General features: G+C 44.1%; 5 protein-coding genes across 9 annotated transcripts; 2 read left to right on the plus strand and 3 right to left on the minus strand.

Moving 5' to 3' along the window:
- The first annotated feature begins 981 nt into the window (after nt 1-981).
- Nucleotides 982-5,488, plus strand: LOC139550326 (relaxin-3 receptor 1-like). Its single transcript, XM_071361155.1, has 3 exons — nt 982-1,397; nt 2,366-2,806; nt 2,938-5,488. The coding sequence occupies exons 1-3, from the start codon at nt 1,206-1,208 to the stop codon at nt 3,526-3,528; spliced, it is 1,224 nt and encodes a 407-aa protein (XP_071217256.1). The 5' UTR covers nt 982-1,205; the 3' UTR covers nt 3,529-5,488.
- Nucleotides 5,489-23,988: 18,500 nt separating this feature from the next.
- On the minus strand, nt 23,989-40,180 carry LOC139550329 (NAD-dependent protein deacylase sirtuin-6-like). The gene is made up of 5 exons (XM_071361162.1): nt 39,159-40,180; nt 35,301-35,483; nt 30,258-30,317; nt 25,441-25,507; nt 23,989-25,032 (listed from the first exon to the last, which is right to left on the minus strand). Coding segments are annotated over exons 1-3 (231 nt in total). The 5' UTR covers nt 39,161-40,180; the 3' UTR covers nt 23,989-25,032; nt 25,441-25,507; nt 30,258-30,271.
- Nucleotides 40,181-40,292: 112 nt separating this feature from the next.
- Nucleotides 40,293-45,260, minus strand: LOC139550328 (ubiquitin-conjugating enzyme E2 R1-like). 2 transcript variants are annotated; one of them, XM_071361161.1, is made up of 5 exons: nt 45,075-45,260; nt 44,612-44,698; nt 44,325-44,422; nt 42,812-42,940; nt 40,293-42,733 (listed from the first exon to the last, which is right to left on the minus strand). In XM_071361161.1, the coding sequence occupies exons 1-5, from the start codon at nt 45,258-45,260 to the stop codon at nt 42,520-42,522; spliced, it is 714 nt and encodes a 237-aa protein (XP_071217262.1). In that variant the 3' UTR covers nt 40,293-42,519. The 2 variants fall into 2 exon arrangements, with proteins under 2 accessions (XP_071217262.1, XP_071217261.1); XM_071361160.1 differs by having other exon boundaries at nt 40,293-42,940.
- Nucleotides 45,261-46,464: 1,204 nt separating this feature from the next.
- LOC139550330 (splicing factor Cactin-like) lies at nt 46,465-54,111 on the plus strand. The gene is given in 10 exon segments (XM_071361163.1): nt 46,465-46,754; nt 47,667-48,351; nt 48,492-48,587; nt 48,705-48,850; nt 49,025-49,187; nt 50,440-50,554; nt 50,830-51,038; nt 51,127-51,242; nt 51,347-51,687; nt 51,793-54,111. Coding segments are annotated over 10 exon segments (2,652 nt in total). The 3' UTR covers nt 52,284-54,111.
- Nucleotides 54,112-54,522: 411 nt separating this feature from the next.
- On the minus strand, nt 54,523-63,112 carry LOC139550327 (semaphorin-4E-like). 4 transcript variants are annotated; one of them, XM_071361157.1, is made up of 15 exons: nt 62,835-63,112; nt 60,848-61,228; nt 60,411-60,556; nt 59,406-59,465; nt 59,182-59,280; nt 58,981-59,080; nt 58,511-58,621; nt 58,161-58,312; nt 57,856-58,031; nt 57,096-57,252; nt 56,661-56,883; nt 56,460-56,575; nt 56,197-56,360; nt 56,020-56,072; nt 54,523-55,947 (listed from the first exon to the last, which is right to left on the minus strand). In XM_071361157.1, the coding sequence occupies exons 2-15, from the start codon at nt 60,954-60,956 to the stop codon at nt 55,274-55,276; spliced, it is 2,340 nt and encodes a 779-aa protein (XP_071217258.1). In that variant the 5' UTR covers nt 60,957-61,228; nt 62,835-63,112; the 3' UTR covers nt 54,523-55,273. The 4 variants fall into 4 exon arrangements, with proteins under 4 accessions (XP_071217258.1, XP_071217259.1, XP_071217257.1 ...); XM_071361158.1 differs by having other exon boundaries at nt 60,848-61,280; XM_071361156.1 differs by having other exon boundaries at nt 60,848-61,616.
- Nucleotides 63,113-71,246: the final 8,134 nt, after the last annotated feature.

Below are 71,246 nucleotides of genomic sequence, written 5' to 3' on the forward strand. Positions count from 1 at the left end.
GCTGACTCACAATTTTGCCTAAGAACACAGCCAAGAATAAAGAATGGTACCAACACATCCTCCGAGAGCAACTTCTCCCAACCATCCAGGAACAGTTTGGTGACGAACAATGCCTTTTCCAGCATGATGGAGCACCTTGCCATAAGGAAAAAGTGATAACTAAGTGGCTCGGGGAACAAAACATCGATATTTTGGGTCCATGGCCAGGAAACTCCCCAGACCTTAATCCCATTGAGAACTTGTGGTCAATCCTCAAGAGGTGGGTGGACAAACAAAAACCTACAAATTCTGACAAACTCCAAGCATTGATTATGCAAGAATGGGCTGCCGTCAGTCAGGATGTGGCCCAGAAGTTAATTGACAGCATGCCAGGGCGGATTGCAGAGGTCTTGAAAAAGAAGAGTCAACACTGCAAATATTGACTCTATGCATCAACTTCATGTAATTGTCAATAAAAGCCTTTGACAATTATGAAATGCTTGTAATTATACTTCAGGATTCCATAGTAACATCTGACAAAAATATCTAAAGACACTGAAGCAGCAAACTTTGTGAAAATTAATATTTTTGTCATTCTCAAAACTTTTGGCCACGACTGTATTGTAAACCTCTATTATGGACCAGTATCGCTGGACACAATTCGTAACATATTGTACGTTTAGCAAATAGTTAACATATAATACTAATTGTAATTCGGAACATATCATACTAAATGGGTGATGGACGTCCACAAATGAATGCATACCATACGAAACATAACATATGATACTAATTGTAGTGCCTCGGCCTTATGTACAGAATAATACGAAATGCTTTGAGAGCAGGTTGCAGCCCTCCACATTCTCACCCCTACTCTCCCCCCATTTTATGCACGTGATGGAGTGATAGCAACCGCACACCCTTTACCCTCGCATGGCATCTCAAACGGTATAAAAAGCGCAGACTAGACACGTTATGCAACTCATTCGGAAACAAGTCGGACTTGAACAAACACATTCAAATGAAACGAAAAAACAGTGAATATTTACTAACAATGACTGTTTCCTAAAACACAAAATGTGTCTTCTTACAAAAACGGTGCGGTTGGAATTTGGATATGTTGAGTGTACTCTTAACTCGAAATGTTTGTACCATTACTTCCCACTTTGGGTGATGTGAGACCCTGTTTTCATGCGGAGTGTTCTGCTGAATGATAGAGAAGAACCATGCATCAGAGTAACAGCAGTTTGCTACACCTGGGTCTGAGTGGGCGTGTAGGGGGTCAGGAGGACGCGGAGAGCCCAGAGCAGGCTAACCTGTCCGGAGAATCGCTCCACAACCTCTCGCTGGACTGCTGGCTCAATCTCCTCTCCAGAGAGTCTGCTCCGGAGCTGTATGGGGACAGCGCGAACATGACGGTGGGTGTGTGCTCCGAATACCCTACAAAAGTCCTAACCATTAGGGTGACAAACGCAAAACTAAGTTTAGATCAGTTGTAACTTCATCCTACTTCATAGTAGCCCTGCTAGCGAATAGAGGAGTGATGCTCAGGGATCTGCAACTCTGGACCTGCACAACTACTGGTTGTGCAGGTTTTTGTTCCAGACTAGCACAAACTAATCTTTTGCAAGAAGTCTGACCAAGACACATTATTTTACCACATTGACAGATATGTATGTACATATATATATATATATATATATATAATTATTATTTTACACTATATAAACAATAGAAACAGAATATTGTCAAGCTTAAAGATAGAATCCGCAGTATGTGGAAATGGTGCCACTGGTCGCCCCACCGAACTGAGGAGTGTAGCTCAGCATGTTAGTTGTTTTCAGTGACTTCTTTGTTGTTGTAATATCGCAAATGGACATGTCAGTTTCCCCATTAAAGATGCACTCTGCATAAATTGCTCAATTTCCTGGTTGCTAAAACTCGAATAGTTCGCTTAAGTTTTGTTTGTGACAAAACACGCAAGTATAGTGTAGAGAATCGTTGTACCATCTAAACCTCTGTGAAATATATTTTTCATAACCACAAATATTGTATTTAGATTGAAGCTGGTGTACAAAACTGAAAATAAAAGATGCAAAAACGAAATTTAAGAACTGGAAGCATATAAATAGCACACCTACCGCTTCTTAGACTTGCTTTCAATGAGAATGACAGAAAGTTACGTATTGCAAGTTTAAATATCCCAGCTTAAAAGTCCTACAGGTAGATTATCTTGATATAAAATATATTTTGTTGTTGTTGTGGGTTAGGATAAATCAATTTAAGATTAACTTCATTATTTTTCTTTTTGATTATTATTAATTAATGACAGTACCAAGCCATTATGTATCAGGATTTGACTCTTGACTGTGTTTCCTTCTTCCAGATGCGAGTGGTCATTGCTCTGGTCTACCTGGCGGTGTGTGCTCTGGGGCTGGTGGGAAACCTCCTGGCGCTGTTCCTTCTCCACTCCCGCCACCAGTTGCACCACTCGTCTATTGACTTCTTTGTGAGGAGCCTGGCAGTGACTGACCTCCAGTTCGTCCTCACCCTGCCCTTCTGGGCTGTGGACACTGCTCTGGACTTCCGCTGGCCCTTCGGCAGGGTCATGTGTAAGATTGTCAGCTCTGTGACCACCATGAACATGTACGCTAGCGTCTTCTTCCTGACGGCCATGAGCGTGGCTCGCTACTGCTCCCTCGCCTCCTCACTGAGGATAAGCAGCCCCAAAATGGCTGCGGCTCGCGCCAAGTGGGCCAGTTTTGCCATCTGGGTGGTGTCACTGGCGGTCACGATGCCCCACGCCATCTACTCCACCACAGTCCAGGTTTGTTTGACTGATTTTATTTGCCAATTTAAAAATGCATGTAAGGCTGTTTGTGTGTACATCAAAACAAAACACATCAATTGATGTCAAACACTTAATTCCATTGTGGTGCATGTTTTTGCTGTTTCTAGGTGTCTGCGGATGACGAGCTGTGTCTGGTCCGGTTTTCTGGACCTGCCTCGGGTCACTGGGACTCTCAGGTTCTACTGGGCCTCTACCAGACACAGAAGGTACTGCTGGGATTTGTGGTTCCCTTGGTAGTGATCAGTGTGTGTTACCTCCTCCTGAGCCGGCGAGTCAGTGGCGTAGTTGGCAGCGTTGGGGTCATGGAGAGTTCAGAGAGGTCCCATCAACGGCGCCGCTCCAAAGTGACCCGCTCGGTGACCATCTTGGTGCTCTCCTTCTTCCTCTGCTGGCTGCCCAACCAGGCTCTTACACTGTGGGGAGTGCTGATAAAATTTGACCTGGTGCCCTTTAGTAAGGCCTTCTACAATGCCCAGGCCTATGCTTTCCCTCTGACTGTTTGCTTGGCTCACACCAACAGCTGCCTGAACCCCGTGCTGTACTGCCTGATGCGACAGGAGTACAGGGCCGGACTCAAGGAGCTGCTGCTCCGAGTCTTGCTGTCCATCAGGAACTTTCTCACCCTGGCTCTAAGGGGGAAGGGAGTGGAGGAGGCACCGCCTAGCATGGTGGTTATACACAGGGATGTCAACATGTGACTGACTGTAGGGCCATAAGGATGTAAAGGATGCATTTCATTGACAAGTTTCTCATAGTCGAGGCTGCTGTACAGGTCAGGAACAGTCAAGTTGGAAAGTAGCCTACATGAGTAATTGATTAAACGTTTTCAGCTCGAGACCCAAATGAGAAATATACCGTCCTCCGGCGACCCAAATTAAGAAGAAACTGTGTGAATATAGATGTATTCTTTTAACTAGCGATCCACATGCCCAGGGCCCACTTTGGGTCCTGACCGATAGTTTAAGAAACCCCAATGAATTATATACGACATATGCATTTTCTTGATTCATTGGACACACATTATTGAGCTATTGTGGGAATGGAGCGGAGATATCAGTGTGAGACTACTTAATGGGCAGTGCAGTTAAAATGTGATTTCCTTGTTTTTTGTGTAAGAGCTGTTTGAAAATAATCCTGAAATGTCATCCTGTTCAGGTGGGATGGGACTTTGGGCCCCACATCATGACTTCACAATAAGATCTGACTATAATAGACCAATAACTGTTCATCTGGGTAAGGGGGTGGGCTCAAGAACATCCTATCAGCTAATCAGGGTTATCTATGTCAATATCTTCACATTTGTTTCCTAACGCCCACATGATCAGACTGAGCATTTTAAGGGCCAAAGGAGGCTCAGGGAAATACATAAAAGAATATATATATTTTGGAGTTGTTTTCATTAAATGAACACATACAGTGATTTATTAGACATACAGTGGTAACCAGTGGAAGCAAAATAGCCCCATAACATCAAAGATCCACCATTTTATTTTACAGTAGGTACAGTGCCTTGCAAAAGTATTCACCCCCCTTGGCGTTTATCCTATTTTGTTGCATTACAACCTGTAATTTAAATGTATTTTTATTTGGATTTCATGTAATGGATATAAACAAAATAGTCCAAATTGGTGAAGTGAAATTTTAAAAATGACTTGTTTCAAAAAATAAAAAGGAATGAAGCCCCTAAATAAGATCTGGTGCAACCAATTACCTTCAGAAGTCACATAATTAGTTAAATCAAGTCCACCTGTGTGCAATCTACGTGTCACATGATCTCAGTATATATACACCTGTTCTGAATGGCCCCAGAGTCTGCAATACCACTAAGCAAGGGGCACCACCAAGCAACCAGCGCTATGAAGACCTATGAAAGTACAGACCAGGGTTAGGTTATAAAGAAATATCTGAAACTTTGAATATCCCATGGAGCACCATTAAATCCATTATTAAAAAATGGAAAGAATATGCCACCACAACAAACCTGCCAAGAGAGGGCCGCCCACCAAAACTCACGGACCAGGCAAGGAGAGGCAACAAAGACCAAAGATAACCCTGAAGGAGCTGCAAAGCTCCACAGCGGAGATTGGAGTATCTCCATAGGACCACTTTAAGCTGTACACTCTCCAGAGCTGAGCTTTACGAAAGAGTGTCCAGAAAAAATAAGCAAACATGTTTGGTGTTCACCAGAAGGCATGTGGGAGACTCCCCAAACATATGGAAGAAGGTACTCTGGTCAGATGAGACTAAAATTGAGATTTTTGGCCATCATGGAAAACGCTATTTCTGGTGCAAACCCAACACCTCTCATCACGCCGAGAACACCATCCCCACAGTGAAGCAAGGTGGTGGCAGTATCATTCTGTGGGGATATTTTTCACCGGCAGGGACTGGGAAACTGGTCAGAATTGAAGGAATGATGGATGGCGCTAAATACAGGGAAATTCTTGAGGGAAACCTGTTTCAGTTTTCCAGAGATTTGAGACTGGGACGGAGGTTCACCTTCCAGCACGACCATGACCCTAAGCATACTGCTAAAGCAACACTTGAGTGGTTTAAGGGGAAACATTTAAATGTCTTGGAATGGCCTAGTCAAAGCCCAGACCTCAATCCAATTGAGAATCTGTGGTATGACTTAAAGATTGCTGTACATCAGTGGAACCCATCCAACTTGAAGGAGCTGGAGCAGTTTTGCCTTGAAGAATGGGCAAAAATCCCAGTGGCTAGATGTGCCAAGCTTATAGAGACATACCCCAAGAGACTTGCAGCTGTAATTGCTGCAAAAGGTGGCTCTACAAAGTATTTGTCACGTTCTGACCTTAGTTCCTTTTTTATGTCTTTATTTTAGTTTCGTCAGGGCGTGAGTTGGGGTGGGCATTCTATGTTGTTTTTCTATGTTTTGTTCTAGTCGTTATATTTCTATGTGTTTGGCCTAGTATGGTTCTCAATCAGAGGCAGGTGTCGATCGTTGTCTCTGATTGAGAATCATACTTAGGTAGCCTGTTTTCCCACTATGGGTTGTGGGTAGTTATTTTCTGTTTAGTGTTTTTGTTTGCACCTTACAGAACTGTTTGTTTGTCGGTTTGTTGTTTTTGTTCAGTATTCATTCTTTATTAAATTATTATGAATACGCTGCACTTTGGTCCTCTTCTCCTTCCACCAACGACAACCGTTACAGAACTACCCACCAACCAAGGACCAAGCAGCGTGGTAAACGGGAGCAGAGGATTATGGACTCATGGACATGGGAGGAGATACTAGACGGTAAGCGACCCTGGGCACAGGCTGGAGAATATTGCCGCCCCAAGGAAGAACTGGAGGCAGTGAAAGCTGAGCGGCGGCGATATGAGGAGGTAGCACGGCAGCACGACAGGCACGAGAGGCAGCTCCAACATTTTTTTTGGGTGGGGGGGGGCACACGGGGAGTGTGGCAGAGTCAGGTTGGAGACCTGAGCCCGCTCCTCGTGCTTATCGTAAGCAGCGCGTTACTGGTCAGGCACCGTGTTATGCGGTTAAGCGTACGGTGTCGCCAGTAGGCGTTCGTAGCCCGGTGCGCTATAGGCCAGCCCCCCGCAAGTGCCATGCGAAGTGGGGATCCAGCCAGGGCTTGTTGTGCCGGCTCAGCGTGTCTGTTCTCCGGTACGCCGTTTCGGCCCAGGGTATCCTGCGCCGGCTCTGCGTGCTGTGTCTCCGGGGCGCTGGGAGGGTGCAGTGCGTCCTATGCCTGCGCTCCGCTCATGCCGGGCGAATGTGGGCATTGAGCCTATGGGAGAGGTGCGAGTGGTATGCACCAGATCTCCAGTGCTCACTCACAGCCCGGTTCAACCTGTGCCTGCACTCTGGAGGGTCCGGGCTAAAATGGACATCCAGCCTGGAGGAGTGGTGCCAAGGCTGCGCACTAGAGCTCCAGTGCTCCCCCACAGCCCGATCCATCCGGTGCCTCCTCTAAGCACCAGGCCTCCTGTAGGTCTCCCCAGCCTGGTGGGTCCTGTGGCAGCCCCACGCACCAGGCTGTCTCTCCGTCTCCTCCCTCCAGGTTCTCTCTCCAGGCCAGAGCCGCCCGTCAGTCAGGAGCCGCCTGAGCCGCCCGTCAGTCAGGAGCCGCCTGAGCCGCCCGTCAGTCAGGAGCCGCCTGAGCCGCCCGTCAGTCAGGAGCCGCCTGAGCCGCCCCTCAATCAGGTGCTGCCTGAGCCGCCCCTCAGTCCAGAGGCGCCCCTCAGTCCAGAGGCGCCCCTCAGTCCAGTGGTGCCCTCTACTAGGGTCTCCAATCCGGGGTCGGTGGCGAGGGTCGCCGTTCCTAAGGTGCCACATAAGTGGGCCGAGACTATGGTGGAGTGGGGTCCACGTCCCCCTCCAGAGCCACCACCACGGTAAATGCCCACCCAGACCCTCCCCTATAGGTTCAGGTTTTGCGGCCGGAGTCCGCACCTTTGGGGGGGGGGGGGGGGTACTGTCACGTTCTGACCTTAGTTCCTTTTTTATGTCTTTATTTTAGTTTCGTCAGGGCGTGAGTTGGGGTGGGCATTCTATGTTTTGTTCTAGTCGTTATATTTCTATGTGTTTGGCCTAGTATGGTTCTCAATCAGAGGCAGGTGTCGATCGTTGTCTCTGATTGCGAATCATACTTAAGTAGCCTGTTTTCCCACTATGGGTTGTGGGTAGTTATTTTCTGTTTAGTGTTTTTGTTTGCACCTTACAGAACTGTTCGTTTGTCGGTTTGTTGTTTTTGTTCAGTATTCATTCTTTATTAAATTATTATGAATACGTACCACGCTGCACTTTGGTCCTCTTCTCCTTCCAACGACAACCGTTAAAATATTGACTTTGGGGGAGGTGAATAGTTATGCACGCTCAAGTTTTCTGTTTTTTTTTGGTCTAATTTCTTGTTTGTTTCACAATAAAAAAAAATTGCATCTTCAAAGTGGTAGGCATGTTGAGTTAAGCAAATGACACAAACCCCCCAAAAATCTATTTTAATTCCAGGTTGTAAGGCAACAAAATAGGAAAAATGCCAAGGGAGGTGAATACTTTCGCAAGCCGCTGTATGAGGTTATTTTCTGCGTGTGGCCAAAGAGCTTTTCATTTCATCTGACCAAAGCACTGATTCCAAGATGAGTCTGCTAAAGGGCTTGGCACTTGGATTGGAACCAGTGCTTTGGTCAGATGACATGAAAATCAAGCTCTTTGGCCACGCCCACCAGTGGTGGGTTTGTCGTTGAAATGAGAATGCATAAGCAGAAAGGAACCACATACCTACTGTAAAATATGGTGGTGGATCTTTGATGTTATGGGGCTATTTTACTTCCACTGGTCCTGGGGCCCGTGTTAAGGTCAACGTCATCATGAACTTTACCCAGTACCAGGACATTTTAGCCAAAAACCTGATTGCCTCTGCCAGGAGGTTGAAACTTGGCTGCAAGTGTATCTTCCAGTAAGACAATAACCGCAAGCACACATCAAAACCCACAATCAAATGGTTAATTCAACGGGTATCTCAGTCTCCGGACTTGAAACCCATTGAAAACCTGGGGTTTGAATTTAAAAGAGCAGTCCATAAGCGCAGACTAAGGATATCAAGGATTTGGATGGATTCTGTGTGGAGGAATAGTCTAAGATCCCTCCCAATGTGTTCTAAAACATTTTAGAAAAAGTCTCAGTGCCATTATTTTCCCAATGTCAGGTATTGAAAACAAGTGTGCCAATAATTTTGACCCCTACCTTTTTGAGAAAAAAATTTATTACATTATTTTATACTCATACAAGAGCTCAGAGAAAGAGATTTTGTTTAACAATACATTTCAGCAACCAAAAAATTGCATATTTTATACAGTCATTTTTGCTCATATTTATCAAGGGTGTCGATCATTTCAGACCCCACTGTATATTCAGAATCAAAGTTTGTCATCTGTGGTAACTGAGCTGGCAAAGTCTGTGATATTTTGAAGTGGGACGGGGGAAGGGGGCAGAGATGAAAAGTTATGTGATGAGTGAGTTACCCCCATGCAATGTAAAGCGTTTTCAGTTTTAGAAAAGCACTATAAACGATCATATAACCGCAGATGGTTCATCATCAATACATCATCATTATGATTGTTTGATTCAATAAATTCATCAATACATCATCATCATGCTTGTTTGTTTCAATAAATTCATCAATACATCATCATTATGCTTGTTTGTTTCAATAAATTAATCAATACATCATCATTATGCTTGTTTGATTCAATTAATTCATCAATACATCATCATTATGCTTGGTTGTTTCAATAAATTCATCAATACATCATCATTATGCTTGTTTGATTCAATAAATTCTTATCACATCATCTTGAATGTAAATTGTTATCTTTTAAAATGAACCTTATTTGTTTATTTTTCTGCTCCAGGAATAGCAGCAAATCACAAACATATTGATGAGATTGTTGTGGGTTGTCAGGTCATCTTAGCCAAAAATGCTAAAACACCTCCAGTAACTATGAATGTGAAACAATTATTTGAAAACTATTTTTAAAGTATAAAGTAAACTATACAGTTAAACAACTATTCACCTACTATAATGCCATCAGGCTTGCAAAATAACACATTGACATCGTAATGAAGTGGCATCAGTTGATGTTGGTGATCTGTTTTGCTGTACATACAATGCTTTGATGTATGTTAAGGACTGTGAATGTAAATAAAGAGTGGCAAACTGATTTTCACATGCTAGAATAGTCTTTCTATACACCATCTATACACCATACACCATCTATCTATACACCATACACCATCTATACACCATACACCATCTATACACCATCTATACACCATACACCATCTATCTATACACCATACACCATCTATACACCATCTATACACCATACACCATCTATCTATACACCATACACCATCTATACACCATACACCATCTATACACCATACACCATCTATCTATACACCATACACTATCTATCTATACACCATACACCATACACCATCTATCTATACACCATACACCATCTATACACCATACACTATCTATACACCATACACCATATATCTATATACCATACACTATCTATCTATACACCATACACCATCTATACACCATCTATACACCATACACCATCTATACACCATCCAACTAAATGCTTACTTGCAGGTTCCTTCTGGACAATGCAACAACAATAAGAAATAATAAAAGATAAGAATAGGAACATAAAGTAAATGGTTCAGTAGAAAACAAACATTTTAGCGTAAGCATAATACAGGAATGCACAATTTATAGTCCAATATTTACACGTGTTTTGGGGAAGTGGGGATTGGGGGGGCAAGTGTTTAAATTGTGCAGTATTTAGCAATCATAATAAGAGTCTGGTAGCATAAGTTGTGAAGTGTGTGTAGCATGAATGTGTGTGTATATATATGTTTAGGTGAGTCAGTGCACCTGGTCAGTCCAGTTCCAGTGTCTGATAAGTCTGATACCTTGTAGATAGAAACAGTCTCTGAGCCTGTTGGTATCAGACCTCATGCTCCGATACCATCTGCCTGACGGTAAGGGGGTGAACAGCTCGTGGCTGGGGTGTTTGGGGTCCTTGATGATGCTGCAGGCCTTCCTCAGGCACTGTTTCGAGTAGATATCCTGGATGTATGGGAGCACGGTCCCAGTGATGTACTAAGCCGTTTTCACCAGTCGCTGGAGGGCTTTGCGGTTGTGGATGGAGCAATTCCTGTACCAGGCCGTGATGCAACTGGTCAGGACGCCCTCGATGGTGCAGCGGTAGAATTTGGAGGGGACCCGGGGTGGCATGCTGAATTTCTTCAGCCATCTTAGGAAGAAAAGAAGTAGTTGCGCCCTCTTGACAAGAGTGGTGGTGTTGTTGGTCCATGTCAAGTCCTCGTGGTGTGGATGAGGAGGAACTTAAAATGGCTGACTCTTTGGAGGCCCTCTCTCCGAGTCAAGGCTCTGTACACGGAAATGACAAAGAGTAGGAAATTGAGACCCGGTCTTGACAGATGTTTGGCTCCATAGTTCCCCTATGACCTTTTATTCACAATAACACAATAACAACACGGCCAGGGTCTGAATACCCAACACCACACACATCCAGGCTCTGTATAGGCAAGCTCATGGCTCTAGGGCTAATTAACAGTCAGATAGCATCAGCCCAGCTCCAGCTAGATGTCCACATAACCCCTGTGTCTGTCTGAGTCCTCACCTGCTGCCAGAGACTAGGTCAAAAATGTAAGATAGTGTCAATGTAATATTATAATATATTATATTATTATCTCGGGACCAGAACAAAAACAGATACTCTATTTACTGTTCAGGCTTTCACAAGACTTTAGTGGTAACAATCGAAAGAAAGTGGTGAAAAAGTGGTGAAAAAAAATCTGCTTGCCAACTCACACAACCCATATTTTCTATTCCATTATTACTATTATCCGTGTGTCATTACTACCTGTGTGTGTCATTACTGCCTGTGTGTATCATTACTACCTGTGTGTATCATTACTACCTGTGTGTATCATTACTACCTGTGTGTATCATTACTACCTGTGTGTATCATTACTACATGTGTGTATCATTACTGCCTGTGTGTATCATTACTGTCTGTGTGTATCATTACTGCCTGGGTGTATCATTACTGCATGGGTGTATCATTACTGCCTGTGTGTATCATTACTGCCTGTGTGTATCATTACTGCCTGTGTGTATCATTACTACCTGTGTGTATCATTACTACATGTGTGTATCATTACTGCCGGTATGTATCATTACTACCTGTGTGTATCATTACTACCTGTGTGTATCATTACTGCCGGTGTGTATCATTACTACATGTGTGTATCATTACTGCATGTGTGTATCATTACTACCTGTGTGTATCATTACTACATCTGTGTATCATTACTGCCAGTGTGTATCATTACTACCTGTGTGTATCATTACTACCTGTGTGTATCATTACTACATGTGTGTATCATTACTACCTGTGTGTATCATTACTACCTGTGTGTATCATTACTACCTGTATGTATCATTACTGCCTGTGTGTATCATTACTACCTGTGTGTATCATTACTACCTGTGTGTATCATTACTGCATGTGTGTATCATTACTGCATGTGTGTATCATTACTACCTGTGTGTATCATTACTACATGTGTGTATCATTACTGCCAGTGTGTATCATTACTACCTGTGTGTATCATTACTACCTGTGTGTATCATTACTACATGTGTGTATCATTACTACCTGTGTGTATCATTACTACCTGTGTGTATCATTACTACCTGTGTGTATCATTACTACCTGTATGTATCATTACTGCCTGTGTGTATCATTACTACCTGTGTGTATCATTACTACCTGTGTGTATCATTACTACATGTGTGTATCATTACTGCATGTGTGTATCATTACTACCTGTGTGTATCATTACTACATGTGTGTATCATTACTGCCAGTGTGTATCATTACTACCTGTGTGTATCATTACTACATGTGTGTATCATTACTACCTGTGTGTATCATTACTACCTGTGTGTATCATTACTGTCGGTGTGTATCTTTACTACCTGTGCGTATCATTACTACCTGTGTGTATCATTACTACCTGTGTGTATCATTACTACCTGTGTGTATCATTACTACATGTGTGTATCATTACTGCCTGTGTGTATCATTACTGCCTGTGTGTATCATTACTGCCTGTGTGTATCATTACTCCATGTGTGTATCATTACTGCCTGTGTGTATCATTACTGCCTGTGTGTATCATTACTGCCTGTGTGTATCATTACTAACTGTGTGTATCATTACTACATGTGTGTATCATTACTGCCGGTATGTATCATTACTACCTGTGTGTATCATTACTACCTGTGTGTATCATTACTGCCGGTGTGTATCATTACTACCTGTGTGTATCATTACTACCTGTGTGTATCATTACTACCTGTATGTATCATTACTGCCTGTGTGTATCATTACTACCTGTGTGTATCATTACTACCTGTGTGTATCATTACTACCTGTGTGTATCATTACTACCTGTGTGTATCATTACTACCTGTGTGTATCATTACTACATGTGTGTATCATTACTGCCTGTGTGTATCATTACTGCCTGTGTGTATCATTACTGCATGTGTGTATCATTACTCCATGTGTGTATCATTACTGCCTGTGTGTATCATTACTGCCTGTGTGTATCATTACTGCCTGTGTGTATCATTACTACCTGTGTGTATCATTACTACATGTGTGTATCATTACTGCCGGTATGTATCATTACTACCTGTGTGTGTCATTACTACCTGTGTGTATCATTGCTGCCGGTGTGTATCATTACTACCTGTGTGTATCATTACTACCTGTGTGTATCATTACTACCTGTGTGTATCATTACTGCCTGTGTGTATCATTACTGCATGTGTGTATCATTACTACCTGTGTGTATCATTACTACCTGTGTGTATCATTACTACATGTGTGTATCATTACTGCATGTGTGTATCATTACTACCTGTGTGTATCATTACTACATGTGTGTATCATTACTGCCAGTGTGTATCATTACTACCTGTGTGTATCATTACTACCTGTGTGTATCATTACTACATGTGTGTATCATTACTACCTGTGTGTATCATTACTACCTGTGTGTATCATTACTACCTGTGTGTATCATTACTACCTGTATATATCATTACTACCTGTGTGTATCATTACTACATGTGTGTATCATTACTACCTGTGTGTATCATTACTACATGTGTGTATCATTACTACCTGTGTGTATCATTACTACCTGTGTGTATCATTACTGTCGGTGTGTATCTTTACTACCTGTGTGTATCATTACTACCTGTGTGTATCATTACTGCCTGTGTGTATCATTACTACATGTGTGTATCATTACTACCTGTGTGTATCATTACTACCTGTGTGTATCATTACTACCTGTATGTATCATTACTACCTGTATGTATCATTACTGCCTGTGTGTATCATTACTACCTTTGCGTATCATTACTACCTGTGTATATATAACAAGGTGGTCGAAGATGTATGACTAACCACTAGTGATTGTGTGTGTAACGTCCTGACCAGAGTTATTATGTGTTTTGCTTGTTTAGTGTTGGTCAGGACGTGAGCTGGGTGGGAATTCTATGTTGTGTGTCTAGTTTGTCTGTTTCTGTGTCCAGCCTAATATGGTTCTCAATCAGAGGCAGCTGGTAATCGTTGTCCCTGATTGAGAATCATATATAGGAGGCTTGTTTGGTGTTGGGATTTTGTGGGTGATTGTTTCCTGTCTCTGTGTTTGTGTTCTGCACCAGATAGGACTGTCTCGGCTTTCACGTTTGTTATTTTGTTATTTGTTAATGTTCACCGTTTATCATCTTATTAAACATGTTGAACAATAATCGCGCTGCATTTTGGTCCTCTCCTTCATCCCAGGAGGAAAGCCGTTACAGAATCACCCACCAAACCCGGACCAAGCAGCGTGGAAACGGGCAGCAGCAACAGCAGCAGTGGTACAAGGAGGAATGGACATGGGAGGAGATTCTAGACGGAGAAGGACCCTGGGCAGAGCCAGAGGAGTGTCGCCGCCCCAAAGCGGAGCTGGAGGCATCAAAAGTGGAGAGGCGGCATTATGAGGCGCTTGCAAGGCAGAGTGGCTGGAAACCCGAGAGGCTCACCCAAAAATTTCTTGGGGGGGGGGCTAAAGGGTAGTGTGGCGAGGGCAGGTAGGAAACCTGCGCCCACTTCCCATGCTTACCGTGGAGAGTGGGAGTACGGGCAGACACCGTGTTATGCGGAAGAGCGCACGGTGTCTCCTGTACGTGTGCATAGCCCGGTGCGGGTTATTCCACCTCCCCGCACTGGGCGGGCTAGAATGAGCATTGAGCCAAGTGCCATGAAGCCGGCTCAACATATCTGGCCTCCAGTATGCCTCCTCGGGCCGGTGTACATGGCACCAGCCTTACGAATGGTGTCCCCGGTTCGCCTACACAGTCCAGTGCGGGTTATTCCACCTCCCCGCACTGGACGGGCTACGGGGAGCATTCAACCAGGTAAGGTTGGGCAGGCTCAGTGCTCAAGGGAGCCAGTACGCCTGCACGGTACGGTATATCCGGCGCCACCTTCCCGCCCCAGCCCAGTACCATCAGTGCCGACACCACGCACCAGGCTTCCAGTGCGTCTCCAGAGCCCTGTTCCTCCTCCACGCACTCTCCCTGTGGTGCGTGTCTCCAGCCCAGTACCTCCAGTTCCGGCACCACGCACCAAGCCTCCTGTGCGTCTCCAGAGCCCTGTACGCACTGTTCCTTCTCCCCGCACTCGCCCTGAGGTGCGTGCCCTCAGCCCGGTACCTCCAGTTCCGGTACCACGCACCAGGCCTATAGTGCGCCTCGAGAGTCCAGTGTGCCCTGTTCCTGTTCCCCGCACTAGCCTTAAGGTGCGTGTCTCCAGTCCGGTACCACCAGTTCCGGCACCACGCACCAGGCCTACTGTGCGCCTCAGCAGGTCAGAGTCGGCCGTCTGCTCAACGCCGCCTGCACTGCTCGTCTGCCCAGCACCGTCTGTACTGCCTGCCTGCCTAACGCCGCCTGCACTGCTCGTCTGCCCAGCGCCGTCTGAGCCATCTGTCTGCCCAGCGCCGTCTGAGCCATCCGTCTGCCCAGCGCCGTCTGAGCCATCCGTCTGCCCAGCGCCGTCTGAGCCATCCGTCTGCCCAGCGCCATCTGAGCCGTCCGTCTGCCCAGCGCCATCTGAGCCGTCCGTCTGCCCAGCGCCATCTGAGCCGTCCGTCTGCCACGAGCCATTAGATCCGCCCGTCTGTCCCGAGCCATTAGAGCCGTCCGTCAGTCAGGAGCCGCTAGAGCCGTCCGTCAGTCAGGAGCTGCCAGAGCCGCCAGCCAGTCAGGAGCCGCCAGAGCCGCCAGCCAGTCAGGAGCCGCCAGAGCCGCCAGCCAGTCAGGAGCCGCCAGAGCCGCCAGCCAGTCAGGAGCCGCCAGAGCCGCCAGCCAGTCAGGAGCCGCCAGAGCCGCCAGCCAGTCAGGAGCCGCCAGAGCCGCCAGCCAGTCAGGAGCCGCCAGAGCCGCCAGCCAGTCAGGAGCTGCCAGAGCCGCCAGCCAGTCATGAGCTGCCCTGCAGTCATGAGCTGCCCTACAGGCATGAGCTGCCCTACAGTCATGAGCTGCCCTCCAGTCATGAGCTGCCCTCCAGTCATGAGCTGCCCTCCAGTCATGAGCTGCCCTCCAGTCATGAGCTGCCCTCCAGTCATGAGCTGCCCTACAGTCATGAGCTGCCCTACAGTCATGAGCTGCCCTACAGTCATGAGCTGCCCTACAGTCATGAGCTGCCCTACAGTCCGGAGCTGCCCTACAGTCCGGAGCTGCCATTCAGTCCGGAGCTGCCATTCAGTCCGGAGCTGCCTCTCTGTCCTGAGCTGCCTCTCTGTCCTGAGCTACCTCTCTGTCCTGAGCTACCTCTCTGTCCTGAGCTACCTCTCTGTCCTGAGCTACCTCTCTGTCCTGAGCTACCTCCTAAATCATGTGGGGGCCTTGGGGAGGATTCTTAGGCCAAGGTCGTGGGCGAGGGTCGCCACTCAAAGGACGCTAAGGAGGGGGACAAAGACAGTGGTGGAGTGGTGTCCTCGTCCTGCGCCAGAGCCGCCACCGCGGACAGATGCCCACCCAGACCCTCCTCTTGAGTTGTAGGGGTGCGTTCGGAGTCCGCACCTCAGGAGGGGGGTACTGTAACGTCCTGACCAGAGTTATTATGTGTTTTGCTTGTTTAGTGTTGGTCAGGACGTGAGCTGGGTGGGAATTCTATGTTGTGTGTCTAGTTTGTCTGTTTCTGTGTCCAGCCTAATATGGTTCTCAATCAGAGGCAGCTGGTAATCGTTGTCCCTGATTGAGAATCATATATAGGAGGCTTGTTTGGTGTTGGGATTTTGTGGGTGATTGTTTCCTGTCTCTGTGTTTGTGTTCTGCACCAGATAGGACTGTCTCGGCTTTCACGTTTGTTATTTTGTTATTTGTTAATGTTCACCGTTTATCATCTTATTAAACATGTTGAACAATAACCGCGCTGCATTTTGGTCCTCTCCTTCATCCCAGGAGGAAAGCCGTTACAGTGTGTGTGTGTGTGTGTGTGTGTGTGTGTGTGTGTGTGTGTGTGTGTGTGTGTGTGTGTGTGTGTGTGTGTGTGTGTGTGTGTGTGTGTGTGTGTGTGTGTGTGTGTTCACTTCCGTGTTCATGCTCTGTTCTTTATTCTTCTTTTGATTATTCATTGTGTTTAACATTGTAAAATATGTTTATATAAAATATAAAATATGTTCAGCCCATAACAGGATTGTGAAGCACGCTCTATCACTAAACTGTGTGTGTGTGTGTGTGTGTATTTAACAATGTACTATGAGGGTTTCAGGACCCTAAGGAAAACATGTTTTAGAGGAAATAATAGGACATTACCTGAATATCATCCATGGGCTGCATGTACATATATAGTAGCCTAACAAAAAGCCATTAAAGAGGCTGTTGCTGGTGAAAAATGGTTGGCATTCAAAGGCCATTCAAAATCCATTTGAATGCAATGAGAATGCTAAATGTATTATGTACAGTATATGTAAATGTACAAGTAAATTATTAATGTAATGTAATGTAATGTAAATGTTATGCAATATAAATATTTATGTAATGTGAAAGTTATATAAAAGTAATGGAGAGCGGAGCTGTCCATTCAGCACCACCACCACAGGATCTTAAATTGTCAGGACCATGGACAGCTCCTTCTCCCTAATGTCAGCAGAGGGCACTCCACTGGTTCACTGTCCTGAAGAACTACAGAGTGCAGACTTTTGTTCCAGCCCAGCACTAAAACATCTGACATAACCTGGTATTTATGAATAAGCTGAGTCAACAAGATAAGTTGAATCAGGTTTGGGGCAACACTTCCAAGACACAGGTAAACGGAAACCGTATGATATATCTATTATGTCCTCTGAAGATGCATGCACAGAGGACTCTTTTATTGTGATGATGTGCAGTCAAGTAAACACTACTCTAAACTCTAATTCCACAACACATCTCATCTTGAGGTTACCGTGACGCTAGCAGGAAGGGCCAGTATTGACTTGGGCCTCATTGTGTAGTGCTGACACCTGTGACTAATGTTTATCAACTATGAATCATACATAATGACACACAATGGAAACAGAGCGGTAGTGGGAGAGTCACACCTTCACTGGTATTTCATGCATGAGAAAGCTCAATTCAAAAACAGATCATAAAAAAATGATTTGACGGGTAGTGTTTGTGTGATGATTACATGTCAGTGCTTTCACCACATCTCAGTCAGACCGTAAATTGATTTGTGTCTGAAATCCCGAAAATGTCTCCCTAAAAGCAACCTTGGATATCTAACAGACAGCCACTCTACGTCTCTGCACTGTTCTCACCTGAAAACAACAACCGCTGTGTGGAAATATGTCCCATATCCACACTGCCCTAGACAATGGCATATTCTCTGTATAATCACTACTGTGTCACAATGACGCAAAGCCATATTTCCTGGAACAGAATAGGCAGAAGTGCATGTGTCCTATTATGGTGAATAAAAGTGCAGTAACGTCTATAACCTACATGGTGATCCTACTAAAGAGGCTTTCAGAACCTCTTGTCCTTTCTTCCAGAGAGGGAGAAGATATGGAGTATGGTTTTTGCTTGTGATAAATATTGAAGGCTTATCAACTCCAGTTCTTGAGGGCCACAAATTCTGTTGGTTTGGATTCATCCCTGGCACTAAATTGATCAACAAATGGTAAGTCAAGGATAAAGCAGACGCTGCACCCCTCAGGAATCAGAGCTAAGACCCCATGCTTTATCCCTGAATCTGATGTAACAATATTTTTGCCATGTAACAAGCCAACTCAATTGTGTAAACCTCTCTTCTTTTCAAGATCACAGCAGCAGCCTTATACAGTCAACTGATTGTACCTCCACTCACAGTGGGCTTCCTTCTGCCATTGTCAGTCTGGCAGATTTGAGTCTGGGCTTACTTTCATTAATTGGGTCGGATGTGGATGACATTTGTATGAGCACCAGCGGACGTATTAAAGGGGACAGGATATGTACCTGTGGTGGCTAAGGCTTATTTAGCATTTTCTATGTGTTCTCTCTGTTGTGAAAACCCCATTAGACACACATCCATAGTAGACAGATAATCCATTTCCTTTCGAGGAAAAACAATTATGTTGATGACACTGTATAAAGATAAAAAAAACAATGCCATGCTCAGAGAGGTAATCTTACAGATCCGTGCACATGAATTATAAACAGGTGATTATTATCGATTTAAGATAGCAACTATGGATGCTACATCAATTTTACTTGACTAATAAATGAATGATATACAGTACCAGTCAAAAGTTGACACCTACTAATTCAAGGGTTTTTCTTTATTTTTACTATTTTCTACATTGTAGAATAATAGTGAAGACATCAACACAATGAAATAACACATAAGGAATCATGTAGTAACCAAAAAAGGTTCAACAAATCAAAATATATTTTAGATTTGAGATTCTTCAAAGTAGCCATCCTTTGCCTTGATGACAGTTTTGCACACTCTTGGCACTGTGTCCAAATGTTTGACTGGTACTGTGGACCCATTGATTCTTGAAGAATATCATTTAGAAATGCCTCATGATCTTAGTTCAACTGTCCTTCCCCAATAGAACCCCAAATATCAGCTTGTTTTACTCCAATGTTTGTAAACAACATAAATGTAAACAAACACTGTATAGCATCAAAACATGGTTATAACTATACATTTGATATTATGGATGGTCTGTCCTTGCATCCATAGCTCCGTCTATTATTTTGAGTGTGGTTACATTTCTCCAGCCCCATCTCTTAGCTTTTTAGCGAAACAGAGGCGTGGAGACGCACAGAAAACAATCACTCAATCATAGTAGTGATTGATATTTCATCGTTATTAAACATTGTTTTGGACGAGATGTTACCATTTCAACGCATGGACAAAAATTGAAATGAATGTTTGTGTCTCATTAATGAATTGTCATGTAAGAACAAATAATCAACATACATATTCTCCTCCCACACAGAAACTATGGCCCATGCAGTTACAATTGTATATCCACTTGAGTTTGAATCAAAACAGTATCCGGAAATCTTACGGCCAAAAGACATGGCAGCAGTTATTGTAGTAGAATGTGCTTTGACTAACGGCACATACTCTAATCACCTCAACTCTCATAGAAGCCTTATGTTCCACATAGGAATGAAGAGGCCTGAGAAAGTTATGACAAAAATTGTTTACTGGTGATCTTTACAATGTACCCTAGTGAACGATAAGTGGGGTCGACCTGCTCTCACAAGCTACCAGTTCTGTTAACTATCATTGATTATCATCACTCAAAGACAGAAACTTCCAAAGTAGTCTAATAAAAAACTGTTTTGATTCAGATTACAATTACCTATAGTGAGATGTCAATCACTTCCAAGTTGAGTACTTAGAATATGGCAGGAGCAATGCACTACAAAGATACAGGTGTAGGATCTTAATTTGATCACTATTTTGCAGGAAATGCAAACTTGTAGTGTATTCGAGGATTAAGAAGGCTTCTAAAGTTAGCAATTTCCACTTTAAAATGTCAGACTTGATTTGCCCTAACTGAAAATGTATCAACCCCTACAAAAAATGTCCATGAATTATAATCCACATTTCCTGTTGCTGCATGATTATTTTCCTGCTGTGAAAAACTGGCTCAAATAAAGATCCTACAACTGTAGCTCAATTATAGGTCCTTTGTTCCCTTCCTTACGAAATTATACAGAAGAAAAAAAATACGTAATTGTAATTTAAGTACACCTGTAGAGGAAATCTATTTAACATGTAACAGTGGGAGAGAGGTCTCTCTACCTCTCTCCCACTCCCCTGTCCTCCATCTCTACCATTCTCTGTGCATGAATACACCTGCATGAATACTAAACACAACAGAATAATCAACCCACTATGAGGCCCAGGCTTTAGTGGCGCAGCGAGTCTAGCACTTGTCTCTGCACAGCAGGATAGTTGGATCAGGGTGCCTTCAGCTGCTCACCCTTTCTCTCCAACAGTTACACAGAAACTGTTCCTTCGCTGATGTTTCTTTAAACTGGTTAGAATATCTCTGGGAAGCAGTCTGGGAAACCGCTATAGACCATTAGTCATCTAAACAACAGCAAGGACTGCAAGAGGAGCTCTGGAAAGGACGGGAGTGTGGAGAGGCATCTCATCTCTCCTCCACCCACTAAATGAGTTGAGGAGTCAGAGCACATGCTTCTCATCAATGTACCTGCTTATACAACTGTCTTGAGAGATGGACAGAGAGCTGCTTATAATCACTCTTTCATCCCTTAAAGTTTCAAGTTATTATCATGTGCACAAGTACAGTGAAAATTGGTGTGTGTGTGTGAACACAGTGAAATCATCGCATTCTTAATAGATGATTGCTTTGGAGCTCCCTGGAGCTCCCCTACTCCCTACCCAATATGGTGTATCTAGTCCCCAACCCCTACCCCCTAGACCAGGCCTGGGCAATTATTTTCCATGGAGGGCCACATTAGAATATATTTTTGCCATCACGGGCCAGAATCTTATTACAGGATTATACATCATGTGTATGACTGTGTTGACAGATATATCTACTGTAAATCATGTCCAGATATGCTACTTATTTAACATGCACAGAAATAAACCACATCCATGTTCTCCTTTTGGTAGGTATTTTCATTATAAAACATGCAATGAACTACACGGAGGGAAAAGTACACTGTGCATTCAGCACCACGGACAGAACTCTTGTTAACGGGTAGTTATGCACAAAAACACAAGAAAGAGAGAGAGCTCAACATTACATTTAAACTACTCAATCAGTGTGAGGAGTGAAGTCTCTGATGGGCATTGACTAGAGCAGTGAAGTCAGATATAGTTTCTGACGTCGCTATGTGCAGGATTGCTGAGAGGTGAGAGTCAGTAAGAGATGATCTGTGCCTTGACTTGTTATATTTCATCACTGAAAATGTCTGCTCACATACATAGGTTGACCCAAACAGTACAAACATCTTCTGAGCATGACTCCAAATCTTTGGAAAGTTTTGATCATCGAGAGATGCATGGAACCTCGTCAGTGACATTGTTTTGAATAGTTCTCCAATCACTGCATCAGACTGAAGAACGATAAATTGCAGGTCAGTGGGAGCGCTATCCACATTGAAAGTGAAAGGAGAGGAAACCAACAGCATGTCATTTTCCAACACTTTGAAATCCTCAAAGCGACTAGAAAACCCACCGTTCAAAGCACACAGCAGCGATGTATACTTCTCCCGCTGGTCATCTCATAGGGAACAGACTAGTAGTGTCGGAAGGTGGGTGAGATTGTTGGCTTCTACTTGGCGGGTCAGAAGGAGCAATTTTCCCTTGAAGGCTTTATATTTACATTTACATTTAAGTCATTTAGCAGACGCTCTTATCCAGAGCAATTCAGTTCATTCATGAGGGCCATGATGTCCACGGTGAATACAAAAACAGCCAACCATTCTTTATCTTGCAGTTGAGGGAATTCCACATATTTTTCTTTCATTTGCAAAAACTCAGCAATCTCCGACTTCAGGTCCCACACCCTTTTAAGCACCTTCCCCAAACTCAGTCATTTGTGTGGTAGGGGAGATCTGCATGACCCGACTCTGTCTCTTCCAACAGTGTGACAAACTGCCTGTGCTTTAAAGATTTTTGCTCTTATGAAGTTTACCACTTTAGTGACTGTATCCACAACATGGCTCATTTTCAGAACACATTTACAGAGCACCTCCTGATGAATAATGCAATGCAGGAAAATACTTTTCTGATCTGGGTTCAGCACAGCTACTTGATCTTCTATCCTTTTCAAAAGGCCAACGTTTTTTCCGGTCAAGTTTGGTCACCCATCAGTGGTCACACTGGATAACTTTTCAAAACTCAGCTTTGCCACACACTTATTAACCTCCTATAATAAATATTTCCCTGTTGTGCTCTTCATTGACTGCACTGAAGCAAGCTCCTCTGTAATTTCAACGTCTGGGGTTATGCATTGTAAGAATATCAACAACTGTGCAGTGTCACGTTCATCACTGCTCTCATCCAGGGCCAAGGAGAAATAGGTGAAATCCTTTACCTTGTCTTTCAACTGTTGTTCCATATTCTCTGCAATGTCCTCAATACGCCATGTCACTGTTTATCTTGACAGGGAAACATTTTCAAACAGCTCTTTCTTGTCAGGGCAAAGTATTGCTGCAGAGTCAATTAAACATTCTTCAATGAATTCGCCCCCCAGCGAATGGCTTGCTGTGTTGAGCAATCCGGTTGTTTGCTGAATGTAGTTTTGTGAGAAAGTCATTACTGCTTTTGCAACTGAGAAAGCAAGTCTTTTGATGCACTTGCCCTCTGCTCAGAAGACATATTCTTATATTTCTCTGCATGCTTCGTCTGGAAATGTCTTCGTCTGGAAGTGTCGGGACAGTTTGTCTTTCAAGACAGTGATGCTCTCTCTGCACACTAAGCACACAGCTTTCCCTGATACCTCAATAAAGAAATATTTCAATGTCCACTCTTGCTGGAACACCCTACATTCATTGTCTACTTTCCTTTGAAAAGTTCTAGCTAGCTACAATATGTAACTGTGATTTATTTATACGTGCCTAAAAATTAAATGGCCCACAAGCGGTGGGAGTTAAATCATTAAAAATACCTTTTTCAAAACTTTACTATCGCAAATTCTTTATGTGATCTGAGCATGAAGACACTACCCCTAAATCTGGGGTGGCAGGTAGCCTAGTGGTTAAGAGCATTGGGCCAGTAACCGAAAGGCCGCTGGTTCGAATCTCCTAGATGACTAGGTGAAAAACCAGTTGATGTGCCCTTGAGTAAGGCACTTAACCCTAATTGCTCCTGTAAGTGGCTCTGGATAAGAGTGTCTGCTAAATGACTAACATGTAAATTTGAACATGCATTTCCCACAACGGTACTGGGCTTGCAGAACACTTGAACATAATGGGCCAAGCACAGACACTACCACTTATGCCCCCAAAAACTGGCAGAGATAAAGAAACTTGCAACAACCATGGGTACTGTTAGATTCAGTGTTCATTCAAAAAATGTACAGAATAAAACAGGTTACAACAAACATCATTCTTCAAAATAAATAAGAAGTTCAAGAGAAAGTAAACTAGGACAGTGGGCTTGACAGGGAGCAAAGACTATGCAACGATGACCCAACATTTTGATTTACTTACTGGCAAAGATAGGAGTTACCCATTTGCGAGGCAAAGAAAAATTCTAGAATGTCTGCAAAATTAGGCTGCATTAGAAATCCCAGTGTTATGACCATCACCCCAATGAAGTGTCATTACTCTGAATAATATTATATTTGTCATTTAGTAGACACTTTTGTCTATAGAGACTTACAGTCATGCATGTAAACGTTTTCAGTATTGTTGATGTGTGGTGTTGGGTGGCCTTGCTCTGGCTAGTGAACTGTCTTTCCTGGTCAGATTCCTATTATATTAAAGGTGCTTATTTCCCTTTCCTAGATCTGTATTTCTGAGACATGTCCACTAGAGAGCCACAGTCCTGCTGGTTCTAGTCTCTTCCTGGTACGTAATCGTCCATCCCTACTGTATGTTCTGTCAGAGGTAAACATTCTCACCTAAACAGAGGTCTGCATTGGTCCCAGGCAGCCGGCTACTGCAACCACTGTTCTGGATCAGTCTGTATAACAACTGAGGGGTTGGGGGACACTAGTAAGATACTGATGGTTGTATCTTTGCTATAGGGGGCTGTCTGCACTGTTAGAGGGATGGGGAGCCTGGTTCTGTGTTGAGACTGGACCAGGGCTTATTACAGGCTCATTCTCATCCAGGGCTCATTCTCATCCTCCCCGTCCTTCTTTGGTTCTGCCAGTCTTTTCCTCCCCTCCCTTTCACCCTCTTTCTTCACCCCCCTCTCCACTTCCTTCTGTGCAGCGATGGCAGGAAGTGGTTTCTGGTCAGGGGTGAATCTCTCGCAGAAGGTGGGCCCCTCCCCTTTTGGAATGTCCATTCCCAGCAGCTCCATCAGCTGATTCATGACCTCGTCCATGTAACCGTTAATACACAGGTGCGCGTGCTTGTCCTGCCAGACAGAAACAAACATGAGAATGAGACCTCGAACAGAAACAACAAGCTAGTTCCTACCACCTGAGTTTGCAGAACTGAAAGAACAGGCTAGATGTGAGCAGTATGGCTGAAGCCTCCCCAGACTCATTGGACTGGCATCACAAATTACAGAAAGACCAGGAGTTTATACTTACCATGTAAACCCAGAAAAACTACTGGCTTCAAAATAAGATCATTCACCTGTGAAAATGTAACTTGTCCACCTTCAAAGGTGAAACCACCCAGACATGGGCAGGATTAGACATCAAGACGATACTGCCTCTGCAGACGTTCAGTATGTAAACATTTTAAACAGTATGTAAACATTGTAAAGAGTATGTAAACATTGTAAAGAGTATGTAAACATTCTAAAGATACTACTTACTTAGGCCTTTGTCTTCCTTATGGATGAATCGCCTTCAAACATTCTAAAGGTCCTGCCATGGGATTAGCTGTGAGAATGTGTAAAGTCATTAATCATGTGCAGGTCTATCCATCTCTCAGTGAGTCACTGACCACTGTGGCTGAATTTTTCATGCAGCTGGTTTCTAATTCTATCACGGTCCCTACAGCCCTTCTCTAGAACACCAGACCCTAGAACTACACAGTTCTATGTGACAAAAGGAGAGTTCTGAAGATAATAGGCTCTAAACTATCATGGTCCAAACACACCAAGACAGTCGTGAAGAGGGCACGACAAAGCCTATTCCCCGTCAGGAGACTGAAAAGATTTGGCATTTGTCCTCAAATCCTCAAAAGGTTGCACCATCGAGAGCATCCTGACCGGTTGCATCACTGCCTGGTATGGCAACTGCTCAGCCTCCGACCGCAACACAATACAGAGAGTAGTGGGTATGGCCCAGTACATCAGTGGGGCCAAGCTTCCTGCCATCCAGGACCTCTATACCAGGCTGTGTCAGAGGAAGGCCCTAAAAATTGTCAAAGATTCCTGCCACCCTAGTCATAGACTGTTCTCTCTGCTACTGCACGGCAAGCGGTACGGAGCGCCAAGTCTAGGTCCAAAAGGCTTCTTAACAGCTTCTACCCCCAAGCCATAAGACTCCTGAACAGCCAATCAAAGGGCTACCCAGACCCGTCTTTTACGCTGCTGCTACTCTCTGTTTATAATCTATGCATAGTCACTTTAACTCTACCCACATGTACATATTACCTCAATAACCTCGACTAACCGGTGCCCCCGCACATCAACTCTGTACCCGGTACCCCCTGTATATAGCCTCGCTTGTTATTGTACTGCTGCTGTTTAATTATTTGTTACTTTTATTTTCTATATATTTTTCCTTAAAGCATTGTTGGTTACGGGCTTGTAAGTAAGAGTTTCACTGTAAGGTCTACACCGGTTGTGTTCGGCTCATGTGACAAATACAATTTGATACATCCGGGGGTTAATTGGGTCGAACTGTGGAAACAATTTACATCTCATTCTCTTTCAACCACATTCGCGGAAAATGGAAGCTATTGTGTTCATGTTCACAGCTCATGTTTTGTGTGTTTGTGTTAATCACGTATGATTAAGTATTCAGCATATGAGTGTGTGACTCATGTTTTGTAAGTTGGAGGTTTTGTGAATGTGTCTGTGACTCACTTGTCTGGTGGGCTGCAGGTTGACGATGACCACCTTGCCCCCCTTGCGTTTGGTGAGGAGGGGTAGGTCTCCTCTGGGCTTGATCTGTATCACAACCGGCCGTGATTGGGAGTACCATAGAGCGGCGCACAATTGGCCCAGTATCGCCCGGGATAGTGTTTGGCCAGGGTGGGCCGTCATTGTAAATAAGAATTTGTTTTTAACTGACGCGCCTGGTTAAATAAAGGTTCAATTTAAAAAAATATGCAGAGATGTAGCCAGAGACAGCGCCAGGTCGGCCCGCCTTCACAGACAGAGAAACACAAAACGTCATTACCCATAATCATTACCTGCAACCAACCAGCCCATATGCATGATAGTATTTCTGTGTGTGTGTGTGTGTGTGTTACCTGCAGGTCCTGAGTCCTATTGAGCAGACCTCCTCACAGTATTTTACAGTTGGTTTCAGCCCCATCACACCAATCACTTTTATTCCCGCAGATACGGCCTGAACCCATCAGAACCTGTGATGCCTTTCACCTCAAGCTACTGATCAAGGACATTCAGTGAGGCAGTGCCACAGAATTCAATATTAGAACTCTGATGGGTAGAGCCACCTAACAGGTGACTTATCAAAACAGATCTCTGAACAAACATTTCAGAGAGTTTAAAGAGTGTGTGAGATGATTGCTGTAAATGTTTGATGGTGCTCCGCTGATGTTGTTATGCCCGCTAGATAAGTCATCCCTATTAACAGATGGTTTCTGAAGGTTAGATAAATCATCCCTATTAACAGATGGTTTCTGAAGGTTAGATAAATCATCCCTATTAACAGATGGTTTCTGAAGGTTAGATAAATCATCCCTATTAACAGATGGTTTCTGAAGGCTAGATAAATCATCCCTATTAACAGATGGTTTCTGAAGGCTAGATAAATCATCCCTATTAACAGATGGTTTCTGAAGGTTAGATAAATCATCCCTATTAACAGATGGTTTCTGAAGGTTAGATAAGTCACCCCTATTAACAGATGGTTTCTGAAGGTTAGATAAGTCATCCCTATTAACAGATGGTTTCTGAAGGTTAGATAAGTCACCCCTATTAACAGATGGTTTCTGAAGGTTAGATAAGTCATCCCTATTAACAGATGGTTTCTGAAGGTTAGATAAGTCATCCCTATTAACAGATGGTTTCTGAAGGTTAGATAAGTCATCCCTATTAACAGATGGTTTCTGAAGGTTAGATAAGTCACCCCTATTAACAGATGGTTTCTGAAGGTTAGATAAATCACCCCTATTAACAGATGGTTTCTGAAGGTTAGATAAATCATCCCTATTAACAGATGGTTTCTGAAGGCTAGATAAATCATCCCTATTAACAGATGGTTTCTGAAGGTTAGATAAATCATCCCTATTAACAGATGGTTTCTGAAGGTTAGATAAGTCACCCCTATTAACAGATGGTTTCTGAAGGTTAGATAAGTCACCCCTATTAACAGATGGTTTCTGAAGGTTAGATAAGTCACCCCTATTAACAGATGGTTTCTGAAGGTTAGATAAGTCATCCCTATTAACAGATGGTTTCTGAAGGTTAGATAAGTCATCCCTATTAACAGATGGTTTCTGAAGGTTAGATAAGTCACCCCTATTAACAGATGGTTTCTGAAGGTTAGATAAGTCACCCCTATTAACAGATGGTTTCTGAAGGTTAGATAAGTCACCCCTATTAACAGATGGTTTCTGAAGGTTAGATAAGTCATCCCTATTAACAGATGGTTTCTGAAGGTTAGATAAGTCACCCCTATTAACAGATGGTTTCTGAAGGTTAGATAAGTCACCCCTATTAACAGATGGTTTCTGAAGGTTAGATAAGTCATCCCTATTAACAGATGGTTTCTGAAGGTTAGATAAGTCATCCCTATTAACAGATGGTTTCTGAAGGTTAGATAAGTCATCCCTATTAACAGATGGTTTCTGAAGGTTAGATAAGTCATCCCTATTAACAGATGGTTTCTGAAGGTTAGATAAGTCATCCCTATTAACAGATGGTTTCTGAAGGTTAGATAAGTCATCCCTATTAACAGATGGTTTCTGAAGGTTAGATAAGTCATCCCTATTAACAGATGGTTTCTGAAGGTTAGATAAGTCATCCCTATTAACAGATGGTTTCTGAAGGTTAGATAAGTCATCCCTATTAACAGATGGTTTCTGAAGGTTAGATAAGTCATCCCTATTAACAGATGGTTTCTGAAGGTTAGATAAGTCATCCCTATTAACAGATGGTTTCTGAAGGTTAGATAAGTCACCCCTATTAACAGATGGTTTCTGAAGGTTAGATAAGTCATCCCTATTAACAGATGGTTTCTGAAGGTTAGATAAGTCACCCCTATTAACAGATGGTTTCTGAAGGTTAGATAAGTCACCCCTATTAACAGATGGTTTCTGAAGGTTAGATAAGTCATCCCTATTAACAGATGGTTTCTGAAGGTTAGATAAGTCACCCCTATTAACAGATGGTTTCTGAAGGTTAGATAAGTCACCCCTATTAACAGATGGTTTCTGAAGGTTAGATAAGTCATCCCTATTAACAGATGGTTTCTGAAGGTTAGATAAGTCACCCCTATTAACAGATGGTTTCTGAAGGTTAGATAAGTCATCCCTATTAACAGATGGTTTCTGAAGGTTAGATAAGTCATCCCTATTAACAGATGGTTTCTGAAGGTTAGATAAGTCATCCCTATTAACAGATGGTTTCTGAAGGTTAGATAAGTCATCCCTATTAACAGATGGTTTCTGAAGGTTAGATAAGTCATCCCTATTAACAGATGGTTTCTGAAGGTTAGATACGTCATCCCTATTAACAGATGGTTTCTGAAGGTTAGATACGTCATCCCTATTAACAGATGGTTTCTGAAGGTTAGATAAGTCATCCCTATTAACAGATGGTTTCTGAAGGTTAGATAAGTCATCCCTATTAACAGATGGTTTCTGAAGGTTAGATAAGTCATCCCTACTACTTTATTAGTATGCTGCTGGAATGGCGGCCCCGCTTTCAAGTCAGCCGTCCTTGCCCGAGTTGCCTCAGGTTGTTAACATATGGAAAGACAGAAGTTCTTTCTTTATGTCAGATTGACAGATGAGTTAGGCAAACCGTGTTGGTAGAATTAGCATAAATTAAAAGTACAGGGTTAATCAATCTGGCTTTTAAATGACGTGTGTGTGTGTGACAAAGACAGAGGGTTATGAATGAACTTACCATTTGAGAGCACACAAAATATTCATTTTTGTTCAATTAACTGTGGACATATTTAAAAGAGCTCTTAAAAACACACCTTTTTAGCTTTGCTTTTCCTTCGGGTACTTTTTATTTATTTATTTATCCTCATGTTGTGTAGTAAGTATTAGCATCTTTTATTTTCATTGTTTTTATTATTTTTTTCCTGTGAAACACATTGTGTTGCATTCCATGTCTGAAATGTGCTGTTTAAATAAAGCTTGTTTTGATTTGATGAAGATAGGCTGAAGTGTGTTTCGGTACACTTTCATTCACATTTCTGTGTCTTTGTTGAGTGCTTCATGTGTGATATCATTTACACAAAGTGGTTTGAACTGACGCACCTGTCACACGTCCCTCACCCCTCCACAGACATGTTCCCATGCAACTCAGACAGCAGATCCCTGAGAGAGAGAGAGATTATTTCATGAGTATGTTACTGAAAGACAATTCATATGAATGTAAATGAGGGTGTAGAAGGAGCGGAGCACTTTAGTTTATCATTTCCTTCTCAACTCATTACCATATGGATTGGAATAATGATATTCTTCTGCTCATGTATTGAATGGTTTCCACTGCTCAGTAACATCTTCCAGGAACAAAATAGATTATTCATACAATAGATTGCTAATGTTCCAATTTGGAACGTTCCGAACGGATTCATACAACGTGGGAATTGACATGTTTTCTCTCTAACTGTAGCCGTTCCAATTCCATGAATGCTACACTGGACAGAAATATCAACGCAACATGTAACGTGTTGATCCCATGTTTCACGAGCTGAAAAAAAATATCCCAGAAATGTTCCATACGTACGGAAAGCTTATTTGTCCCAAATTGTGCACAAATGTGTTTACTTCCCTGTTAGTGAGCATTTCTCCTTTGCCAAGATAATCCATCCACCTGACAGGTGTGGAATATCAAGAAGCTGATTAAGCAGCATGATCATTACACAGGTGCATCTTGTGCTGGGGACAATAAAAGGCCACTCTAAAATGTGCAATTTTGTCACAACACAATGCCACAGATGTCTCAAGTTTTGAGGGAGCGTGCAATCGGCATGCTGACTGCAGGAATGTCCACCAGAGTTGTTGCCAGGGAATTGAATGTTCATTTCTCTACCAACGTTGGAGGCCAACATTGTTTTAGAGAATTTGGCAGTAATTTCAAAATTGGCCTAACAATCACAGACCACGTGTAACCACGCCAGCCCAGGACCTCCACATCTGGCTTCTTCACCTGCGGGATTATCTGAGACCAGCCACCCGGACAGCTAATGAAACTGTTGGTTTGCACAACCGAAGAATTTCAGCACAAACTGTCAGAAACCGTCGCAGGGAAGCTCATCTGCATTCTCGTCGTCCTCACCAGGGTTTTGACCTGACTGCAGTTCGGCGTCGTAACCGACTTCAGGAGGAAAATGTTCACCTTCAATGGCCACTGGCAAGCTGGAGAAGTGTGCTCTTCACGGATTAATCCCGGTTTCAACAGTACCGGGCAAATGGCAAATGGTGTCGTGTGGGCCAGCGGTTTGCTGATGTCAACATTTTGATCAGAGTGCCCCATGGTGGCGATGGGGTTATGATATGGGCAGGCATAAGCTACGGACAACGAATACAATTGCATTTTATCAATGGCAATTTGAATGCACAGAGATGCCGTGACGAGATCCTGAGGCCCATTGTCGTGCCATTAATCCGCCGCCATGACCTCATGTTTCAGCATGATAAAACACGGCTCCATGTCTCAAGGATCTGTACACTTCCTGGAAGTTGAAAATGTCCCAGTTCTTCTATGGCCTGCAGTCACAAATTAAGCATTTTTGGGATTCTCTGGATCGATGTGTACGACAGCGTGTTCCAGTTCCCGCCAATATCCAGCAACTTCGCACAGCCATTGAAGAGGAGTGGGACAACATTCCACAATCAACTCTAGGCGAAGGAGACGTGTCACTGTGCATGAGGCAAATGGTGGTCACACCAGATACTGACTGGTTTTCTGATCCACGCCCCTACATTAAACTTTTTTTTAAGGCATCTGTGACCAACAGATGCATATCTGTATTCCCAGTCATGTGAAATCCATAGATTAGTGCCTCATTTATTTCAATTGACCAATTTCCTTATATGAACTGTAACTCAGTAAAATCTTTGAAATCGTTGCATATTGTGCTTATATTTTTGCTCGTGTAACAAGTCTCTGAAACCTGAAGACTCCTGCTTGAGCATTAACTTCGTAAATCCTTTTCACAATAGAGACCAAGGCCTCTATTCATGAAGGCTGTGTTTACACAGGCAGCCAAATACTGAGATTTTACACAAATATTGGAAAGATGTGAGGTGATTGGTCAAATGGCCAATTAGCGGCAAAAGATAAGAATTGGGATGCCTGTGTAAATGCAGTCTCTCAGTGTAGGAGAGATAAACTAGAAATTAGGTCCCTCCTGTCATTAGAATACTATTATCCATGATCTAAAACGCAAAAATGATCCTAGATCTGCACTTCTACTCTGAGTCGCTTGATAAATACAGGTCCTGTTCAGAGAATGATTGTAGTGTTACATTGGGCTAGTGTAAAAAAAAAAAAAAAAAAGACCATGCCTGTGCGCATGACTTTCCCCACAGTCCCGTTAGGGTGATTTCTCCCTTTCTCAGCCGTCTATCACAGCCTCCTGGTTTGCACCAATCAGTGTGCCCGAATGCAAATTTGGACTCTGACCCCTCCCACTCAAGGTAATAACGTTTTAGTAGTCATAAGAAGACAAGTTCTGGCTAGCGACCAAGTTGACTCTTTATATTAGGAAGATTGTGCGTGCAGCCATAAAGTGAGTTGGGGGGGGGGGGTTCTATGGTGTTTAGCGATGCTTAACTATTTAATAGTTGCTTATAGGTCCTTTCCTACATTTTGTAACTGTATTGTAATACTACTGTTATCCTGCATCTAATTCCTTTGTATATTTTGGATGGCCTACTGCTGGTGCATATTGTGTATATCATTGTTGTGTGATTATTTCTGCTGAATATGTTAGTTTAGAAATGGCTAATGTATATCCTGTAGTGTATCCAACTGCACATTCAGTTGGCGCTAGTGCTATGCCATGGCAAGTTTCTAGAACCTGATAGCAGTTTCAGAGACGGTCCTGAAGCTCAAGCAAGTCTGATTTACGACTCTGTCACCAGAGACAGATCAGATAAATCTACAATAGGCTGGAGAGAGAGGGCTATTAATCTTGCCTGTCCAAGTAATTAGTTCTCCCTCTCTCTCTATGGCGAGATGTGTGTATGTAATGTCATTCTACTAGGCTATGTACAGATCCTGTTGTATTGCTGCTTTACTATAGTTAATATGTATACATTTCTCCTTTCCCCTAGTCCATTCTGTGTAAACTGAAGATTTCTGTGTTTGTTTGTGAATACTATAGTGTGTGGTGGTGATGAAAATAAAAGTCCTGGACTGAGAAGCATCCGTACTGTTGTAGCAGGAGAGCCTGTAGCGAATCAGAACCAAGTATATCAGCAGTCGGTCAGCGGATGAGGGCTCAGAAGCCAACCGCTCCAGCTACCTGTTTGTTTTCATGGTCCTTCGAGCCGGATTCAGACCTAGCTCCAGTGATGGTGTTCCAGTATCAAGAAGAGGAGGTGCTTCTGCGCCCCAGGATGCAGACTAGTTATCATGCATTTTATGCCCATTTTTTTTTTCTTCCTTTAGATATCCAGGAAAAACCTAGAGATGCACCACACACTCATTCTCAGAGGGAAATCTCAGAGGGCAATCTCAGAGGGCAATCTCTTGAGTCCGTTCTAATGAGGACGAGAGTGTGGAGAACACATAAAACATTACATTTGAGAAGCACTCCCCCTCCCCCTACTGTATTACCTCCCACTCCCCCTACTGTATTGCCTCCCCCCACTCTATTACCTCCCATTCCCCCCACTGTATTCCCACCCACTTCCCCCACTGTATTACCTCCCCCCACTGTTTTACTTCCCACTCCCACCACTGTATTACCTCCCACCCCCACTACCGTATTACCTCCCATTCCTCCCTACCCGTATTACCTCCCATTCCTCCCTACCCGTATTACCTCCCATTCCCCCCTACCCGTATTACCTCCCATTCCCTCCTACCCGTATTACCTCCCATTCCCCCCTACCCGTATTACCTCCCATTCCCCCTACCCGTATTACCTCCCATTCCCCCCTACCCGTATTACCTCCCATTCCCCCCTACCCGTATTACCTCCCATTCCCCCCTACCCGTATTACCTCCCATTCCCCCCTACCCGTATTACCTCCCATTCCCCCCTACCCGTATTACCTCCCATTCCCCCCTACCCGTATTACCTCCCATTCCCCCCTACCCGTATTACCTCCCATTCCCCCCTACCCGTATTACCTCCCATTCCCCCCTACTCGTATTACCTCCCATTCCCCCCTACTGTATTACCTCCCACTCCCCCTACTGTATTACCTCCCACTCCCCCTACTGTATTACCTCCCACTCCCCCTACTGTATTACCTCCCACTCCCCCTACCGTATTACCTCCCACTCCCCCTACCGTATTACCTCCCACTCCCCCTACCGTATTACCTCCCACTCCCCCTACTGTATTACCTCCCACTCCCCCTACTGTATTACCTCCCACTCCCCCTACTGTATTACCTCCCACTCCCCCTACTGTATTACCTCCCACTCCCACCACTGTATTCCCTTACACTGCATCTCCTCATTCACTGAACCTTCTTCCAGCCAGGACAATAGAGATGAAACAAGATATAGACACAAAGCAAACATTTTACATAATAACTATCAGTGAATCGTAATGATCTTGCTACCACACTATTTAACAGGCAAAAATGACCTAAAACTAATGTTATGCAAGGTAGATGTTAATTCTTTGTGGGTCGCTAGCAAACAATTCTTCATGGCTAGCTAGCTAACAGTTGTAGTTAGCCAGTTCGCCCTATTGACTTACTATACCCACTACAGTGGGTATTGTAGGCAGGTAAACATGCCAAGATGAACACAGAACGTATTCATTAACGCTTTCAGTCAGGCAACATATGAGATGTGAACGGGCAACATTTCATTCCGATGTCAGAGTTAAAATTCTCTCACTTCAGCTCAAATAATGGCTGCCACTGATTTCATTAAATGTTGCATCATTTTGTATGTGGTTGCGTCATATTTCTGTTGATACTTTTGGTTGAAGCTTGCACCGACGAATGCTTCTAAATGTGTACAAGCGGAGTACGCATCCGAGAAGTGCTGTCTGTGCTCCGTTTCGCGTACTTTGATTTCGACTTATGCTCCGAACCCTCCCGTGCTCGAAGCACAGTAGTATGCATATTGAGAAACACCCAGTCTCTTTTGCAAAAGAGTGTTACCTGGGGAAGCCGGAGTGGGCGTGGAGGTGGTCCTCATTCTGGCTGATGAGGAATTTGAGGTAGCTGGCTCTCTGCAACCCCAGCAGGACCATGTGAGTGAGGCTGGGCCAGGATTCCTCGAACGTGGTGTCAAAGTGGGGAGCCTCGCCCCTCTCCTCCACGGTCCACACTCTTTTGGGACCCCTGAGAGAGGTGTACACACACACACACTCAGTCTGTCCAAGGTTATAGAAGGACAACACACAAGAGACTGTCAAGCCATCTCTTGACATCTCCGTAGTTATGAGCGGCATCTGGGCTTCAAAAGGAAAGAGACTCATTTCTAGGCAAATGGCTGAGCGAGAATTACTGAGAATACTGAAGTCCTAGCATTCTCCTCTCCCATTCTCTCAACTTACACAGCCCCGTCTCTCACAAATCAAATCAAATTTTATTAGTCACATACACATGGTTAGCAGATGTTAATGCGAGTGTAGCGAAATGCTTGTGCTTCTAGTTCCGACAATGCAGTAATAACCAACAAGTAATCTAACCTAACAATTCCACAACTACTACCTTATACACACACACAAGTGTAAAGGGATAAAGAATATGTACATAAAGATATATGAATGAGTGGTGGTACAGAACGGCATGGCAAGATGCAGTAGATGGTATAGAGTACGGTATATACATATGAGATGAGTACTGTAGGGTATGTAAACATAAAGTGGCATAGTTTAAAGTGGCTAGTGGTACATGTATTACATAAAGATGGCAAGATGCAGTAGATGATATAGAGTACAGTATATACATATGAGATGGGTAATGTAGGGTATGTAACATGGTGGCTAGTGGTACATTTTTACATAATTTCCATCAATTCCCATTTTTAAAGTGGCTGGAGTTGAGTCAGTATGTTGGCAGCGGCCGCTAAATGTTAGTGGTGGCTGTTTAACAGTCTGATGGCCTTGAGATAGAAGCTGTTTTTCAGTCTCTCGGTCCCTGCTTTGATGCACCTGTACTGACCTCGCCTTCTGGATGATAGCGGGGTGAACAGGCAGTAGCTTGGGTGGTTGTTGTCCTTGATGATCTTTATGGCCTTCCTGTGACATCGGGTGGTGTAGGTGTCCTGGAGGGCAGGTAGTTTGCCCCCGGTGATGCGTTCTGCAGACCTCACTACCCTCTGGAGAGCCTTACGGTTGTGGGCGGAGCAGTTGCCGTACCAGGCGGTGATACAGCCCGACAGGATGCTCTCGATTGTGCATCTGTAGAAGTTTGTGAATGCTTTTGGTGACAAGCCGAATTTCTTCAGCCTCCTGAGGTTGAAGAGGCGCTGCTGCGCCTTCTTCACGACGCTGTCTGTGTGGGTGGACCAATTCAGTTTGTCCGTGATGTGTACACCGAGGAACTTAAAACTTTCCACCTTCTCCACTACTGACCCGTCGATGTGGATAGGGGGGTGCTCCCTCTGCTGTTTCCTGAAGTCCACAATCATCTCCTTTGTTTTGTTGACGTTGAGTGTGAGGTTATTTTCCTGACACCACACTCCGAGGGCCCTCACCTCCTCCCTGTAGGCCGTCTCGTCGTTGTTGGTAATCAAGCCTACCACTGTAGTGTCATCCGCAAACTTGATGATTGAGTTGGAGGCGTGCATGGCCACGCAGTCGTGGGTGAACAGGGAGTACAGGAGAGGGCTCAGAACGCACCCTTGTGGGGCCCCAGTGTTGAGGATCAGCGGGGTGGAGATGTTGTTACCTACCCTCACCACCTGGGGGCGGCCCGTCAGGAAGTCCAGGACCCAGTTGCACAGGGCGGGGTCGAGACCCAGGGTCTCGAGCTTGATGACGAGTTTGGAGGGTACTATGGTGTTAAATGCTGAGCTGTAATCGATGAACAGCATTCTCACATGGGTATTCCTCTTGTCCAGATGGGTTAGGGCAGTGTGCAGTGTGGTTGCGATTGCGTCGTCTGTGGACCTATTGGGTCGGTAAGCAAATTGGAGTGGGTCTAGGGTGTCCGGTAGGGTGGAGGTGATATGGTCCTTGACTAGTCTCTCAAAGCACTTCATGATGACGGAAGTGAGTGCTACGGGGCGGTAGTCGTTTAGCTCAGTTACCTTAGCTTTCTTGGGAACAGGAACAATGGTGGCCCTCCTGAAGCATGTGGGAACAGCAGACTGGGATAAGGATTGATTGAATATGTCCGTAAACACACCAGCCAGCTGGTCTGCGCATGCTCTGAGGACGCGGCTGGGAATGCCGTCTGGGCCTGCAGCCTTGCGAGGGTTAACACGTTTAAAATGTTTTACTCACCTCGGCTGCAGTGAAGGAGAGCCCGCAGGTTTTGGTAGGGGGCCGTGTCAGTGGCACTGTATTGTCCTCAAAGCGGGCAAAAAAGTTGTTTAGCCTGTCTGGGAGCAAGACATCCTGGTCCGCGACGGGGCTGGTTTTCTTTTTGTAATCCGTGATTGACTGTAGACCCTGCCACATACCTCTTGTGTCTGAGCTGTTGAATTGCGACTCGATTTTGTCTCTGTACTGGGACTTAGCCTGTTTGATTGCCTTGCGGAGAGAATAGCTACACTGTTTGTATTCGGTCATGCTTCCGGTCACCTTGCCCTGGTTAAAAGCAGTGGTTCGCGCTTTCAGTTTCACGCGAATGCTGCCGTCAATCCACGGTTTCTGGTTTGGGAATGTTTTAATCGTTGCTGTGGGTACGACATCGTCAATGCACTTCCTAATGAACTCGCTCACCGAATCAGCATATTCGTCAATATTGTTGTTGGACGCAATGCGGAACATATTCCAATCCGCGTGATCGAAGCAGTCTTGAAGCGTGGATTCAGATTGGTCGGACCAGCGTTGAACAGACCTGAGCGCGGGAGCTTGTTGTTTTAGTTTCTGTTTGTAGGCTGGAATCAACAAAACACAGTGACTCATCCTCTGCTCACCCAAGACCAAATCAAAGCTAAATCAGCCATTTGGTGAGACAGGCACTAGGGCAGAGGAGGTAGCCAGGTATTACACACTTATCTTTTGGAGAAAAGGGCTGTGGAACATGAAATACCAATGTAAGTCTGCAAATTGACTTTAGTGGGGGAACGTGTCCCTTTTTCACCTAGATTTTTCAGTGATGGACCATTAATTAAATTTGAGGCCATATCTCCCAGACAGACATGCAAACCAGTATGACAGAGGCAGGCAAGCAGATTGTTGAAATATGAATTTGACATCCTCTAGAGAGTTGAGACTCATCTTGTTCCTCATGTTGAGCGTGGGAAATGTGCTCTACAAATGAAATATTATGGTTTACAACACACATTGCTCACACGAGACTGGGAAAATGAGTGAATACAAGCAGACTAAGAGCGCATAAGAATCAGAGTGTAATGAACTGTAATATGAAAGAAAACGGACCATTAGTGTGGAAGTCAACATCACAGAGCTCCAGCCTACAGTAGTCAGTGCTCTGGTAACAGAGCTATACTGCCCTCTGCTGAAACAGTGGTACTGCAGTCAAACAAGAGGGTGTTGACACATTTATTTCCTTACTGGAATCGTTTGAAAATGCATCCTTCCATCTTCCATTTCAAAAACATTAAATAAAAATCACTGATCCAATTCCAGGTAGGATATTTGAACAGACTGGAGCCCTTTACTGGTATAATAATATACTTGTAAAGGCAAACTCCAAGGATAGGAGGGGGTGTTCTTCAGCCTGTTGAGGTGCACTCAGCGGTTGAGCGGTACAGGGTCATGATCTTACTAACCAACTAAACTCACTAGTGTGGGTGGACTGGAGCTCCGATGTCACATAAAATTATGTTTTTTATCAAAAACTACAGATTTCAGTACCCGTTGAAGAGTATGTAATTACATAGCACAATTGGGCGCTTACGTCAGAGCTCCAGTCCAACCCAATAGTCGCAGCTGGAGTTGAGTTTAATTAGCCATGGTCTTTCCTGAAGTCAGGTATGCCTGAAGAGGTTGATGCCCGCCCCAGAGTGGCCCACCAGGTACTGGGACTCCCTGATCAAACGACTGGGAGAAGGAGCGAGAGTGGTGAAGAGAGCGAATGGATGGGGGGGAAGGCAGAGAAGATGGGGGGAGGAGAAGGCGGGAAAATAGGACGAAAGAAGGGAGAACAGGGCAGGTTAGACTCCTCTATTTAAGTGTGGTTCAGTGGGTGGAGAACGGCCGAACATGTCAAAAGTAACAGTGGGCCGCGGCCTTAACAACAAAGTAATGCTTGGGGAAACACTGTTATCTTTGGTGTCTAGCCGCATCAGAACTAGGATAGTAGCTAACTAGCTGAACGTCTTGGAAATTGGCAGTAGTAAGATATTGCGACGGTAGTACATACACGTTTGGCTAGAGGGGATCCTCGAAAAGCTTTGTACCTAGTTCGCAAGCGGGAGTGCTTACCTCGGGGAGCCCGCATACACCGTGTCCGCATAAGAAGACAGTCCAGCAGCGTAGTTTACAGACATGACTGCTGCTCCTTAACCAAAACTCTGAAATAAACCTTAATTCTCTCATAAACATTAGAGTTCAACACAATGATCTGTAGTTTCTTTCGAAAACTAGCCCGCTTGCTTGTTGTTGTCCGAGATTGGTGACGCAATCTATGAAGACTATATTAAAGGGAAATTCCACTCAAAATACAACATGGACTATGGTCTCCCTTTGCCTTGGCTGTAGTGAACCCATCCAGTTCCTACATTACAGTAAACCTGTTCCTTACGTTGCATATTTATTTTGGCTAAAGGCACAAGACCTTAATTGAGAATGTCTAAAATGCATTCAAATTAAACAGTAGGCCTATTCAAAAAGTAGTAGCTGAACTTCAATCTGTGGTTGATGCACTATAGAAAGTACACACTATTGTTACACTATAATTAGTTAACGCAGAATTAAAATCTGGTGTAATTTGGTCAACAGGAGATTTGTACTGTTGTGATGCATGCTGTATATTTCACACGGGAGTAGAAGGGAAGGGACAAAATAAAACTTGTTTCCAATACAGAGCTTTATTTTCCCAGTTTTAAATAGGCCAAAAACAATAAAAAAGATACAGGTAAAAACGAAAAAGTGATGGTCCATATAGCCACAGGTGCAGATCAGTAAAGGTACATGTTACTGTAAACTACATGACCAAAAGTATGTGGACACCTGCTCGTCGAACATCTCATTCCAAAATCATGGGCATTAATATGGAGTTGGTTCCCCTTTGATGCTATAAGAGCCTCCACTCTTCTGGGAAGGCTTTCCACTGGATGTTCGATCATTGCTGCGGGGGACTTGCTTCCATTCAGCCACAAGAGCATTAGTGAGGTCAGGCACTGATTTTGGCCGATTAGGTCTGGCTCGCAGTCAATGCTCCAATTCATCCCAAAGGTGTTTGATGGGGTTGAGGTCAGAGCTCTGTGCAGGCCACTCAAGTTCTTCCACACCGATCTCGACAAACCATGTCTGTATGGACCTTGCTTTGTGCAAGGGGGCATTGTCATGCTGAAACAGGAAAGGGCCTTCCCCAAACTGTTGCCACAAAGTTGGAAGCACAGAATCGTCTAGAATGTCATTATATGATGTAGCGCTAAGATTTCCCTTCACTGGAACTAAGGGGCCGAGCCCAAACTATGAAAAACAGCCCCAGACCATTATTCCTCCTCCACCAAACTTTACAGTTGGCACTATGCATTTGGGCAGGTAGCGTTCTCCTGGCATCCGGCGATTGCATGGCTGCATCTATGGCGATTGCATGGCTGTGTGCTCGATTTTATACACTTGTCAGCAACGGGCGTGGCTGAAATAGCCAAATCCACTAATTTGAAAGGGTGTCCACATACTTTTGTATATATAGTATATCTCTGAAGCCCACCAGGAAAGAGACCATTTTATCCTAAAAGTTCTAATTTTTTTCTCATTCTTAAATATCCTGAGAGTTAAAGTTAAATTAAGCCAAATTAGAATAAAAGCAACATCCAATATTGCTGATACACACACGCAAACACATCGCTAATTGGAGATTCATGATAGCACCCTCCACTTGCACACACAAAAGTAAAAACAAAAGTGGCAGCCATTTTCTTTCCCCAATTCCCGAGGCTTGCTGACTGATACTGCCACAACATATTTTCAGCAGAGATACACAATCTTCCTACAGAAAACCACAAAGATCGACTCTATGACCCAAGGACATTTTAAATCATTCTCTAAAAAAGACTACTGGCATAATTCTCAATGAAAGGAGAATAAAAACAGGAAACAGCAATTCATTACGCTAAACCCATAAAGCACTTTTCCCCTCCTCTCCATACAGTTGCTGGGCTATACCAAAGACTTGTCTCTGGCTCCATCATGCTTTGCAGAGGAGAACCTTGAGGAGAAAGGTGTGGGTCTCAGAGAATTCTGTCCAGATGCAGGAAAACCAGTTGCCACGACAACGTTACATTGAGTGCTTTAGAATCACTCACTCCACTCTCAAACAGAAAAACACCTCAGACAGTTACGGCTAGGCCAGCAAAATGTTTTTGAAACGCTGCTAAAACATTCAAACTGGGTTTGGCCCGCAGCTCAAGCGCATCCTGGGGTCCACCAGACAGTCATTGGTGTCTCCATGATCACAATAGTATTTTTTTCTAAATTCAATCAAACCAGTATGCCGGCACATATGATTGTGTACAAGATGTCTGACATGCAGAAACAACATGTTGACAGTCAGTTTTCCCCTCGCACAAAAATGTAAGGGAGGAGAGAAGCCAGACAGAACCTCATCTTGGAGATACATAAGTTCTGCTGTAGGTTCAGTGGCGTGTCGCTCACACAGACACCATGACAGGTGAAGAAGTCTTCAGTCGCCTGTTCAGGCAAAACACTATCTGACTATAGGTGTGAGTGAACTAGGAGGCGGCAAGCTGAGGAAGGGAAAACTTAGAGAGCCAACTCATGTGCCTGATTTACCAAGTTTTTTCACCAGCGCAATGTTTACACCTGTTTCTTCCAGATAGTCAAACAGGGTCATAAGGTAGCATGCCGAGTTTAGTTTAATTTTAGTCGATACTTCCTGCAAATAACAGGTGCAGACTTTGCACAGATGACAGTGTGCTTGGATTCTGAGGATAGAAAAAGTGAGAGGTTTAAAATATGTGAAGTAGTCCTTCCTGAAAAGTCTCTCCTACGGGAGGAGAGTTCAGGGAACGCACGCGTCAGCCGTCCAGGTTCCCAGGTAGAACGCGTCACGACTCCTCCGTCCCAGAGTCGTCTTCATCATAGCAGCAGTCGTCCTCGTCTTCGTCTTCCAGATCCTCGTCGTCATAGTAATCGTCGTAGAAGAGGTCGGAACCCTCGTCGGGGGGCGGGGCCCGTGTGCGGACACAGTATTCGGCCAGTGTTGTGGGGACCTTCACCCCGTCGCGCTCCGCTTCAGCCTTAGTGGCCAATACCTGCTTCCTGAGACACACACAGAGATAGAGGGGCTGAATAAGTGTGTGTGCTGTACTCTCTGTCCTTGTGCATATGTTTACCGACCTGATTATCTCGGCGTACTCTCTGTCCTTGCTGTCCCTCCACTTGCGGTACATGACGGAGGCGTCCACGTTGGCCGGGGAGGAGGTGTTGGGCTCGTTCAGCAGAGAGATTACACTCAGAAGGATGGTCCTACAGGATACACAAACCGGGTTGGGTTTCAGAAAGTAGCACAAGGCTTTGTCTATCAGAGTTAGCTGGTTGGCTCATTGATCCTGCTTTGTGGGATACAGGCTAGGATATTTCTGCAAAGTAAGACTTCTGAAATATGTGAACCTGTTGATATAAACCTAAAACAGTGCTGATAAAAATAAGACCTACTTTACCCCTACCTACATGCACAAATTACCTCGACTAACCTGTACCCCCTGTATATAGCCTCATTATTGTTATTTTGTGTTACTAAAGTAAAAAATAATTTGTAAAGTAAATATTTTCTTAAAACTGCATTGTTGGTTAATGGCTAGTAAGTAAACATTTCACAGTAAGGTCAACACCGGTTGTATTCGGCGTATGTGTCAAATGAAATGTGGGTTTGAATTACTACTTCTAATTTAAGAACTCACGTAAATAAATGTTTGTCAACTTGACTTATAGTAAACGTGTAACTGGGTAAACCACAGTGTAGAGGGGAGGAGAGAGAGTGGAGGAGAGAGAGAGAGAGAGAGAGAGGGGAGGAGAGAGAGAGAGAGGAGGAGAGAGAGAATAGAATAGAGGAGAGAGAAAGAGAATAGAGGAGAGAGAAGGAGAGAGAATAGAGGAGAGAGAAGGAGAGAGAATAGAGGAGAGAGAAAGAGAATAGAGGAGAGAGAAAGAGAATAGAGGAGAGAGAAAGAGAATAGAGGAGAGAGAAAGAGAATAGAGGAGAGAGAAGAGAGAGATAAAGAAAATAGAGGAGAGAGAAAGAGAGAGAGAGAAAGAGAGAGAACGGAGGAGAGAGAGAGAGAACGGAGGAGAGAGAGAGAGAACGGAGGAGACGAGAGAGAGAACGGAGGAGAGATGAGAGAGACAAGAGAGACAGGGAGACGAGAGAGACAAGAGAGAGAGGGAGACGAGAGAGAGACGAGAGGGAGACGGGGAGACGAGAGCAAGACGAGAGCGAGACGGGGAGACGAGAGCGAGGAGACGAGAGCGAGACGGGGAGACGAGAGCGAGACGGGGAGACGAGAGCGAGACGAGAGCGAGACGAGAGCGAGACGGGGAGACGAGAGCGAGACGAGAGCGAGACGAGAGCGAGAGCGAGACGAGAGACGAGAGCGAGACGAGAGCGAGACGGGGAGACGAGAGCGAGACGAGAGCGAGACGGGGAGACGAGAGCGAGACGAGAGCGAGACGGGGAGACGAGAGCGAGACGAGACGGGGAGACGAGAGCGAGACGAGAGCGAGACGAGACGAGCGAGACGAGAGCGAGACGGGGAGACGAGAGCGAGACGGGGAGACGAGAGCGAGACGGGGAGACGAGAGCGAGACGGGGAGACGAGAGCGAGACGAGAGAACATACTGAGAGGGCGTGTACCTGACGTTCTGGGTAGGGTTCCACCTCTCAGATGGCAGCTCCCCACTCTGAGGGTCATCAACTGGAGGGTGCAGAATGGATATACATACGTCCCCATTCTAACACAAGGGAGAAGCTAAAATTAACATACACAAACACTGTACTTATGCTCACAAATGACAGGTGTGACTAGGATTAAGCCACCTATATAGAGCAATAAAAATTGAGATTAGGACCACGACATTTGTTTGAAAATGAATTACATTAAGTTTGACTATTTTTCTAGAATTGGGTCAGTGATCCCTTACCTCATAGATGTTGGGGTGCCACATCTTGGTGAGGAAACGGAAGGCAGGTGGCGAGTAGGGGTAGTCAATGGGGAACTTGATACGAGCCTGTGGGACACACGGAGAGAAAGTCATATATCAACATATGTCGTCAGCAACAAGTCCTAACATGCGTCTGTGGGACCTAACCCGATTCAATGGTAAACCTGATGTTGCAACCCAGTGTTGAGTAGAACATATCCGAGAACAACAACAGCCTGACCCAGGAATAGGTTTGACAGTGTCACTGCAGGCTGGAAGTACAGCAATAGAAAGCAGATGCTATGTTACGTTTACGGGCCTACTACTAACGGAATCCAACCATGTAGTTGACCATAGCGCATGTTGGCTAACTAGATAACAAAACAAGCTAGACATGTAGGATTAGTGTATCTAAGACAGTTAGCAAAACAAGTTAATTTAGTTAGCTATACTTCGGCCTTACCTTGAAATAGCCCCCTTCATAGTGAGTGTTGGGAGGTCCAAAAATGGCCACTTCCCAATTGTAGAGATCTGCTTCATCGACCAATGTTATTTTGAAGCCCTCGACTGGCTCCTCTTGAAGGCTCTTCATTTCTAGCATTAATGCTTTTTGTGAGCTTGCTACGTGAACAGGCCCATGTTGCGCCATGGCAAAATAGCCAACTAGTTAATCTTGCTAACGTTTGGCAGGGAACGTCGTCGTTTACAACACAGCTCGCGAGCCAGCTGATCCAGCAAAACAAAAAACGTTTTCTTTGTTGCGATTTCCTCGATGCGCACAATGGCTAGTTAGTTAACCTCTCTTTTGATTCAGGTAGATGGATTTGTTTTGAAATCGCGCAATATGTTATCTAGCTAGTTATCAGTATCAAATAACTCATAAAAAAACTCATACTAAAAACAATGTGTTGGTATTTTAGTAACTAACTAGGCTCACCGACCTAGCTAAGCCGTGAAGCTAGCTAGTTAGCACAAGCTGCTAGATAGCAAGGTCCAGTGACAATGAATATATATATTTTTTAAATGTTACTTTGAAACTGATAGTTATACAACAAATCGTTATGGACTAGCTAAAGACTATACAAACATAAATAAAAATTCACCAACAATGTGTTCCTGCTGGCTATAAATGAGGAGTTGAAAGCAGTCTCCTCTCCTCTCAAAACAGTCAATAAGATTGTAGTACCCTCTGGGAAATGTAGTTCCGATGTAACTATTAGCATAAAATTCTCATGTCAGCGGTGCAAAAAGTATCCATTGTAATCAGGATGTTTATTGTAAAAGTATTTCAATTAATTGAGAATAGCATGTTTTTTATTACTTGTTTTTTTCCGGGTGGGTTTTAAGAACTACACAAGACATTTCTGGAATACAGCCAATATTGTGACACGTACAACAACGCGAACCTTGTTTTGCCTTTTCGATGGCAATTTATGTGGAAACTAAAACATGCCTAGACGACATACCTATAGATGGGGTGTAGTGGGCAGATTTCATTAATCATGATAAAATAATTGGGAAAGGCACATTGACGTTCTATGCCACCATTCTCCAAATGACCGATCAGATTATAATATGACGTTTACAAACTGCGCTGGGGCTCAATGCAAGTCCCAGCGGTTGGCTTTAAATATGCCTGAAAATGTAAACAACAAATGCGAACAAAATCAATATAAAAGTTAGTATGAGAGGGGATCCCGTCATGTTTTTTAAGTTAATAATTAGGTTTGTAATTGTCCTAACGATTCTTCGCCTGAAATACATTACAGTTGTGTGCTGCTAACAAAAATAATTATACAGCTCCGATTTACGCGACGTAGAACGGACCACAACGTTTTGGAAACCCATTTGCCATGGGTCCGGAAAAGTATAATCGGTCCCGTTCTGGATCTCGTAGTCGGAACCGAAACAGGTCCAAAATAAGTAGATCACGATCACCCGAAGAGAAAAGAGGCCGGAGTCGGTCCGTGAATCGGAACCAAAATCCCCGGAGAATTGCGCGTTCTGAGAGCGGAAGCTCGGACAGCAGTGGTGGATCTCCGGGGCGACAATGGCCCCCTAGCAGAGGCCATCCCGGGTCGAGAAGCGACTCAGACAGCGACAAGAGACGTAAACTGAAGGGCAAATCAAAAGACCGATCCAGGTAAACATTACAGGTTAAGCTATATTAAATTAAAATGCGCAGTGCATGTATTCTACATGGCCAAAGGTATGTGGACTCCCCTTCAAATTAGTGGATTCGGCTATTTTATCCACACGCGTTGCTGACAGGCGTATAAAATCGAACACACAGCCATACAATCTCCATAGACAAACACTCAAGTGACTTTCAACGTGGCACCGTGGTAGGATTCCACCTTTCCAACAAGTCAGTTCGTCAAATATGTGCCCTGCTAGAACTTCCCCGGTCAACTGTTAGTGCTGTTATTGTGACGTGGAAAATTCTAGGCGCAGCAATGGGTCACAGCAAAGTGGTAGGCCACACAAACACACAGCATGGGACCGCTGAAGCGCATAGCCCATAAAAATTATCTGTCCTCGGTTGCAACACTCACTACCGAGTTCCAAACTGCCTCTGGAAGCAACGTCAGCACAAGAACTCTTCGTTGGGAGCTTCATGAAATGGGTTTCCATGGCCGAGCAGCCGCACACAAGCCTAAGATCATGCGCAATGACAAGCTTCGGCTGGAGTGGTGTGAAGCTCGCCGCCATTGGACTCTGGAGCAGTGGAAACGCGTTCTCCTGAGTAATTAATCATGCTTCACCATCTGGCAGTCTGACGAATGAATCTGAGTTTGGCAGATGCATAGTGCCAACTATATAGTTTGGTGGAGGAGGAATAATGGTCTGGGGCTGTTTTTCATGGTTCGGGCTAGTCCCCTTATTTGTAGTGAAGGGGAATCTTAATGCTACAGCACACAATGACATTGTAGACAAAACTGTGCTTCCAACTTTGCTTGTTTTACTAGCGCATTACAGTGCAGCAAAAATGTCAAACAAGTACAATATTAATCAAGAAATCACATGTCTGCAACTAAGTTTTTCTATCCATCAGCTCTGACTCAGATGATCCAAAGGAGAGGAAGGAAAGAGACAAAAAGAAAGGCAGAAGAGAAGACAAAGGAGAGAAGAGGAGGGGCTGGAGCCAGTCCCAGTCCGATTTAGGGTCCAGTGCAGACCGGAAGAGAGTGAGGGATGGGGGGAGCATTGACCGGGAGAGGAGATGGCGGAGGAGTGCAGACAGAGGGAGCAGAAGCCCTAGCAGAGAGGGGGAACGACAGATCAGGGAGAGGACTGGGGACAGGGAGAGGATGAAAAGCCGAGAGAGGGACCCAAGCCGAGGTGAGGAGAGCAGTCGAGACAGAGAGAGAAGCAGCCGGAGGAGTGAAAACCGCGGGAGGAGAGAGGGAAGCAGAGATAGGGACAAAGATAGGAAAAGACGTCGCTCTGGCTCCTCTGACTCGTCTAAGAGCTCTGGGTCGGAGGGCCGGGCCCGTGGAGGGAGCCCAGGGTCTGGAGAGGCTAGGCCCTCGGTCCGAGATGAGAAGAAGAACCAGAGAGAGATGCTGAAGGCCCTGGAGACCCCAGAGGAGAAGAGGGCCAGACGACTGGCCAAGAAGGAGGCCAAGGAGAGGAAGAAGAGGGAGAAGATGGGCTGGAGTGAGGAGTACATGGGCTATACCAATGCAGACAACCCCTTTGGAGACAACAACCTGCTGGGCACCTTCAAATGGCAGAAGGTAAGAGAGGGAGAGGAGAGTGGGCACTTGAGAAATGGATGTATGTGGGACTATCAACATCCTCCTTTTAGAAGTAGAGTGGTTACATCTGACCAGGCTCTGAATAATCTGTGTTTCTGTGGTGGTGGTGTTGTGGTCAGGCTCTAGACAGGAAGGGCATTGGCCATCTGGGTGAGAAGGACCTGAAAGACAGAAACAAACGCATCCAGGAGGAGAATCGTAGAGAACTGCAGAAGGTATGCTTCTATGCAACACGAGCTGGTGTGTGTTTAATAGGTTCAGGAATGTATGTGCTTATGGAGAATGCAATGCAAGAGCAGGAACTTTGTATAAGTGGGTCTGTCTGTGTTTAGGTGAAGCAGCTGCGACTGGAGAGGGAGAGAGAGAAGGCCATGAGAGAGACGGAGCTAGAGATGCTGCAGAGAGAGAAGGAGGCAGAGCATTTCAAAACCTGGGCAGAGCAAGAGGATAACTTCCACCTGCACCAGGCCAAGCTACGGTGAGTGGTAACACCTTCATTACCGTCCCCCTGTAACCCTAACCCTCAACAACCTCACATAGTTCCATATACTCACTTGTACAGCCTGGTACATAAACAACATCTCACTGCTCTGGTGTTTGCTGATGTGGATTTGTGTGCAGATCTCTAACTAATAGATGTTTGTGTGTTTAGGTCTAAGATCCGTATCCGTGACGGCCGTGCTAAGCCCATAGACCTGTTGGCTAAGTACATCAGTGCTGAGGATGATGACCTGGCTGTGGAGATGCACGAACCTTACACCTTCCTCAATGGACTCACCGTCACTGACATGGACGACCTGCTCGAAGACATCAAGGTGTGTGAGTGTCAAGGTTTTTCCATTAGACGGTAAATACCGACTTTTGGTAAAATAAGAAAAGCGGATAAATAAAATTGTTACTGGCCAAATTGTAAAAAACAAACAAACATCCATTGTGAAAAAATGCTTTTTTTATTCATTGATGGAAATACCGGTGGATTTTCTCCAACTTCTAAGGCAAATAAATATACTTCATAATAAATCCTCATGCTGCTGGGACATTAGTGTAGGGTGTGTGCCAACTATTCACATCTGTTAAAATGTTGCAATCACTCGGCAGCCAACTGTCTGTAGTAGGAAACAGAGTAGTTATCAATAAGCCACGTATATCACACATGACATGAGTCACGACTCCAAGATAGTTCAAATTATAATAAACATTTATTAACATCATCTAGTAGAACTGTAAAGAGATATCATTTGATCTCTGGAAACAAGCGCTTTCAAAAATGCATGGCGTGGGCCTCGCTTCACTGGAGCATTGTACAATAAGATTTCTATCAATGAACCAGCCTTAATGAATTTATTTACATATCGAATTTGATTGTCCAACATCAGGTGGATAATTTTTCATTTTGTGGCCTCTTTTCCCTGCTGTGGTGCTGAATGGCAGCGGGAGTGGGGCGGACCGACCCTGGTGTTCCTCCAACACCTCTCCCCAGTTGTTATTTATTAGGCCTATTTAAAATTAAAAGTTAAATTAGAGAGGCCTAGATTGTATTTGAAAACAGCTGAGTTTTTTATTTATTAATACAAAAATTCCTACAAATAGCCTATAGGACAGGTCGTTCGCAAATTATATTTAAAAGTTTTATTACTGTGTAGGCAACTTGTTCTAGGCTAAATGTTTTTTTCGTCTTTAAAAAAGATTATATTAATTTATGATTTCTAGAAGGGGTAAAGATGCAACGGTAAATGTTTTGCATTTCAATAAAACCTGTCATGTTGGTATAAGAACATTGTTATATATTTTTACAACTTTACAGGCTCATTTCTATTCTGTTAAGATGAATTGGGTGGACGCTCTAATGCGTCACGCAGACAACACATTAAGATGTCTGGTAAATACATGTTTTGCCTGTCAGGTTGTCCGGCACCAAATTTTCCTAACTGAAACCCTGGTGTGTGTGTTTGTGTGACTCTTTGTTCAATGTTCTTAGAACTGGTTCTAGAAATTGTGGTTTGTAGCGGAAGAGAGAGACTGTGTGACATGTCTTTGTGTGACCTTGTGTATGCTTTTTCCCTGTAGGTGTACATGGAGCTGGAGCAGGGCAAGAATGTGGACTACTGGAGGGACATGACCACCATCACAGAGGACGAGATCAGCAAGCTCCGGAAACTGGAGGCATCTGGAAAAGGCCCAGGTACAGCAGCACCGCCACCACCGATAGGCCAAACTACAGTAACATCTCAGTATCGCTCTCTCTCATTGGCCCATATTCTGTCTTGACATTCCACCATCAACCTCTATACTCTGTGCCTACACCTAGGCATTTCTCCCCTTGTCCCTCTCTCCTAGGATGTGTCCAAAATGGTCCCCTGGTCAAAAGTAGTGTACTATATAGGGGATATGGTGCCATTTCTTGCGCAGCCCCAGTCTGATGTTTTCTGGGTAGTTGACTGTCTCCCTCTTCCCCAGGTGACCGTCGTGATGGCATTAACACTTCAGTGAGCACCGATGTTCAGATAGTGTTTAAGGGAAAGACGTACAGCCAGCTCCAGGCGCTGAACCTCAACATGGAGACTAAGATCCGAGCTGGAGGATCCAACCTGGATATAGGCTACTGGGAGAGCCTGATGCAGCAAGTCAGGGTCTTCATGGGCCGAGCACGGTGAGGACCAGTGTGTGTGTGTGTGTGTATGCACGCTTACCCTACCGGTCTCTGGCATTTCTCTGTGTGTGTGTTAACCATCCCTATCTGTGTTGTAGGTTGAGAGAGAGAGGCACCAGGATGTGTTGCGTCAGAAGCTGTTCAAGCTGAAACAGGAGCAGGGAGTGGGGAGTGAGCCTCTCTTCCCCATTATCAAAGAGGAGCCTGAGGAGGAGGATGTGTGAGTACATCGGCACACACACACAGGTTTCACCTTCAACCTCTTTCTTTACATGCTCATGTACACAAGGTTTGACCTTTGCCTCCTCTGTTTCTTCTCCACAGGACCGAGAAAGAAAACCCTCCCTCAAAGGAGCCTGGCGCCGCCTCTTCCTCCCCTTCCGCCAATCAGAAGAGAGCTACAGAGAAGGATGACCAAGTGGCAGGCCCATCCACAGAGAGAGACGGGGAAAAGGAGGGAGAAGAGGGAGAGGAGAAGGGTGAGGTGGTAGAGGCCGTTCTGACCGAGGAGGATTTGATCCAGCAGAGCCAGGCAGAGTATGACTCTGGCCGCTACAGTCCCACCCTGCTGCTGCCCTCAGAGCTACCTCTGGACACACACACCATCACACCTGATGAAGACACACACAAACTACACCTCTCACGCAGACAGCTCGCCGTCACAGGTAAGTGGCTTTGCATCAACACACCCATACACACACACACAGAAACACTCGGACATCTCTACCCATCGTCATATTCATCTATCTCTCTCTCCTCTTGTTCTCCAGGTGATGCCAATGAGAATGCGGAGGATGAGTTTGTGCGTCGCGCCAAACAGGGCATGGGCGGGGACGAGGCTCAGTTTAGCGTGGAGCTTCCCCTAACGGGCAAGATGTACCTGTGGGCCGACAAATACCGTCCCCGGAAACCACGCTTCTTCAACAGGGTCCACACAGGCTTTGAATGGAACAAATATAACCAGACGCATTACGACTTCGACAACCCTCCGCCTAAGATCGTCCAGGGCTACAAGTTCAACATCTTCTACCCGGACCTGATCAACAAACGTTCCACGCCGCAGTACTTCCTAGAACCCAGTCCTGACAACAAGGACTTCGGGGTTCTGCGGTTCCACGCGGGCCCGCCGTACGAGGACATTGCCTTTAAGATCGTGAACCGCGAGTGGGAGTACTCTCACCGTCATGGGTTCCGCTGTCAGTTCGCCAACGGGATTTTCCAGCTGTGGTTCCACTTCAAGAGGTACCGCTACAGGAGATAGAACCGGCTAACTGACCAACACCAACCCAGACTGGGAACCTCAGACTGCCAGGTTTTAACTATAGATATGGAATGTTAATGTACTTTGTATCTGTTGTCTTAGTGGTAACCTTTCTCTTTGTTATCACTATGGCAGCCCAGACCATTCCGTTGTCACAAAGAATGGTTTCCATTTCTGTTTGATCAGCTACTGCTTTTCAATGTACAGTTGAAGTCGGAAGTTTACATACACCTTAGCCAAATACATTTAAACTCAGTTTTTCACAATTCCTGACATTTAATAATCGTCAGTTAGGATCACCACTTTATTTTAAGAATGTGAAATGCCAGAATAATACTAGAGAGAATGATTTATTTCAGCTTTTATTTCTTTCATCACATTCCCAGTGAGTCAGAAGGTTACATACACTCAATTAGTATTTGTTAGCATTGACTTTAAAATGTTTAACTTGGGTCAAACGTTTCAGGTAGATTCCACAAGCTTCCTATAATAAGTTGGGTGAATTTTGGCCCATTCCTCCTGACGGAGCTGGTGTAACTGAGTCAGGTTTGTAGCCTCGTTGCTCGCACACGCTTTTTCAGTTCTGCACACATTTTCTATGGGATTGAGGTCAGGGCTTTGTGATGGCCACTCCAATACCTTGACTTTGTTGTCCTTAAGCCATTTTGCCACAACTTTGGAAGTATGCTTGGGGTCATTGTCCATTTGGAAGACCCATTTGCAACCAAGCTTAACTTCCTGACTGATGTCTTGAGATGTTGCTTCAATATATCCACATAATTTCCCTTCTTTCCTCATGAAGCCATCTATTTTATGAAGTGCACCAGTCCCTCCTGCAGCAAAGCACCCCCACAACATGATGCTGCCACCCCCGTGCTTCACTGTTGGGATGGTGTTCTTCGGCTTTTCCTCCAAACATAACGATGGTCATTATGGCCAAACAGTTCTATTTTTGTTTCATCAGACCAGAGGACATTTCTCCAAAAAGTATGATCTTTGTCCCCATGTGCAGTTGCAAACTGTAGTCTGGCTTTTTTATGGCGGTTTTGGAGCAGTGGCTTCTTCCTTGCTGAGCGGCCTTTCAGGTTATGTCGATTATAGGACTAGTTTTACTGTGGATATAGATACTTTTGTACCTGTTTCCTCCAGCATCTTCACAGGGTCCTTTGCTGTTGTTCTGGGATTGATTTGCACTTTTCGCACCAGAGTACGTTCATCTCTAGGAGACAGAACGCATCTCCTTCCTGAGTGGTATGACGGCTGCGTGGTCCCATAATGTTTATACTTGCATACTATTGTTTGTACAGATGAACATGGTACCTTCAGGCGTTTGGAACTGCTCCCAAGGATGAATCAGACTTGTGGAGGTCTACAATTTTTTATTTTGTGATATCTTTTGATTTTCACATGATGTTAAGCAAAGAGGCACTGAGTTTGAAGGTAGGCCTTGAAATACATCCACAGGTACACCTCCAATTGACTCAAATTATGTAAATTAGCCTATCAGAAGCTTCTAAGGCCATGACATCGTTTTCTGGAATTTTCCTACCTGTTTAAAGGCACAGTCAACTTAGTGTATGTAAACTTCTGACCCATTAGAATTGTGATACAGTGAATAAGTGAAATAATCTGTCTGTAAATTGTTGGAAAAATTACTTGTCATGCACAAAGTAATGTCCTAACCTCCTTGCCAAAACTATAGTTTGTTAACAAGAAATTTGTGGAGTGGTTGAAAAACGAGTTTTAATGACTCCAACCTAAGTGTATATAAACTTCTGAATTCAACTGTACCTGTCTCCGAAATTACATATTAAAGATTATTTTCCTAGCTGGCTTCCATTTGATGCAATCAGAGCTGTGAGAGGTAAAACTGTCTAAATCATATTCAATTAAAGAAACATCCTAACTTACATTTTCCTCAGTGGCATTAAGTATGCCTCATCAATCAGGATGTAAAGTATCACATTTACCATTGGCTAAGGGAGGGATTCCATCTGTAATCTCATTCACAATAAACTCTGCATATGTTTTCTCAATCGGAAATTTGGCCACTATAGCGTGGAACTTCATCGATACGGATTGAATCCAGCCCTAACTGTAACGCTGACCTATCCACAGCTGTTCCATGTAAGACTAATTAACCCCCAATGTTAGCAAGTCCACTCCTGCCCCAGATGGAAACCTGTCAAGCCTATTGGCTATTCTATATACAGAGACATAGGTGACACCAAAAACAATGCAGGTAGAAAGAGTTTTAATAAAGACAACACGATACAGTTAACAGGATCCTGAGAAGGCACGTACTTAGACAGGTTAGAAATGGCACGAGAGAGAGGGACCACCTAACAAAACATTCTGTAATAAAGTGGATGATTCACTGAGAAAAATAAGATAGGATTGATATGACAATGTTTTACTATTAATTTAATTTGGATAATTCCTAACTATCCTTGTAGTTCTCTCTCAGTGCTTGTTAGAGTTTGGTGCTGGATACCGGCAGAGATGGTTGTTCATTTGAGTGGGTCACAAGTTTCTAATGCTTTAGGTGCGCGTAAATCTAAAAAAAGTTTGATAACCAGCCCCCTCCACCACAATTCAACTTTTCCAATCCAGCACTAGAGCAGGAAAAGCTGGGTCTGATTGGCTGGTAACAGAATCATAGGGCGTGTTCCTCTGCTCAGGTGTTGCTGACACCTGCCAGATCTTACAACGCTTGGATAGGTATTTAACATATGTTATAGCAATCTGTCAGTCGATGACACAGTCAATGATGTGGCACGCAACCATTGGTTGATGCATGCAACGTCAGCAGAACGCAACCATAGTTTCACAAACAATACAGTTCTCTTCCAACCGCTTTGTACAAAACGTTACAGGTGTGTTGGTCCGATCTAGTCACAGTTTATCTGTTGCATACTGTTCAGTCTCATTGAATACTGACTGCATACAGTCAAAAAATAAAGCAAACTGAAATACTATTGGCGGTAAGATCATATGTCTGATTCATCATCAATGAACTGCAATGAGGGGAAAGTAACACTGGCTTCACTCTCCCCCTCCTCACCCACTCCTAATGCCACCTCCCCAGTAGAGTGGTTGTTATTACTGGTGCAGTTTCCTTCTCCAGACATCAGGGCCTTGCTCTCCGCCTCCCCAGGCTCTGAGACCTCTAGGTGGGCCACGGCAATGTGAGCAGCCCCCTCTGGGGCACCTTGGTTCTGCCCTCTCCCTGCTCCTATCACTCTCCCACAGGGCCCAGGCAGGGGCAGATGTCCCTTGTACAGGTTCCACCCCAGCAGGACAGCCAGCAGAATCGCCAGGAAGGCCACTGACACCTGCAGCGCTGCCAGGGAAGGGCTCTCAGTCCGGGCTTCAGGTCTGAGTGGGAGCCCTTCTAGACCTACTCTAAGCTGGTACTCAGCCACGGTGGTGGTGTACTTCCCGCTGTGGGAACGCTCCATGGACAGACAGCGGTAGCGGCCAGTGTCAGAGGCAGAGGCGTTGAGGATAAGGAGGCTGTCTCGGAGGATCTGGTTGCGGGGCGAGGAGGGCAGGGGCAGGGAGTCTTGCACCCAGTGGGTCTCTGCCAGGTTGGAAGTGGGGGGGCACTGGAGCTTCACGTTGACACCCAGCCACACGGTCTGATTAACAGTCTTCACAGGGTCTGGAAGAGAATGTATTGGTTAGAAAACACACAAACAGACACACACAGAAAAGATAGAATAGACACACTCACCTGAGGCGGGGCAGAGAGAGAAGTCTCCAGCCCATAAACTTTGGATCAGTTCACTGAAACAGAAACGGGAAGGTGTTCAGGGACGGAGTTAACCAACAGTACATCAGATCTCTGTTCTTCTACATGGGTTAAAAGTAATCAAAGGAAAAAGTACAATTGGTTTATGCAGCACCATACCTGTCTGTGTTAGCTGTAGACAGGGCGATACATTGGGCTGTAGTTCTGTCCCAGACACAGTAAGGGTCTCTGGCCAGGACACAGTCCACACAGGTGTGAGAACGACCACAGCTACTAAACGGCATCTGAACAGCACCGTACTCAGAGCCTGCGTACAGCTGACCCTACACACACACACATGTTACACATACCCTTTACACTGCCATACATACTGTACAGCAGATTTCAGCTGCCGACAGACAAGAAATAGAGCTTTACGTTACCGTTGTGTTGGAGAAACGGAGGACTTTGATTGGCTCACGGGGCTGGAAGAGCTGCACTTCCTCGATGATGAACATCTCCTTATCGTAGTTAACCGCTTTCAACACGCTGCCACCCTCTGAGACACGAAACACACGTCAGTGCTGATACTGTATGTGGGCAACTAAGACAGCTGTTCAGAGTTATTAAAAACACACACACACCTGTGCCTATGAACATGACATGGTATTTCTTCCTGTCCAGGGCCTGTGTTCTGTGTACTATGATGCGTGTGAAGGCAGTGCCTCTCCTGACCAGCAAGGGGCGCTCTCCCATGGGCAAAACAGCCTGGTCCATGAGGGGCCGGTCTCTAATGAACTGCAAGGTCCGGTCTGGCAGGTCCAGAGTTTGACTGATGCCCTGGTTACGAGCCTCGTCATTGATACACTGGAAAGGGGAGTGGGAGAGAAGGGAGGGAGGGTTTATTCAAGCCTGGAAGAACGTACAACTTTTATCAGAAAACTTTCAAGGTTACGTTGGTCTGTTGAAAATCTATAGATAATCTGAAGGGATAGCCTGTGAATAAAAGTCATAATGAAAGAAATGTCACAGGAAAAGAGAGAGAAGACAAAAGGAAAAGAAGAGTCAGTCTGACTCACAGCTCCAGGTCTGGGGGAGGGCACGTCACCGCTGTACATCACCCACTTCACAAAGGACGTTTCCACGGTTACCGGGGTCTTGTACTTCCCCTCGGAGAACACCCTGCCGATGTCCAACACCCTGTATGCACACACTGCAGAGAGGTCCACCCTGTCCCTGGAATACAACCACACAGAGCATTAGAGACACACACTGCAGAGAGGTCCACCCTGTCCCTGGAATACAACCACACAGAGCATTAGACACACACACACTGCAGAGAGATCCACCCTGTCCCTGGAATACAACCACACAGAGCATTAGACACACACACTGCAGAGAGATCCACCCTGTCCCTGGAATACAACCACACAGAGCATTAGACACACACACTGCAGAGAGATCCACCCTGTCCCTGGAATACAACCACACAGAGCATTAGACACACACACTGCAGAGAGATCCACCCTGTCCCTGGAATACAACCACACAGAGCATTAGACACACACACACTGCAGAGAGATCCACCCTGTCCCTGGAATACAACCACACAGAGCATTAGACACACACACTGCAGAGAGATCCACCCTGTCCCTGGAATACAACCACACAGAGCATTAGACACACACACTGCAGAGAGATCCACCCTGTCCCTGGAATACAACCACACAGAGCATTAGAGAGACACACACACAAACTAAAACAGTCAGGTCCATCCGTCGTGGTGCTCACATAAGCAAAACACACACACTCATACACACACTTCAGAGTTCAACTTACGACTGTGATGTGAATACAGCATAGAACACACAGCTTCTCCAGTCTCCCTCCTCACACCAGCGGTAGGTGTCCTGTATAATGTAGGGTAGCTGGGACTCCAGAACAGGACAGTCCACACGGGCCTTTAGAAACGACGTCCACTTCTTCTGCAGGGTCCTCTGGCCCCCAAGGTCCCCCTGAGACACAGAGACAGAGATTTACATGAAGCTGCCATTAGACAATAAGGGTATATCTTCATAGAATACAAGCATCCAAAGACCCCTTAAGCAGAGAAGTAATTCTCAATGCCACCGTGGGACACACACCTTGCAGACACGTGCTACGCGGGACACCACCAGTTTGCTGTAGAAGTCGTACTCCACAGCGGTCTCAGTGAAGAACAGGTAGACCTTGTCATCGTCACCCGTTAAGCTGTTCCTACTCTCTGGCATCTGGGCCATGGAGATGAAGTTGGGCTCTGACAAAGACAAATATAGAAGACATCAACCTAAAGACTTCAGCCTGTTCTCAGATCGGTTTGTGCTGTCTTGTCAACTCCTTATGTTTCCATTATAAGAGTTGGCAAGATGGCACAAACAGATCGGGCACCAGGCTATAAAGACTTAACCTCTTGTTGAAAAACAAAGAAAAGGAAGTTGAAAGAAGACTGTCTTACCGTGTAGCCAGGAGCTCTTGAACTCAGTGCGTATGGAGGAGGGAGAGCTGCGCATCACCACAGGCTCAGAACCCAGGAAGTTCATTGAGGTGGCTGAGTAGAGGGTTTTGTCTAGAAGAGATAAAGCTTTTGTCAAAAACTGACTTTTTGTAGCAGGTTGGAAGAACTTACGCAGCAGGTAAGAATAATTCACATAGCAGGTTTGAGGAGAAGGTTAAGTTTAGGAAAAGGGTTTGGGTTAGCTAAAAAAAATTGAACACTTTTAACGTCAAATTGACAAAAGCTGTATCCCATCTAGACATGACCTGAGTACAGGTCCTCACCTGATAGCATTGTGAGTAAAGAGGGTTCAACTCAAACAAGCCATCAGATCAGGAATATCAGACCTGCATCACTAAACCTAGCCTTTTCTGACTTTAAGGAGATTGATATTCCCAGATTCCTGACAGAATTCCGGAGTAGTTACTCACCGATCATGACGGAAGAAAATCTCTGGAATGGATCGAAGGGACACTTCCCTTTGCCATCCTCTGCCTTATTTTCCAGAGTCAACTCTCCGTCTTTGTACGACTGCAAGGACAGAGATGAGCGGTACACTTGTGAATGATATCTACTATTACAGGTTATGACTGGAGTTGATCATAAGGAGTGTTGTGTTTCCATTGACTCACCATGTAGTCACACTCTGGGTTGAAGGCATTGGTCCCACACACATACATCCTACCATCCTCCATCGTATGCAGGACCCTGATGTAGTTCTGGCACTCTATCTGTAACACAGTATCTAGTTATTTAGATATTTGCATAGAATGCACATATTTAAATGCAAATGAAACGGGAAAGGACCATGAAATATGCAGAGAAAGCATCAGTTCACTGACTGGTCTGGACCTACCTGATTTTTCCCTTTGGAGCTGCACTCCTTCTGCTGCTTCTCTGTCACTTTCCAACTTACCTGAAAAAGATGTGGAAGATAAAGTTGGAAGATGAACACTTTACGAGAGGTATTGACATGTTGAATGCACCGAGCTGTCTGTTTAAACTACTGGTGCATAGCTCGGCCACCCATGCATACCCCACAAGACATGCCACAAGAAGTCTCTTCACAGTCCGCAAGTCCAGAACAGACTATGAGAGGCGCACAGTACTACATAGAGCCATGACTACATGGAACTCTATTCCACATCAAGTAACTGACGTAAGCAGTAAAATTAGATTTAAAAAAACAGATAAAAATACACCTTATAGAACAGCCGTGACTGTGAAGCAACACAAACATAGGCACAGACACATGTATACACACACATACACATAGATTTTGTACTGTAGATATGTGGTAGTGGTGGAGTAGGGGCATGAGGGCACACAGTGTGTTGTGAAATCTGTGAATGTATTGTAATGTTTTTTAAAAAGTGTTTAAACTGTCAGAATATGTTATTGTTAGACACCGGGGATCCTATGGAAAGGAGAAGGTACACAATCTGGTACAAGTCAAAAGGACAGCCGTGAGTTGGGGAGGAGTGAGGAATTTGGGTCGAGGTCAGGTCAGATGAAGTGAGGAAGAACAGATATCACTAAAGTTCTGTCTAGCAACAGAGGTGTATTGGCTGTTCAGATGTGTAAGGAGGAGACTCAGCATAGGAGGAAGGGTTAAATACCAATGCTTGTGTGAATGTCTTGGTCTTATGCAGCTGTGTGACCCATTGGGTGAATAAACTTGGTTTGAGATTTTCTAATCGTCCAAGAGTTTTTACTCTTCATTTAGAACCCAACACCAGGAAGTGTAGCTGCTGCAAAGGCATGTTGAACATGAGACATGAGTCTTCCAGGACATAATTTCATAGCTGTCAGTGTAAGTGCCAAAGCAATCTGTTAAACTGTAATAGTTCAGTGTTCTTACGGAGGACTTCTTGTTGGAGATGTTGTTGATGTCCAGGGCATAGATGTTCTCTCTGGCTCCCAGCAGCAACAGACCCAGGTCCTCTCTCAGCAGCATGGTGGAGTAGTTCCACACACCCTCTTCAGCGAACATACGACCATTCTCTCCTAGTACAGCAGAATGAGTGACATTGAATGATACAGGAAGTCGTACGGAGTGACACCAATAGTTACTCACAAAGACACCTGCAGTTACACCGGATGATAGTTATGTACACTTTTTTTGACACATATGACAGTTACATAAACTTATACCTTCCCCTAATCCAAATGACACCTGGTTGTAGCTGTAGCAGTAATATAATATGTAGATATATTCACCTGAGTTACACAAACAGTATAGACAGAAGCAGTGAATAAATATTGATGGACGCACTTAAATGCAAGAGCAGTACTTACTATGATAGGGTACAGTTTTACGCGGAACGCAGTCCAGTGGCGAATGGGCATCCAGCGTCAGAGTGAGAGGGAGGAGCCAAAAGAAACTTACGACCACTAGAGGATACATGGCTTGTTCCTTGTCAAAATGTAATTTAGTTCCTCAAATGGCTCTTAAACGGAAATCCAGTCCAGTTTGTGTTAAATCCAGTCCAGTTTGTGTTAAATCCAGTCCGGTAGAGAGAAGGCAGGAGGCACTTATAGACCCAGGCTAAGTGTTAGGCCTACTCTGTGTTCAGAGGATAGATGGCTGTGTGATTGAGCCAATCTCCAGCACAGGCTTCTGATCCCTCTACAGGCCTCTGTCAGCAGTGAGTCCATGGTAAGATGGATGGCACGGACCTGAGAGAGAGAGAGCGAGGGGAGGGTCTATGGTAAGATGGATAGCATGGGCCTGAGAGAGAGAGAGGGAGGAGAGAGAGAAAGAGAGAGAAAGAGAGAGGGGGGGGATCTATGGTAAGATGGATAGCATGGGGAAAAGGCACAGGCACTGGCCCACTAACTGCTTTGGCCCATCTGAGAGAGAGAAAGCGAGAGAAACACTGGAGAGGGGGGACATATTTTGATGGAGAGAAAGAAAGAGAAGAGCTAGAGAGAGGTATGGTTAAAGAGCGTGGAGTGAGCTACGGTCTGCGCAGCAGTAACTCTGTCACAGCCATAGTGATGGTAATGTGAGGGCATGAAAGGCTTTCAGTGGGGTGCAGGAGTGTCGACTTCAGCTCGTCTGGACCTAACACAACCACACAAAAAGAAATCCTTACAGAATACCAAATCCTGTGTGGACAGGGGAAATAGCAGTACAAAATGTGAAAAACACATATTGTTCAGTTCACACAAACAGTCTTGTTTTACTAACACAATTGACTACATTCAAAGTCCTATTTTCCCTAACCCTAACATAATCTTTAAGCCTCAACTCTAATTCTAACCCTAAACCCCTTAGAAATAGCCTTTTTCCTTGTAGGGGCTGGAGAAATGCCCCCCGTTGGTCAAGTTTTGGTTTGTGTGCTACTGTTGTTGGGACTTCTGGTCCCCACAAGTGTAGTTAAACATGTCCACACACACACAAATACAACTAACCCAGGTCTACCATCACAACAACATTGGCAGTTGTACAATCTTGTTCCGTTAAATGTTGCAATGTTGCAACTCAATCCTTTTGAGGATCGGATTTCCCCACTACGGTGGGTGTGTCCAGGTGTGTCATTAGTCAGAGTGCTGGTTGTGTAGCTGATTAGCCACAGCATGTCACATAATGCATGTCACAGATGTTTCACATATCTACCCCTGAGGCAAGAGGCTCCATTCGTTCAAACACATGCTGCGGCTACACCAATGTCATTCATATTTAGACACATCTCTAATTAGAGACAGGTCTGTTTGCATGTCTGTGAGTGGTGCAACTGCAGAAAAAACCTTCCTGTGTAGTTTAATGCATTTCTTTGTCCAAATAGTTTATACCCTGGCATATTGAGAAACTTCAGCAGTGAATGGTGTAACGTTGTGGACTGTGTCACATCCGGCCGTGATTGGGAGTCCCATAGGGCCGAGCACAATTGGCCGAGCGTCGTCCGGGTTTGGCCGTGATTATAAATAATAATTTGTTCTTAACTGGCTTGCCTAGTTAAAATAAATGTACATTTAAAATACATTTTAAAAACGTATTATAAAATGTCATACCTAATACCTCAACTGTTGGCAAACAAGTTAACGTAATAAACTATTGCGTAACTCAAAACCGGAAACAACTACTCTACTTCTGTCCCCTATCACTCACCTGTCTGGTGCATAAGGGCACAAATAAATGCACGCAGTAGTTTAGCATTTGTGAGATTTTATAATTTGTTCACACGTGTCAAGGCTCAAATTCATTAGGCCCACTATACATTTATGAAAAATGTAACAAAAATATCCCTTAAAAAAAATATTAATCAGAGACTAAACCTACCTTTAAAAATGAAAGGTGTTCTTTCTCGAGCGTGTACAAGAAACTGCCCAGGTCTGGTTGCTCTTTGGTTCAAACACAGTACAAACCCACAGCCAAGCGCTTTCCACAAAGAGGCAGTGGCTAAACGGCTGTCCTTGTTCCCCCTTCTGTCTCTGTCGGATCCGTTGAAAGGGACTGTTGTTGTCGGCTATATTGTTGGGAAAAGTTAAGGCGCTCAGATCCCGCGGTGAAGGACCTGAATAGATACCGCTGCTGCTATGGCTCCGTCAGCATGCCAGATTATTCTCTCTGATTGAGCAACCTGGTCTCTGAGCATTTCGTATTTTTCTGTACATACATTCCGTTCAATTCCTTTTAGTATAATATGTTACATTTCGTATGGTATGTATTCATTTGTGGATGTCCATCACCCATTTTGTATAATATGCTATGAATTACAATTTCGTTTATATGTTACTATTTGCAAAATGTACAATATGTAGCAAATTTGTAAAACGTGCTTTAAAACTGGTGGGGGAGCTATAGGAGGACAGGCTCATTGTAATGGCTGGAATAGAAGACATTGAATGGAGTCAAAGGTGGATTACATATGTATGATGTGTTTGATACCGTTCCATTTATTCCATTTGAGACATTACAATGAGCTCGTCCTCCTATAGCAGGTTAAGGGTTAAAGTTAGGGGAAGGGTTAGCTAACATGTTCAGTAGTTGCAAAGTAGCAAAAAAGTAGTAAGTTGTTGAAGTTGCTAATTAGCTAAAATGCTAAAGTTGTCCATGGTGAGATTTGAACTCGCAACCTTTGGGTTATAGGCCCACCCATCCACCCTGACCAACCAAGCTACTTACGTTTTTGCCTTAACTTCGGGATCAGTGTCCCTTCCATGGGACGGTTGAGCTAACATAGACTAATGCGATTAGCATGAGGTTGTAAGAAACAAGAACATTTCCCAGGACATAGACATATCTGATATTGGCAGAAAGCTTACATTCTTGTTAATCTAACTGCACCGTCCAATTTACAGTAGCTATTACAGTGAAATAATACCATGCTATTGTTTGAGGAGAGTGCACAATTTTGAATATAAAAAGTTATTAATAAACAAATTAGGCATATTTGGGCAGTCTTGATACAACATTTTGAACAGAAATGCAATGGCTCATTGGATTAGTCTAAAACGTTGCACATACACTGCTGCCATCTAGTGGCCAAAATATATATTGCACCTGGGCTGGAATAATACATTATGGCCTTTCTCTTGCATTTCAAAGATGATGGTGCAAAAAAATACAAAAGAACAGTTGTTTTTTTCTTTGTATTATCTTTTACCAGATCTATTGTGTTATATTCTCCTACATTCCTTTCACATACAAACTTCAAAGTGTTTCCTTTCAAATGGTACCAAGAATATGCATAGCCTTGCTTCAGGGCCTGAGCTACAGGCAGTTAGATTTGAGTATGTCATTTCAGGTGGGGGAAAAAGAGGCAGATCCTAAAGAGGTTTGAAGTAACCATCTGTCTTTTGGAACCATACCAAACGTAACATATCATACTAATTTGAGCGTCTCGGATTTACATTTACTATGTTATGTCTAGTCTATGAGACCAGGCTGTGAGCGAGGTAGAAAAGATGAGCGCGCTCTCTCGTAAAAAAAAACAGGCGAGTCCCAACAGGTCTGACTTAAAACTGACTGAAATATCACACTCCCCTTGAACAACACAACACTACAAATGCTAATGAAGACAGTTCCTACAACAATAATTATATTTTTCGTGTAGTTTAGTGTAGTGCTCAAGTCAAATTTGGACAGTACAGCAGTTGTGTAAAGTACTTAAGTAACAATACTTTAAAGTACTACTTAAGTAGTTTTTTTGTGGTATCTGTACTTTACTATTTATATTTTTGACAACTTTTACTTCACTACATTCCTAAAGAAAATAATGTACTTTTTACTCCATACATTTTCCCTGACACCCAAAAGTACTCCTTGCATGTTGAGTGCTTAGCAGGAGAGGGACATGGTCCAATTCAAGCACTTATCAAGTGAACACATGGTCATCCCTACTGCCTCTGATCTGGCAGACTCACTAAACACAAATGCAAATGATGTCTGAGTGTTGGAGTGTACCCCTGGCTATTTGTACATTTAAAAAACAAGAAAATGGTGCCATCCGCTTTGCTTAATATAAGGAATTTGAAATGATTTATACTTTTACTTTTGGTACCAAATATATTTTACTAATTCCATTTACTTTTGATACTTAAGAATATTTAGAACCAAATACTTTTAGACTTTCACTTTTACGTGAGTAACTTTCTATTAAGGTATCTGTACTTTTACTCAAGTATGACAATTGGACACTTTTTCCAGCACTGTAATTGTGGGGCCAGCGGGTTTTAGGGACCTATCTCGTTGGAAAGAAAATATGAAGTAATTTAATGCTCCATCATTGATCCAAAACATTTAGCCTAACTACATCTTGAAGCAACTAACAATCGTATTGGTACTGCTAACTGTTTGCTTATATCATGCTTGAGTGCATAACTTGTTTTCCCATAAAGTTCTTGTGGACCTTACAAAAACCAGGGCAGCTTAAGATGCAGTCCAGGGTCCAGACAGAGTCATTCCCTCCGCAGAAGAATGTTCCATTAATTATTAACACAGTGAATGACCATCCTACTCTAATATCATGGAATCCATCACCGCAAACATTATCTTAATACAGTACCTATAATGGAATTTCCTCCCATTGCAGTGGTGAAACACTATGCACAGTGGTCTGTATTGTACTCACCTGCTCACTGCATGGGTGAACTGTGCATTGATTATGCGGCATAACCTGCCATGCTTTCATTACTCAGTCTTTCTCTCTTCCATTTCCTCATTGTCCTTTCTTTAAGATAACACTTTCCCTCAACTTAACTTGCACTTAGTCAGTGTAGTTGTCTCCAACCAGACAGTTATGAGTTGGAATAAAATGTAAATGCACAAACCCTGCACACTAATACTCTTAACAAAATAAACAGACAATTAGCAAAATGTTGAGAGGGTCAAAAACAGCAGGTCTGGGACAAGGTAGCACATCCGGTGAACTGGTCAGGGTTTCATCGCCGCAGGCAGAACAGTTTAAACTGGAGCAGCAGCACAACAACGTAGCACGTCTGGTGAACAGGTGAGGATTCCATAGCCACAGGCAAAACAGCAGAAACTGGATCAGCAGCACGACCAGGTGGACTGGGAACGGGGACAACCAGGAGTCATCAGGACGGGTAGTCCTGAGGCATGGTCGTAGGGCTCAGGTGACTACCTCATGAAGCTGGTTGAGAGAATGCCAAGAGTGTGCAAAGCTGTCATCAAGGCAAAGGGTGGCTATTTGAAGCAAAGGCAAAGGGTGGCTATTTGAATATAAAATATATTTTGATTTGTTTAACACTTTTTTGGTTACGACATGATTCCATATGTGTTATTTCATAGTTTTGATGTCTTCACTATTATTCTACAGTGTAGAAAGTAGTAAAAGAAGAAGAAACACCTTGAATGAGTAGGTATTTTAAAACTTTTGACCAGCAGTGTATCAACAGGCCACCAACTTACTACTCTGAGACAAGGCTGAGTATATCCCACAAATATCTCCTCCACTGCACACGGCCATTTATTAAATGTTCCTTTTAATATAAGATGGCTTCTCATGGAGACCTAACATGCCCAGTTTGAGCTACTCCAAGAAGTGACGATGCAGGCTAGCTCAGTGCTGCCCCTCTTATTGAGTAACTTAAGTTGAAGACCGACTGGGGTACTGCAGGCTGGCAATATCAACTACACCTGCATTGCTTGCTGTTTGGGGTTTTAGGATTGGTTTCTGTACAGCACTTTGTGACATCAGCTGATCTAAGAAGGGCTTCATAAATACATGTATTGATTGATCAACTAAATTATCCTTATAACTTCTTCTGTGAAAATAATCAGTTCAAGGACATAAATCTGGTATATCAGAAGCAAATATTGGTTACCATGATTGTCTTAGATTTTTTTATATATGCACGGAGATTGCCATTTTCCCATTCACTATAATGGGGGTCCTGTTTTCTGCTAACAATGCCTGCAGTACTTTGGTCAGCGATGAACTTCTGTAGCTTCAATGAGAGGGGGCAGCCATTCTAATCTGTTTCCATCTCTCTACACCTGGGAAAACAGAACAGTTATTGTGTGTGTGTGTGTGGATGCATGATTCACAATGGTATCTCCCCCAGGAAAGGTACAGATAGAGGTGAAGGGGCAGTGCGGGTGGGGGCACGGGATGTGTGTGCTCTGCCTCTGTTTCTCTCTCTGTCCACCACCTAAACTGCTGTCCCTGCTTTGCCTTCTGTCTCTGGCAGGGCCGGCTCTAGTCCTTTTGGGGCCCTAAGTGAGATTTTGTTGGGGGGCCCCCCATCTCACGGCAAAACATTTTAGTGGACCCTCTCTTGAAGGCGGAGAGAACATTTTAGTTTTCAAGTTCATTTCCTGCAATTCTACACATTTTACCATGGGGCGGAGAGAACATTTTGCAATTTTATAACAAATGGAATGATATTCTACTCATTTTGCCATGAGGCAGAGAGAAAAAAATGCAGTTTTACAGCTAATTTCCTGCAATTTTGTGGAGAGACATTTTAGCAGTTTTAAATACCCAGTTTTTGCAAAAATTCACTTTTTTCCAGCTGAAAGACAGTGCTCATAGCTTACCCATGATGTTGCACAACAATTTAAGTCAATAAGTTATCGTTTTAGTCAAGGTATGATATATTTGGGGTTGAAGTGGGAAATCCAAAGTGATAAATTCAGATATTTTCTGTGTCAATGGCGTGTTTCCCCTATGATGGGAGGTGCTAATACTTTTCAGTCTAAGTTTATTTTCAGGGCTGGGTTTTACTTGAATGTTACCACCCACCAGCATGGCATTGTTTATTAATCAGAAACACCGGCAAAGTTCTTACTCTTGCCGAGTATTGACTGATCTGAGCATTTTAATCAATCATCTCTGGAAGAGCCAAACAGCTTTTCTCTGTAGCCGACACATGGCCGCCTGAGCCATGGCGCAAATTCAAATGTGGGTGCAAACTTGTGTTTTTGCACCTCCATTTTTTTACCAGCAAATTATCACAATCCATTGGATAATTTGTCAAGTTTCACATATTATTTTAGCTAGTTTATATTCAAAATGTATATAAACATTTTATAAAATGGTAAAATTGCGTGTGAAATGATTGCATTTTGGAACCCCACTCCCCCCGTCGCCCCAAGATGAATGGTTTTGACCACGCTCCACTGCTTTGATTGGTGCAGCTAAAAGTCACAAGTGTCCATCCTATAATGAAAAGAAAGAAAATTCCACAAAGTTGTTAATTTATTTTGTGCTGTTGTTACATTTGTATTGGTGTTTCGTTTTGTGTCCCATGCGCTCAGGGTGTTGTTACATGTAATTTGCTGCGTGCATCATGAGCAAAGTCATTGTAGCCTATCATTTCACTGTGAGCTGTGAGAACCAAGGCATGAGTACTGGCTGACTTGGCATTGCTGTAGCATAGCCAAATAGCCTACCAGCAGTTTACCAAAGGTTGCGCCGTGTCCATTACAATGTAGAAAAACACGTCTCTTGTCCAAACCGTTCAATAGTTAGGCTATCCATATTACCGGAGTTTCATCTTATTCTTTCTATTTCTATGGCAGATTTGTGGCCGCAATTTATGCAACATGCCAAAACTTGAGATAACAATAGATGGCAAAGTCAAAGATACTGGTTTTCCCTATCCACCTGTGGTGATGTTTTCCCTACGTGCTTATGACAAATCCAGCTCCAGAACCAGCCATAGCTTAGTCAGCCGACTAATCTTTTGAATACGGTGCAGCAACAACAGATAACATTAGCTAACTAGATAAGGTTAGCATGCTAGCTAGCAGCAGTCAGTGCCCTACTTGTTTTTATTTCTCCAATCCATGTGGAAATCACCATAACATTCCCAGTCCCACCCCCAATTTGTGAATATATATTAGCAGCCTGGAACCTAACGTCAAAGAAAGGGGTGGCATTGCCCTCTGGTGAGGACGTTTAAAGAGAAATTCCCCAAATTCTACACATTTTGCAATGACTTATGCCATGTTAATACATCCTAGTAAATGTAAATCCGGGACACTCCAATTAGTAAGATATGTTACGTTTCCTATGGTATGTATTCATTTGTGGATGTCCATCATTCATTCATCATTCAATTGAAATTCGTACAATATGTTACGAATTTGTAAAATGTATGATATGTTTTGAATTCCAATTTGTTGTGGCTAACATTAGCTAGGTGGCTAACGTTAGCTAGGCTAGGGTTAGGAGAGCTGCAACAAACACTTAAACTGGGCAGTTTTATCTCAATCTCTTCATTCAAAGACTCAATCATGGACACTCTTACTGACATGTGTGGCTGCTTGCGTGATGTATTTTTGTCTCTGCCTTCTTGCCCTTTATGCTGTTGTCTGTGCCTAATAATGTTTGTACCATGTTTTGTGTTGCTACCATGTTGTGCTGCTGCCATGTTGTGTTGCTACCATGTTGTTGTCATGTGTTGCTGCCTTGCTATGTCGAGCTGTATCACCGCTTGGTATGGCAACTGCACCGCCCACAACTCAGGGCTCTCTAGAGGGTGGTGCGGTCTGCACAAAGCATCACCGAGGGCAAACTACCTGCCCTCCAGGACACCTACAGCACCCGATGTCACAGGAAGGCCAAAAAGATCATCAAGGACAACAACCACCCAAGCCTGTTCACCTCGCTATCATCCAGAAGGTGAGGTCAGTACAGCTGCATCAAAGCTGGGACCGAGAGACTGAAAACCAGCTTCTGTCTTAAGGCCATCAGACTGTTAAATAGCCATCACTAACACAGAGAGGCTGCAGCCTACAAACACAGACTTGAAATCTTTGGCCACTTTAATAAATGGAACACTAGCCACTTTAATACTGTTTACATATCTTACATTACTCATCTCATATGTATATACTGTATTCTATCTACTGTATAATAGTCTATGCTGCTCTTAATTCTTAATTCTTAATTCATTCCTTAGATTTGTGTGTATTAGGTATTTGTTGTGAAATTGTTAGATATTACTTGTTAGATATTGCTGCACTGTCGGAACTAGAAGCACAAGCATTTCGCTACACCTGCAATAACATGTGTATGTGACAAATACAATTTGATGTTGTTGTCTTAGGTCTCTCTTTATGTATTGTTGTGGTGTCTCTCTCGTCATGATGTGTGTTTTGCCTTATATTTTATATATTTTTAACTTATTTTTAATCCAGGCCCTTGTCCCCGCAGGAGGCCTTTTGGTAGGCAGTCATTGTAAATACGAATTTGTTCTTAACTGACTTGCCTAGTTAAATAAAGGTTAAATAAAAGTTAGGTTAAAGGGTTAAGGTTAGTGTTAGCTAACATGCCAAGTAGTTGCAAAGTTGCTAATTAGCTAAAATTGTCCATGATGAGATTCAAACACACAACCTTTGGGTTGCTAGACGTTTGCATTATACGCACACCCATTTTTTTGTGCAGTTTAGTGTAGGTTAGTACTCAAGTCAAGTGTGGGCAGTACAGCGGGGGCAGGGGGTTTGGGGACCTATCCCGTAGGGAAGAAAAATAATTTAATGCTCCATCATTGATCCAAAACATTTAGCCTAGCCAAACTACATCTTGAAGCAACTAACAATTGTATCTGTCCTGCTAACTGTTTGCTTATCTCATGCTTGAGTGCATAAAGTGTTTTCCCATAAAGTCCTTGTTGCCCTTACAAAAACCAGGGCAGTTTAAGACGTAGTCCAGAGTCCAGACGGAGTCACTCCCTCCGCAGAAGAATGTTCCATTAATTATTAACACAGCGAATGACCATCCTACTCTAATATCATGGAATCTATCACCGCAAACATGATCTTAACACAGTACCTATACTGGATTTCCCCCCATTGCAGTGGTGAAACACTATGCACAGTGGTCTCCATTGTACTCACCACTGGATGAACTGTGCATTGATTATGGTGCATATTCTGGTACCAATTTCTCTCTCCTCCATTTTCCTAATTCTCTTCTTTTCACTATAAGATTACATTTTCACCTCAACCTACACTTAAGATTAGTCAATTTAGTTGGTTAGTCCCATGTAAGGAATGTAACATGGTAGTCATTATTGTTTGAAATGTGATATTATAGCCTAACAACGGCACAACAAACAAAACAGACTGACAATATGTTTTGAAGCCATTAGATCATGACTCTCCCATTCATGTTTGCTGTTGCTTCTAGCTGCTGGTATACATTGGTACAACCACAGCTGAGAGGGCAAGCACATTATGAATGCATCTGAGCAACCTACAGGAAGTATGTTTATTACC

Source organism: Salvelinus alpinus, chromosome 23 (genome assembly GCF_045679555.1).
Source record: "Salvelinus alpinus chromosome 23, SLU_Salpinus.1, whole genome shotgun sequence".
Lineage (NCBI taxonomy): Eukaryota > Metazoa > Chordata > Actinopteri > Salmoniformes > Salmonidae > Salvelinus > Salvelinus alpinus.

Excerpts from the sequence above, each read along its gene's own strand:
- LOC139550326 (XM_071361155.1), top strand. The coding sequence starts at position 1,206 with ATGCATCAGAGTAACAGCAGTTTGCTACACCTGGGTCTGAGTGGGCGT. Across the intron at positions 1,398-2,365 it reads GGGACAGCGCGAACATGACG|ATGCGAGTGGTCATTGCTCT; the intron begins GTGGGTGTGTGC and ends TCCTTCTTCCAG. Across the intron at positions 2,807-2,937 it reads TCTACTCCACCACAGTCCAG|GTGTCTGCGGATGACGAGCT; the intron begins GTTTGTTTGACT and ends TGCTGTTTCTAG.
- LOC139550329 (XM_071361162.1), bottom strand. Across the intron at positions 30,318-35,300 it reads GCCCACTCCGGCTTCCCCAG|GGATCTGCTGTCTGAGTTGC; the intron begins GTAACACTCTTT and ends TCTCTCTCTCAG.
- LOC139550328 (XM_071361160.1), bottom strand. The coding sequence starts at position 45,260 with ATGGCGCAACATGGGCCTGTTCACGTAGCAAGCTCACAAAAAGCATTA. Across the intron at positions 44,423-44,611 it reads GGCACCCCAACATCTATGAG|AATGGGGACGTATGTATATC; the intron begins GTAAGGGATCAC and ends CCCTTGTGTTAG. Across the intron at positions 42,941-44,324 it reads AACCCTACCCAGAACGTCAG|GACCATCCTTCTGAGTGTAA; the intron begins GTACACGCCCTC and ends TGTATCCTGTAG.
- LOC139550327 (XM_071361157.1), bottom strand. The coding sequence starts at position 60,956 with ATGTATCCTCTAGTGGTCGTAAGTTTCTTTTGGCTCCTCCCTCTCACT. Across the intron at positions 57,253-57,855 it reads GCTGTATTCACATCACAGTC|GGACAGGGTGGACCTCTCTG; the intron begins GTAAGTTGAACT and ends GTTGTATTCCAG. Across the intron at positions 56,576-56,660 it reads TGTCATGTTCATAGGCACAG|AGGGTGGCAGCGTGTTGAAA; the intron begins GTGTGTGTGTGT and ends TTCGTGTCTCAG.